The following is a 72,089-nucleotide window of genomic DNA, read 5'->3' on the forward strand; positions in this document are numbered from 1 at the left end:
ATGAAACTGTGCAGAGCTCTGGCTGACAGTCCCAGCTCCTCCCCCCTGCACTGACAGCTCTGGGAAAGTGTGGCCAGCTGAGTCCAAGCTGGGAGGACACAATGAAAACATGGCTCTTCTAGTCTCTCCTTTGCAGCCCTCCTATGGAGCTAAGAAGTAATACAACCCCAGACCCTCCCATTCTACTCACCTCCAAGAGGTGCAGCAGATTACTCAAGGTGGGGGTTTCTGTCAGCAGGCCCCTGAGCATGGTGTCCAGGCTCTGTAAATAGCTCTTGTGCAGAGCCTGCAAGAAGAGGGAGCACCCATCAATCATGGGGCATGAGGCTACACCAGTCAGGGGACAATTAGGAGGGTTCTCCAGGAGCCCTGGCAAGACTCAAAAGGCACATCCTGGCCTCCCCATTCATATCACTCCAGAGACACTTAGCAAGAGTTCATGGCTGGATGCCTGCTGCCTCTTCAATCCTTGCTTTTAGCAGTTGTCTATGCAGGGCCTGGTACCCAGCAGACTATGGAATAGCCAAGCTGCAATGGGTGGGAGGTAGGATACCCAGGAGAGCCCAAGCAGGAAATCAAAGAATGAGGAGAGGGGGAAAGTCTTGGATCAGCCACGGAAGGGTAACACAATCCCCTCTGGAGGGAAGGGGCCCTCCCTGCCAGTTTGTACTGGGCCTGTTTCCAGCTCTGCTCACCCCTCCCCTATCCTCAGCAGCTCTATCAAAGTGAGGGAACAGGGACCAGAGCCTGCTCCTGCTCCTGGGACAGAGAAGTAGGATCAGGACCTCGGAAGTGGGTGGTTTCTTTCCCAGTGCCCATGGTAACGATCCTGTGGAGAACAGCCCGCAGGAGGCAGGATTCTGGCCCCAGGGCAAGAGGAGACTTCAGTTTGCTGGCAGAAGAGAGGAGCCTGTTGTATTGCAGCACCACTGTGGTGCTAGCACTACCATGGACATGACCCCCCTCCCCTGCAGTGATCCCCTCCCTACGGCCACTGTAACATTACTGGAGTGAAATCAACCCCCCAGCCAGGAAAGAGGGGATGTTCCCATCTCTTCTGCTGGGAGATGGGAACAGCCACAGCTGGGGGTAACCACGACAAAGTAGGATCTGTGACTCCTAGCTCTGATACCTGAGATTGCAAACCGCGACCATGGAGCTGGACATGATGGAGCTTGGCTAGGACACCATGGGATGATTTTCAGTCAGCTCCTGGGAAACAATACTGTGTTTAAGACTCAGGCCCTGCACACCTACAGGCACTTCCCAGAGAGGAGGCCAAAGTGCTCTGCAGAAACATCCAGTGTCACCGCCACCCCCAACCAGCTGGGCCCCCCATTCCTCCCATCCATCAAACTTCCTTCCCCCTCTCCCACTCAATTCCTCCCTCTCATCCCCTCTGGACTTACAATTCCCCCACTGTCAGCTCTCGATCAGTGTCACAATTATCCCCTTCCCTGCCCCTCAACCTTCAGCCCCAGGAACCCCTGTACTCTGCTTCCCCATCCAGCCCCACTAGCTCTTCCTCCCATGCCTGGATCCCTCGCCCCAGGATCCGGGCATGGAGTCCCACTCACCGCAATGTTCTGCACAATGGCCGCTTTTAAAAAGTGGTGCTCCAGGGTCTCTCGCCCCTGCTGCTGTGCTGAGAAACACAGACTCGGGACAGCTTGGCGTACGGAGCTGTTTGGCCCTGTCCTCCACCAACTAGGAGAGGGGCGGAGGGAGACAGAGAGAGCCTGTTATACTGGGACCTCCCAGCCCAACCCAACCCAGCTCCAGGGCTCAGGACCTCCATGGGGTTGGACAGAGAAAGCCATCTCCTTCCAGAAACCCCTTCCCCTTGGCCACCCCAAGCACCTGCTTGCTGTGCCAGTGCCTGGAGCCGGCCCAGAGTGCATGGGAATGGGATGGGAGTGATTTTCAATGGCCTGGAGGTGAAAGACTCTGGGGGTCCCTCCTCAGTTGATCCCTTTTTGGTTACCTCATCCCCTATCAGCTGGATGGCTTCCCCCAGGATGGAATATGTGCGCAACAGACCAGCGTGGGTGACACGGAGCTGGGGATCGTATATGGCCCCCCTTCCTCAGTGGGGATGGAACAAGGAGCAGGACAGACTCAGTGGCAGCACAGCTGGAGGATATTTTTACCTCATCTCTGCCCTGAAGGTGCTGCTCGATGACCCTGATGATGTCTTGTTCAGGGGACACATCCTCCTCCCCCTCTTCCTCTTCAACCCACTCCTCCTCAACCCACTCCAGGTGGGCACTGGGTGTCTCTGCATCTGGGAGGGAAGGAGAAAGAATAATCCCTTCTGCTGCTGGAGGGATGCAGTGGACAGAAAAGGCTCCATGTTTTCCCCTTCTCTGTAAGGAACCCCATGGCAGCAAGGGACCTACCCTACCCCTCCCACAGATGCCCTCAGCCCCATCAGCCTCAGGACCACGTGGCAGTCAGCTCCTTCCACTCAACGTCATTGGGGAGGCTGGAGCTCCCCCGACTCCGCCCAGCATCCCCTGCCGCGAAGCGTGGCTGTGCCACCCCCATTGGTGTTAGTGGGACTCACTTGGTCCAGTCCCAGCACCTTGGTGAGCCTATGGGCACAATGTGGTACTAGACCTCCACTGCCCCAGTCCTCCTCCCTTTCCCCTGGGTCTCCCCTCACCTGCAAAGAGAAAGCCTTCAGCCTCAGGGCTGTCAGACCCCATGGAGGAGTTGCTGGGCCCTTGGGAGTAGGCAGAGCTGCTGATGTTTGTCCCAGAGTTGCCCATCTCCTGCCCTGGGCTGGCAGGGGGCTCCTCAGTGGCCAGGGTGGGGCTGGAGGGGAGATCCTCCATGGTAAGGGTGGTAGATGGCTCCAGCTGGGCACTTGGGCACAGCTCTTGGCTCCTGGGCTTCCTGTGAAGGAAGCCCCAGAGCTGCCTTGCCTGGCTCCTGTCCTCTCCTGGGTCCCTTCTTCCTAGCAATCATGGGGCAAAACTTCCACCTTGCGCTCCCTACCCCCACCTCTCCACCCAGAGCATCGGTTATAAACTTTCAAAAATGAATACTGCATAATGTGGCATTGTTCATTAGAATTAATACATGTTCAACTTGAAAATTTATTAATTTCATTATTTAGTCTACATATTTAATGAAAATAAAAGAAAAACCTGACAGGGTGTGAGGCTGGCTGGCTTTGTGCAGGGGTGTGTGGGAGGGGTTGGCTGGAGATAGGGGGTGCGTGGCTGGTTGCAGGCAGGGCAGGGAGTTGACTGGAGATGGGGATTTGGGGCTGGAAGCAGGGCAGGGGTTGCGGGGCTGGCTGCCGGCAGGGCAGGGGGTGCAGCAAGGGCTGGCTGGAGACAGAGGGTGTGGGGTTGACTGGAGACAGGGCAGAAGATGCGTCAGGGGCTGACTGAGGGCAGGGTGGTAGGTACCAGAGCTGTCCCTAGATATTCCGGGGCCATACACCCCCTCCCCACGGGGATGGGGGGGTGTCCCTGGCCTCCACAGGGAGAAGACCTCGTGGGGGAGGGGCTGGCTTTGAGAGCAGGGGAGAACAACCCCCAGCACTCACAGGTGGCACGACTGGGGCCACGTCTCTGCACTTCCTGGCACCAGTGAGTGCAGGCCTGGCAGTGCTGCAGAGCTCAGGGGAGTGGGGACGGGGACGGGCTGAGCAGGGGCGGGGGCCCTGGGGCAGAGCCAGAGCAGCAGGGAGCAGCTCAGCGCCCCCAGAAGCCAGAGGGGGAATGACAACAGTTCCTAGCTGTCCGAAGCTGATCAAAGCCGCAGCACCGGGTGAGCATCCCAGACATTTTGGGCACTGCTTTCTGGCACCCTCAAATCTTGGCGCCCTAGGCGGCTGCCTAGTTTGCCTAATGGTTGCACCGGCCCTGCCTGAGCATAAACGCGAAGCCTGCAACCAGCCTTGAGCATTGCTCCCACTGAAACCTGCAGGTTTGTTTACTGACTTAAGCAAATCACCTGTGGAGGGTTAGCACTGACTGGCTGAATTCACTCTCAAGTCACAATGCCCTTCAGCTTACAGCACCAATGTAAGGGGCACAGTGTAGAAATTAGGCTTTTCTGGTGGTGTTATTTTCCATTTGTCACCAAAATCAACAAGGTTCTTCCCACTGATGCCTAGAAATTCCCTGAAATTTCAGAATCAGTTGGATGTAGCCTTCAAAAATCATGGCCTTACAGACAGACAGAGAAATGCTATTGAACTGAACCTTAGATCTCACTGCACTCAGCCAGGAATGCCTGAGTCTCCTCCCTATTAACTCATCAATAGCCCCACACTTGTCCAATCAGTGTGGAGACTCTCAGGCCTGAAGGATGAGCATCGTCAACAGATGGGCAAAAGCCAGCATTAGTCACCATAGGAGATCAGTATAGTGGAGATCACCATCAGCCCACAAATCCAGCCCCACCTCTTTATGAGGGCCTCCAACAATGATACTTGGAGCAAAGCCCCACCCTCCCCAGGAAGAAGAGCAGCAGAAAGAAATGGGAGAAAAGAGAAAATGAGACAAGAGGGAAGGAGGAAGAGGGAAGCAAAAAGGGACAAATTTCATATGACCCCAGCCAGTCTCAGATTCATAAATTCCAAGCCCAGAAGGAACCACTCTGGTCTCACTTTCTGTTTCACATCAGCGATAGAACATCCCTCAAAATAATTCCCAAGAGAATTAGAGGAGATTTTTTAGAAAAAACAACCAATCTTGATTTTAAAAAAGGCCAGTTGTAGAGGATCCAGCACAACCCTGGGCGAATTACTTCAAACCCTGACTGTTAAAAATGCTCCTCTTCTTATGTCCAGTGTGAATTGGTCTAGATTTTAGCTTTCAGCCACTGTCTGCTCATAACCTTTATCTGCTAAAGTGAAGGGCCCGCTAGTAAATATTTATTCCCTTAGGCTCATCCCTCTTTGATTGAGCTTCTGTACTCTGTCAGCACAAGGAATGTGTAGTTATGTTGTTTGCTTCTTTAGGAAATTTGGGGAAAGAGGAGCACTGGGAAAGCCTGTTCCCCTCCTCCCCTCATAAGCACTGCTCATTTGTTGCCACCTGGTGCTGGCTGAGCAGTAGCATTGTGACATCAGAGATAATCCACCACTCAGCACTCCCTTCCTCCAGTTTATTTGCATAGTTGGAGAGAATAACTATCAACCTGGCTGCCATGGCAACAGCTACCTTTGATAACTGATTGCCCCCTTATTACCAGAACATCATTACAGAAAGGAAGTTCGTAATGAAACAGGGCCAGATCTAGATAACCAGGATAGCCTCTTGCTCTGCTCATTTGGGCTTGTACTGTGGTACGGTACAGGGTTTTTTTTTCAAAGGGCAGTTGTTTGCTGCTTTTCTTAATAAGGACTAGGTGAAAATAAAATGAAAAATTCCAGCTCTTTTTCTTGGATATTGTTTATCTGCTACTTACACATTCAGAGTTATAGCTTAGAACTTTCACTGACATTGAAGCTGCATAAAACGAGTTTTGTTTTAATACAGTTTAATTTAATTGTTTTCAATACTCTGATCCACACAGCACAGAGTGATGAAAAAGGGACCTTCACAAAGATAAGAATGGCAATAAAATATATACTGAAAAGAACAGATAAGTAAGAGCTTAATTGTATAAACAGCACATAGAAAAAAATATATTAAAAAAAACTAAGGAATTTAACAAACAAAAAACTCTTCATTTAACATTACTTAAGTTTACTTCTTTCAATAAAGTAAGCCATAAAATAATTAGGAAATACAAAGTCAAAATTTTAAAAAGAATTAAAAAGTCACAAAACTTTGCATTCTCATTTTAGCAAATGTCCAAATAAGTGTTGCCCTGGCACCCCCTTAATTCAGTCCTTTTGTTCATTTCCATGATGATGCAGATTTTAATTACATGATCCCAGGAAGAAGATCAGCAGAAAGAAATGTAAGAAGAAAAAAAGAGAAGATGAGACAAGAGGAAAGGAGGAAGAAGGAAGCAAAAAGGGACAGATTTCAAACACCCCAGGTAGTCACAGATTCACAAATTCCAAGCCCAGAAGGAACCACTCTGGTCTGACTTTCTGTTTCACATCAGCCACGGAATTTCCCTCAAAATAATTCCTGTAGGAATTAGAGCAGATTTTTTTAGAAAACAATCCACCCTTGATTTTAAAAAAAGGCCAATTGTGGAGGATGCAGCAGAACCCTAGGTGAATTGCTCCAAATCCTGACTGTTGAAAATGTTTTCTCTATTTCTAGTGTGAATTGGTCTAGACTTCAGCTTGCAGTCATTGTCAGCTCATAACCTTTATCTGCTAAAGCTAAGAGCTCATTAGTAAATATTTGTTCCCTTAGGCTGACCGCTTAACCTTTTCTTATCCTTTCATTATTCATGTGGCTCTTCTGTGAACCCTGTCCAATTTATCAGCATCTGTCTCAAATTGTGGACACCAGAAATTGACACAATTTCCCAGGAGTGGTTGCACCAGTGCCCAGTATATAAATATGGAACCTCTCTATTTCTACCTGAGATTCTGCTATGTATGGCTCCAAGTGTCACATTTGCCCCTTTGCCCATAGCGTCTCACTGGAAGCTCATGGTCAGCTCGTTATCCCCCATGACTCCAACTCTTTTTCAGAGTCGCTGCTCCCCAGGATAGAATCGCCCATCTTGTACACAGAGCCTATATTTTTTTCTTACCTTCTACACAGATGATGACGTCTTTCAACAAAATCCACACACAAATGAAAAAAAACTCACATAGAATCTCCTCACCACCAATCCTCTGTTGGTTCTCACAGAGAGACCACGAGATGGAGGCTTGCTGCAGCAAGGCTACAGGGGTCTCCGAGGTTACCCCTACCCCACATCCCTGTCCTGCCTGGCTTTTGTCAAGGGAGCTCTGTGAGGTCACAGCTGCCTCATCATCTTTGCCCAATAGGCTGAGTTCCTGCCAAAGGCTTTTGTGAAGTCACTGTCACACTCACCTTTCCCTTGCAGGCCTGATGTCTGTCCCTGGCCAGCCCAGTTGGATGTTTGAGCTGCACCCCCAGATCTCCCCACTTGGTCGTTATTTATTCTGGGGAGCAATCAGACTACCCAGTAAAACAGCAGAGTCTGTTCCTCACCCCACACTGAGTTTTTCATAGAGGCATTGGTCATGAAATATTCGATCTCCTAATCTGGCCTCTGTTTCATGGGCCATGAAATTTCACACACTTAGCACCATATTAAGCCCAATTGCTTGTAATTCACTAAAAAAGCACCTTCCAGAATGACAATCAGTTGTGATGTGAGGAGACCAGGAAACAGAGAATAAAACAATGGTTACAATACCATGAAATATCAGATGGAAACATCTGAAATGGTGACATTGGTCAATTTTAAGGCCAGAGGGTTTTTAAATTAGTTCAAGTGAACCCTGAATTTGGTAGGGACCTGGTTATTATGGAGGCCTGAGCAGGTTTGCACTCCCAGTTCTCCTGAAAAGCAGTTGAGAATTCAGGCTGCCTGAGAAACTTCCCAGAATAAGCTGCCAGCATTCAGGGGTGTGGGGAGGAGGGAGGGAGATGAAGGAAACCAAACAAAGCCTGATCTAGGATGGAGATCATTGATCCAAGTGGTGTTTGAACCCCTCCATCCCCACCTGCCTGCCTGTGGTGAAATGAACAGAGGGGCACTGATTTCTATTTGTGAACTTACTAAAGACCATGAGCTTCAGCACAAGCTGTACAGCCCATACTCTGAACTCTTGGATAAACAGCAAAACTGGCTTTTCAGAAACCTTTTCCCCCAGTGCTCTGCATCCACTTTGAATTGTGCCCAGCAGAGGCTTTGGAATCCATGACTAAATTATGTTTCCGTTTAGGGACATCTTAAGAGAGAACACGAGTCTGCATAGGACATCAGATTTATTTATGTTGTACCCATTGCTTCTATCTCCTACCCTCCTCTGCCTCTTCTTTGGCACAGAACGCAGTGCAGGGCCGGTGCAGGGATATTTTGCACCCTAGGCAAAACTTCCACCTTGTGGCTCCCTGTAACATTGGTTCATTGAGGGGCAAATCCCAACAAACCTTTATAGACCCCAGGGGCCAGCCTGCCCAGGGGCTGCTCCCTGGGCCAGGTTCCCCGCTCCCTGCCCCATGAACTCCCCTGGAGGGTGCACAGCTCCCCCACAAGCCCTCCCCACACCATCCCGGTGGCCCCTGCCCCTAGTCCACACACTGGCTTTGCCGGGCTTGGGCCGCTACAGCAGCTCGACAGGTAGGAGCCACCTTCTGGGGGCTCCTGGGGGCCTCTACAGCAGATGCATGTGGGTAGAGGCCCCCATCCACTCCCCCCTCACCACACTCGGGCTCTGCAGCTCCCGGGAGTGTGAGCTGCTGCCCCTCCTGGAGCAGGCTCAGGGCCCCGCACCCCAGTGGCGGCTCACGTGCCTAGGAGCTGCAGAGCCTGAGCGTGGGGGGCGCATGGCGGCCTCTACCCACATGCATCTGCTGCAACCTGCAGGACCCCCCAGGGGGGGCACCAGGCCCCAGCCTGAGGAGAAGGGGTGGGGAGGGGGCTGCTCCCCGCTAGTGGTGCCGCTGCTTTTGCAGGGCTCCTGCCCCCCACCCCACACTGGCTCCTTCATGGTTGAGGCTCGCTGCCCCTGCAAGCCAACTCTCTGGCTCTCTGGTGCAACCAGAAGGTGACTCTTTCCTGGTGAGTCAGGGCACCGATTTTTGGCTCCCCCATGGCCATTCTTAGGATTTATGGGGCCCTATGCAGTATTATTAAAGTGGTGCCCCCATGCCCCATGGCAGCCTGAGCTTGCAGTCCAGCGGGGGTGGGGGCTGAGGGAAAAGGCAGAAAGAATAACGAGATGCCCAGCCCGCCTCCAGGTGGGGGAGAGTCACAGTTCCCTGCAGAGACCCCTGTATCCTCTCCCTCAAGCAGAATGGATTTGCAGAAGGTACCTAATTAAAAGCACTAAACTTGAGAATTAAAAATGTCAGTAACAGGTTTTTTGATATGCCCTAAATTTGTCAGACATGTATTTGCAAAAACTTTATAGTAAGGATGAGTCAGCTGGCTTGCTGAATACAGCATTAAATATTATGGAATACATGATGAAGCTCTTTTCTGTTTTACATTTTCTTAATCAGTATTTCTAAACTGATTTTATATTTTAAATGTACTCTTAAGCCTTCATAAAGTAATCATTCCAGATTACTACATATTTAACTCACCGAAACAGACATTATTTTATATTAATCAGTCACAGAGGTTTAGTGTGTTCATAACAATGTTAATTGCTTTTAGAAAAAGGGAACACTAAATTACTATGTGTGATCTCTATAACAATTCACATGTTTATGAAATGTCACCAACTTTAAAAAATGTTTCCAAAGATTTTAGGCATAACAAAGGATTGAATATCTTACTAAGGTACTGGTTTTGCTTATAACTAAGGCCTGGTCTACACTATGCGTTTAAACAGAATTTAGCAGCGTTAAACCGATTTAACCCTGCACCTGTCCACATAACGAGGCCCTTTATATTGATATAAAGGGCTCTTTAAACAGATTTCTGTACTCCTCCTCGATGAGAGGAGTAGCGCTGAAATCAGTATTGCCATATTGGATTAGGGTTAGTGTGGCCGCAATTCAATGGTATTGGCCTCCGGGCGGTATCCCACAGTACACCATTGTGACCGTTCTGGAAAGCAATCTGAACTCGGATGCACTGGCCAGGTAGACAGGAAAAGCTCGGCAACTTTTGAATTGCATTTCCTGTTTGCCCAGCGTGGAGCTCTGATCAGCACGGGTGGCAATGCTATCCTAAATCCAAAAAGAGCTCCAGCATGGACTGTACGGGAGATACTGGATCTGATCACTGTATGGGGAGACATATCTGTTCTATCAGAGCTCCATTACAGAAGATGAAATGACAAAGCATTTGAAAAAATCTCCAGGCTATGATACAGAGGCCACAGCACAGTGCTGTGTGACAAGCTTAACGGAAAGCCAAAGAATCAAATGGATGCTCATGGATGGAGGGAGGGGGTACTGAGGACTCCAGCTATCCCACAGTCCCCTCAGTCTCCGAAAAGTATTTGCATTCTTGGCTGAGCTCTCAATGCCTGAAAGGTCAAAAACATTTTCCTGGGTGTTTCAGGGTATATGTCATCAATTTACACCCTTCTCCCCCACCCCTAAAGAAAAGGGAAAAAAAACGTTTCTCACCTTTTTTCAATGTCACCCTATGTCTATTGCATGCTGCTGGAAGATGCAGTGCTGCAGCTCTGAACATCAGCATCCCCTTCTTGGTGGCAGACAGTACAAGGTCTGAGTTAGTATCTGCTGGAAGGGGGGCTGCTCTTTGAATGGACCAACCACCACAAACGGATGCTAGGGACAGGGCAAAGTGTTACCTGGGAATTTAATTGATAGGCCCAGCCCCGTTACAGGGAGACACTACACAGGCTCCTGAGTGAGGCAGACTAGCATTGTGGATGCCAGGCTGAAGTGTTCGTATAGAGGGATACTGACACTTCATCTGCCCTGAGCTCTGTGAAAGTGCCCCTAGATGTTGGGATATTTCCATGGTTGGAAAGCCAAAGGGCAGCCACATTGAGGCCTCACTAGTCTTTAACCTTATGGGGAAGATTGTGCATTGAGACAATTCAGCATTGCCCTGCATTTCCTGTAGTCATGTACACCAATGTAGAGATCTTGGGGCCTATGGATTCTGGGAATAAAATGCCTACCTGGATGGGGTAGGATACAAACTCTACACACACACACACACATACACACGCACACACACACCATTTTTCTTTCATTTTTCTCCACGCCCCTCCCATGTTTCCTGAGTGCTGCTTTAAACATTTGCTCTTTGCCTTCACTTGCTTTTACAGTCCAACGGATTTTGGCAGGCTTATTTCTGTCTGCAGAGAGAATTCTGAGGTGAGTACACAAACTTGCTGTGTGTGAATGTAATTTATAATCCAGGGAAGTGATTTCTAAAACAAGATTATTAAATTTACTGCAGATTTTGGATTTTTAAAAGTTACTTCTTGCTTCTGGAGTAATTGGAATGACTGGAGTTAAAGTTTAGCTGCATCACAGGGAAGTTTTAGAACTGAAGATGGGGAAAAATTTCAATTTATTCATAAAACAGTGGCATATGATCAGAAGGACTTTTGGGCAAATACAGGGACTGGACTAACATTGATCTATATTAACTGGATCTTGCTGAGTGTGTAGAAGAAAGTAATAGACACTAATTTCCTTGTCACATAATGTAGGGTTCAGTGTTGTAATACTGAGGAGAGGCAAGGGCTTCATTTTCGGTGTATTTTATTTTATTGTTTTGGTGGGGTTCTTTTCAAAAGAGGCAAATTGTAACCAAAAATTCTCACCTTTTCTTATTAGAACTTTAAGGCAAAAATTTGCTCTGACAGAACTGTGGAGATGAGAGAACTAGATGTGTGTCTTTAGAGCTTTCGAATACAAAAAAATATATTTTTAACAATAGTTTGAGTATCAGATCACAGAAAGCATAGAAAAACGAGAACTGGAAAGGATCTTGAGAGATCATCAAGTCCAGTTCCCTGCCCTTACAGCAGGACCAAGTACCATCTAGATCATCCCTGATAGATGTCTGTCCAACCTGCTCTTAAATATCAACCTCCCTAGGCAATTTATTCCACTGTTTCATCATCCTGACAGTTAGGAAGTTTTTCCTAACATCCAGCCTAAACCTCCCTTGCTTCAATTTAAGTCCACTGCTTCTTGTCCTATCATCAGAGGCCAAAGAGAACAATTTTTCTCCCTCCTCCTTGTAACACCCTTTTTAGATACTTGAAAACTGTTATATCCCACCTCAGTCTTCTCTTTTCTAAACTAAACAAGCCCAATTCTTTCAGTCTTCCCTCATAGCCCATGTTTTCTAGGCCTTTTATCATTTTTGTTGCTCTTCTCTGGACCTTCTCCTATTTTTCCACATCTTTCTTGAAATGTGGTGCCTCCAATTGAGGCCTAATCAATGCAGAGTAGAGCGGTAGAATGACCTCTTGTGTCTTGCACACAACACTCCTGTTAATGCATCCCAGAATCAGGTTTGCTTTTTTTGCCACAGTGTCACACTGTTGACTCATATTTAGCTTGTGGTCCACTATGACTCCTAGATCCCTTTCTGCAGTACTCCTTCCTAGACAATCATTTCCCATTTTGTATGTGTGCATCTGATTGTTCCTTCCCAAATGGAGCACTTTGCATTTGTCCTTATTAAACATCATCCTATTTACCTCACACCATCTCTCTAGTTTCTCCAGATCATTTTGAATTATAGCCCTATCATCCAAAGCATTTGCGACCCCTCCAGCTTGGTATCATTGGCAAACTTAATAATCGTACTATCTGTGCCAACGTAGAGACCCCTGAGGATCCCCACTTGCTATGCCCTCCCAGCATATTGTGAACCATTAATAACTACTATCTGAAGACATTTATACAGCCAGTTATGCACCCACCTTATAGTAGCCCCATCTAGGTTGTATTTCCCTAGTTTATTGATAAGAAGATCATGTGAAACTGTATCAAATGCTTTGCTAAAATCTAGGTATATCAAGTCCACCACTTCTCCTTTATCCACAAGGCTTGATATCCTATCAAAAGAAAGCTATCAGATTGGTTGGACATGATTTGTTCTTTACAAATCCATGCTGACTGTTACCTATCACCTTATTTCTTCCAGATGTTTGCAGATGAATTCTTTAATTACTTGCTCCATTACGTTCCCTGGCACAGAAGTTAAACTGACTGCTCTGTACTTTCCTGGGTTGTTCTTATTTCCCTTTTTTATAGATGGACACTATATTTGCCCTTTTCCAGTCTTTTGGTATCTCTCCTGACTTCCATGACTTTTCTAAGATGACAGCTAAAGGCTCAGAGACCTCCTCTGTCAGCTCTTTGAGTATTCTAGGATGCATTTCATCAGGCCCTGGTGACTTGCTGACATCTAACTTTTCTAAGTAATTTTTAACTTGTTCTTTGTCAATACAGAAATCTGAGAATAAAACACACACACACCATTTTTCTTTCATTTTTCTCCACGCCCCTCCCATGTTTCCTGAGTGCTGCTTTAAACATTTGCTCTTTGCCTTCACTTGCTTTTACAGTCTAACGGATTTTGGCAGGCTTATTTGTGTCTGCAAAGAGAATTCTGAGGTGAGTACACCAACTTGATGTGTGTGAATGTAATTTATAATCCAGCGAAGTGAATTCTAAAGTAAGTTTCCTATATTTACTGTAAATTTTTGATTTTTAAAAGTTACTTCTTGCATTTCATCAGGCCCTGGTGACTTGCAGACATTTAACTTTTCTAAGTAATTTTTAATTTGTTCTTTTTTTTATTTTAACTTCTAAACCGACCCCATTTCCACTAGCATTCCCTATGCTAGGTGTCCCGTCACCATCAAACTTCTTGGTGAAGACTGAAACAAAGAAGTCATTAAGCACCTCTGCCATTTCCAAATCTCCCGTCAATGTTTCTCCCTCTTCACTGAGCAATATATCAGAAAGTGTATCTTGATGTAAAATATACTAGGGTACTGTGTGTACATGGGATGGTAGTCAACTGAGGGTCAGTTAGTGAAAAGAAGAGAAAGAGGGGTAAAGGGGGCATGTGCATAATTCGTGTTTAACTGGCATTGCTTCAAGTGAGGAGATGCCAGCAGATTGAGGGATATGATCATTCCCCTCTATTGAACTTTGGTGAAGCCTCATCGGGAGTACTGGGTCCAGTTTTGGGTCCCACACTACAAGAAAGATGTGGAAAAATTGGAAAGAATCCAGCAGAGGGCAACAAAAATGATTAGGGGGCTGGAGCACATGACTTATGAAGAGAGGCTGAGGGAACTGGGATTGTTTAGTCTGAAGAAGAGAAGAATGAGGGGGGGGATTCGATAGCTGCTTTCAACTACTTGAAAGGGGGGTCCAAAGAAGATGGATCTAGACTGTTCTGAGTGGTACCTGATGACATCACATACAGTCCCCAGCTAAAATCCCTCCAACGCATCATTAGGGATCTACAACCCATCCTGGACAATGATTCCAAACTTTCACAGGCCTTGGGTGGCAGACCAGTCCTCACCTACAGACAACCTGACAACCTGAAGCATATTCTCACCAGTAACTGCACACTGCACCATAATAACTCTAATTCAGGAACCAATCCATGCAACAAACCTCAACGCCAACTCTGCCCACATATCTACACCAGTGACACCATCACAGGACCTAACCAGATCAGCCACACCATCACTGGTTCATTCACCTGCACGTCCGTCAATGAAATATACGCCATCATATGCCAGCAATGCCCCTCTGCTATGTACATCAGCCAAACTGGACAGTCTCTATGGAGAAAGATAAATGGACGCAAATCAGATATTAGGAATGGCAATATACAAAAACCTGTAGGAGAACTCTTCAACCCTCCTGGCCACATTATAACAGATCTTAAGGTGGCCATCCTGCAGCAAAAACACTTCAGGACCAGACTTCAAAGAGAAACTGCTGAGCTTCAGTTCATCTGCAAATTTGACACCTTCAGCTCAGGATTAAACAAAGACTGTGAATGGATTGCCAACTACAAAACCAGTTTCTCCTCTCTTGGTTTTCACACCTAAGCTGCTAGAAGAGGGCCTCATCCTCCCTGATTGAACTAACCTCATTATCTCTAGCCTGCTTCTTGCTTGCATATATATACCTGCCCCTGGAAATTTCCACTACATGCATCCGATGAAGTGGGTATTCACCCACGAAAGCTCATGCTCCAAAAAGTCTGTTAGTCTATAAGGTGCCACAAGACTCTTTGCTGCTTTTACAGATTCAGACTAACATGGCTACCCCTCTGATACTGTGAACCAACTGTATAGGTTTTGTAGTCCAGAGTTTTGTTAAATAGTCTGCAGAATTCCAGCATTTTAGATATCTATATGAACTCATTCTTTGACTTCCTTAAAATTCTCACAATTTCTAAGAGTGCTGTCATCTGGGAGGTCACTCCTAGTGTGTTCTTGGGTTGTTCATTTATGCCCTTAGGGAGCATTCAGAGTTCTCCATTGAAAAATAATAATATAAAACAATATTTTCCCATTAAAAATCTCATGTTTATGAACTCCTATATGTGACTGTGGTGCCCGGAGCAGCCACACTGAGAATGCCTACTCACGACAAACTGCAAGGAATACGGGAGACAATCCCCCAAACTGCTGGCTTACTCTATACTTAACTTTCCAATAACAAAAGAGCTTCTGTATTATCACACTGGTTATCAACAAGACAAAATACAGTCTCCTTTAAACATCACAGCTACTGGCTCCCATCCACAAAGCCAAGTCTAGTACAGTGCTAGATTACTACAAATCTTATTCACCATATCTAAAGTTCTACCAATCCCAAAAGCCTGGACATATTGCCCACTAAATCAATGAATATTTCAGATCTCACCAAAATACACGCTTACAGCCAATCCTTATTAATAACATCTAAGATTTATTAATAAAAGAAAAATGAAAGATTTACTGTGGTTAAAAGACATACATATAGTTTTGAGGTAAAGTTCTTAGGTCAGTTTCATAGCAGGGATAGTGAGGCTGCTGATTTGTAAAGGTCTTTCAGAAATCGATTTAAAAGGTTATAGTTCAATAGGCAGCCCATGTGCAGAGTTTGTTCAAATTCTTCCATGAGAATCCCAGGGGAAGTCCAGAGTAAACTGGAGATCTCAGTCTTGTGGGCTTAGACCTTCCCTGGCAAAGTTTAAGCAAACCTGAGATAAAAAGGATTGGGTCCAAAGCTTTCTTTATAGTTGCAGCAAGACATCTTCACAGCAGAGCCTTTCTGGGATGAAGAATAAACAGTGTATACTGTTGCTCTGAAAGTAATTTGTTTCCTATATATACATAGGTAACTAGTTGTATTCATTAGCATAATGCAATTAAATATTTAAACAGTTTGCCAGTAGTTTTACTATGTGGGATTACAAGCATCAAAGAGATATGAGGATAATAATATTATTACACCACAAGTTCCATCTAAATGATATTATCCCCTTTTGATGCCCAAGTCAATAGAATGCCGTAAGGAAGCATTATGAGACAGGAGCAGAATTTAGGCATCTACAAGCTAATTAGTTCACATTTATAAACTTCAAACAAGATATAGGAAAACATCAAAAAATCTAATAATAGAATCATAGAACTGGAAGGAACTTGGGAGGTCATCTAGTCAAGTCCCCTCAGTCAGGGTAGGACTAAGTATTATCTAGACTATACCTGACAGGTGTTTGCCTAACCTGTTCCAGTGCTTAAGCACCCTGGCAGTTAGGAAGTTTTTCCTAATGTCCAACCTAAACCTCGCATGCTGCAATTTAGGTCCATTGCTTCTTGTCCTAAACTCAGAGGTTAAGAAAAACAATTTTTCTTCCTTCTCCTTGCAACGACCTTTCAGATACTTGAAAACAATTATCCTGTCTCCTCTCAGTCTTCTCTTTTCCACACTAAACAAACCCAATTATTTTCGATCTTCCCTCATAGGTCAAGTTTTCTAGACCTTTAGTCATTTTTGTTGCTCTTCTCTGGACTTTCTCTAATTTGTTCACATCTTCCCTGAAATGTGGCTCCCGAACTGGACACAGCATTCCAGTTGAGGCCTAATCTGAATGGAGTCGAGCAGAAGAATTATGTCTCAGCTCTTGCTTACAACATTCCTGCTAATATATCCCAGAAGAATGCTCACTTTAAAAAAAAAAAAAAAACGTTAATGCTCATATTTAGCTTTTGGTCTGCTATGACCCCCAGATCCCTTTCTGCAGTACTCCTTCCTAGACAGCCATTTCCCATATTGTATGTGTGCAACGGATTGTTCCTTCCTAAATGGTGTACTTTGCACATGTCCTTTTTGAATTTCATCCTATATAAAATTTAATATTAATAAATGTAAAGTAATGCACATTGGAAAGGATAATCCCAAATTTATCTACAAAATGCTGAGGTCTAAATTAGCTGTTACTACTCAAGAAAGAGATCTTGGAGTCATTGTGGATAGTTCTCTGAAAATATCCATTCAATGTGCAGTGGCAGTCAGAAAAGTGAACAGAATTCTGGGAATAATTAAGAAAGGGATAAGTAATATGACAGAAAACATCATCTTGACTCTATATAAATCTATGGTACACCCAAATCTTGAATACTGTGTGCAGATGTCATCGCCCCATCTCCAAAAAGATACATTGGATTTGGAAAAGGTTCTGAAAAGGGCAACAAAAATTATTAGGGGTTTGGAATGATTTCTATATGAGGAGCGGTTAATAAGACTGAGGCCACGTCCAGACTAGGGGAGGAAAATCGATCTTAGATACGCAACTTCAGCTACGTGAATAACGTAGCTGAAGTCGAATTTCTAAGATCGAGTTACTCACAAGTCCAGATGGCGCGGGATCGATATCCGCAGCTCTCCGTGTCGATTCCGGAACTCCGTTCAGGTTGATGGAGTTCCGGAATCGATGTAAGCGCGCTCGGGGATTGATACATCGCGTCCAGACTAGACGCGATATATCGATCCCCGAGTAATCGATTTTAACCCGCCGATACAGCGGGTTAGTCTGGACGTGGGCTGAGGCTTTTCAGCATGGAAAAAAAGATGGCTTAGGGGAGATATGATTGAGGTCTATAAAATCATGACTGGTGTAGAGAAAGTAGATAAGGAAGTATTGTTTACCACTTTTCATAACACAAGAACTAGGGGTCACAATGAAATTAATAGGCAACAGGTTTAAAACAAATGAAAGAAAGTATTTTATCACACAACACACAGTCAATCTGTGGAACTCCTTGTCAGAGGATGCTGTGAAGGCCAAGACTATAACAGGGTTCAAAAAAGAACTAGATAAATTCATGGAGTATAGGTCCATCAATGGCTATTAGCCAGGATGGGCAGGGATGGTGTCCCTAGCCTCTGTTTGCCAGAAGATGCGAATGAGAGACAGGAGATGGATCACTTGATGATTCCCTGTTCTGTTCATTCCATCTGGGGCACCTGGCATTGGCCACTGTCGGAAAATGGGATATTGAGCTAGATGGACCTTGGGTCTGACTCAGTATGGCCGTTCTTATGTTCGATTTACTTCAGACCATCTCTCCAGTTTGTCCAGATCATTTTGAATTTTAAGCCTGTCCTCTAAAGGATTTGCAACCCCACCCAGCTTGTTATAAGTGGAAAACTTTCAATGCCTTTATCTAAATTATTGATGAATAATTTGAAGAGAAACAGACCCAAAACTGATCCCTGCAGGACCCCACTTGATATGCCCTTCTGTCATGACTGTGAATCACTGATAACTCTTCTCTGGGAAAGGTTTTCCAACCTGTTTTGCACATATCATATAGTAGCTCCATCTAGGTTGCATTTCCCAAGTTTGTTTATGAGAAGGTCCTGTGAGGTGGTGGATGTTTTCAGAGACCTATCTATGGTGACTCCAACAGCTCTTTCTTGAGTAGTAACAGCTAATTTAGACCCCATCAATTTATACATATAGTTGGGATTATGTTTTCCAAGGTGCATTACTCTTGGGTAAATACCATCTGGTCCTGGGAACTCTGCTTTCAGTTTCAAACACAGAAGTTAACCTCAAAATGGCTGCAATCTCTTTCTCATTCAGCACTTCTGACACCATGGAATCATCTTGGAGTTCATTAAACAATAAACCAGTGTGTATCTGTGGTGAACTGCTATACACAGCTTTATTGTGTTCTCACCCTCTGTTTTCAGGGCACAACTCAGAATTCCTATAGTCCTTTATGAGGGAGCCTCTCTAAATAATAATCCTGCACAAACACTTCTCCACCCCTGCCGTGCCTGCAGTGGGAGGGAATGGATTAGGTGACATCCACCCAGGTGCCCTAGCAGGTGATCCTCGCCCCATTCTTCCTTATCGCAAACTTGTCCCTGTTTTCCATTGAAAAAAGTTTGAAAATTTTCACCCAGCTCTGCAAATCCTGATCAGAGATGTCTTTAAAGCAGTGCATGGGATTTGGGCTGCTATTTATAAAGGAATGTAAGGGCTGTTTACTTGAGTTTTGCAGAGCAATAAATCCACAGCCCTACCTGCTCCCTTCCTGCCCATCCCCCCACCAAGAAAGCTGCTTTCATTTTTCAGGTGAATGAAGAATTAAATTCCTATTCTAGCAGCATTGTACTTTGTACTTTGTACAAGGAAGTAATTGATATTTGAGTTTCTTATGTTTGTGAAGCCCTCTGGGGAGAAAAACACTGCAGTAGCTGTGCAGAAATTGTTACTACACAGCCTGATTCTTCAACTCTCACTCACGGAGACATTTAGTACTTACTTCTCCTATGTTGGTCTCTACTTTACAAGGCGTCTGACTATCATCTGAGTAGAAGTTGAATCAGCATCACTGGAAATACAAATACAGTGAATTTACAAGACAATAAATCGTGAGCTAGAATTTGAATTTTTTCTTTTAAATATTTTTTGTGTTAGTGAAAAGTTCTCATGTGAGATCAGAGGAGGATAAATTTCTTAATAACATCTGCTGCAGAAATAATAATTAAAAGAAAGAAGCACAAATTCCCCAGTCTTCTTCTACAGACCACAATAGTGAATGCCAGGTCATGTCTATGCTACACAAGCCCCATCCAGCAAAGGAGGAAATTAGTACTAATTTGTTTGTTTTGTGTGTGTTTTGTTTCACTTTTTAGTGAGAACATTTTGCTATTAGAAACTTAGCTAGAAAAATCATCACATTTCACATAGCCCAGAATAGAATCACTGAATGTGCTGAGTTTACGTCCCCTACAGCTTGGTCTACATTTTATCCAAACAGCCACTGACAGGTGAAAGTATATATGGTAAACTAAATATCACAGGAATTACCTTGTCTTCCCTCAGCCTACTTCCACAAAGGATCATTTTTTTAAAAATTGTGTTTTGTTTTTCAGGAAATTAGAAATTGCCATGTAAAATGAATGCAGTTTTGTATAGAGCTGGTCAAAATTCAAAATGTCCATTCTGTTGTAAATCTGAAATTTTGAACGTTTTAGTTTTGACACAAAACAGAAAGTGGAAAGTTTGAAATTTCTCACATAATGGAAATTCTGAAAAAGTATGTATTTAAAATAAAATGGTTTTGATTCAGTTTTCCCAAAATGAAATAGAGCAGCTGGCTGCCCCAAGTCCTAGAGACTCCCTGGGCTGTATGAGGAGTCCCCCAAAGTTTGGGGAGTCCTTTGATACAGAAGTCCAGACTCCCCTGGCCAGGCCTGCTGTTTGGTTTTGATGTATAAGCATTTTCAGATGCAGTCACATTGTAGAAGAATTCCTGACCAGCTCTAGTTGTGTGTACACCTCATGCTACAGTTTGTGACGTTTTCTATTTCCATTGGCAGAGAGTTGGATGAATTATATTGCACTCACTTCACAATGCACACAGGATACAAAGTATTCGCCACCATCAGCGTTCCAGTGTTGATTTTTGTCATGAAATGGCTTTGGCGTAAGAACACCATTTTTTATTACCTACTGATTAGATAATAAATATATACATATCCATTGCTGCCTATCTAAAAACTGTGTTAGGAAACCATGATGCAATATAAAGAGGGAAGTCCAAACAAAATTTGATAGATCTAATGGCATTGTGGTGGGAATAACATCACTGTGTTCTGGAGCCTGTCTTTGTCATCAGCTGTTTTTCCATGATCTTAGATGTGTGTAAAATCTCAGTGAACCTGCATCATTAACTGGGAGAGAGGGGAATGAGCATACAAGCTCCTTGTCTGAACACAAGTCATTAGTAACCCTCCTCAAGCTGCTGAAAAGTACAGAGAGCCGTGTTTCAGGATGAAAGAACAGTGATACTCCTGCTTAGATGGGACATTTATCCTACCAGTGGATATTGTTAGGAGAAGTCTAAACTAACAGAATGATTGTTACTATTCCAAAGTAACAGAAAGGTTGGCAATGACCAGGTACAATTGCTTTTCTTGCATTCAGGAATTACTGTTTCCTACCTCCTACTTCTTCCAGAGGCACAAGCCACCCAAAAGGATGAGGCAGAAAGCCTTATTTACTTTACATACAACAATAGCTTAGTTATATATTATAGACTTATATAAAGAGACCAGAAAGCAGGACCATAACTAAGCTTGGAAGGATTCAATTTTTATTGGTATCAGTAAATGTTGATAAATGTCGATTTCACTGTATGCACACAAACAGACGAGAAAATATTTCCATTCCTGCCAATCAAAATACTCAGAGAGGTAAAGTAACAAAAATGGGGCTTGAGAATTTCTTAGAGATTGATTTAAGGCTAACATTTCAACATACGCTGTTGACAGTTTCTGTTTAATGGTTAAGTGCTTTCACTTTTTGAATCCCAGAATCTACAGTCATTAAATAATTGTCTGCTTGTGTCTCCCCTCAAATTTCATGAAACTCTGAAATATTAAATTGAGACAATTTTTTAAAAAAGTCTAAACCCCATAATTCTGCAAAACTCTGAAAATTTCAATAGATAAACATAGAAAAATGCTTAAAAATAAACATTGATTATATATGTGTGTGTGTGTAACTCTAGCTCTGCTGTCCATCCCACCATGCACGATCATTTTCTAGTGAGAATCAGGGCTGCCCGGAGGGCAGGGGCGGGGAAATGGGGCAATTTGCAAATACAGAAAACCAAAGGCTGAGAATAACAAATGAGTAATGATGGAATTGTAGTTTTCTCTTCATGTGGGAATTTAAAATTCATAATAAAGAAATACATGAGATACACTGGCTCTTTGGGGCCCAGGAAGGAGATGGCTCCGTAAGAGGACTAGAACAGGTAGAGGACCCTGTAACCCTAGTGTAATATATTGACGTGCAGCTGGTTACTGTCATTGTCCTGCAAATACAGTCTTGTGGCTATTCCATATATTTTCTTTCTTTTCTTGCCATCATATTAACATAAAGTATTTATCTCTGAGCAGATGGGGCAGTTGCACCCATTAGTTGCTACACAAAATGAGTCCTTCATGTGCCCTTTTGCTGAACTATGCCACCGCTAGCATGGCAGCCATCAATTAACAACAAAGAACAGTGATATTTGTCATTTTTTGGTTGATTTTTTTTCTTTAAAAGGTTGTGAAGAGTGATGAGGTTATTCAGGCTGAGACACACTCTGTAGAGGTGCAGTGACTGGGGCTTTGGCTGGAGCTCAGTCTTTCTCTTTGTGGAGCTGTAATGATGCTGGTTCTGGCAGGACCCAACTGAGAGTGCCAATTCAGGACACATTTCTTAGAGCAGGGCAGTTACAGCCCAAGGCTGGGTTTTTTTACACCTCTAAGGCAAACCAGCCAGACAGAGAGGACTTTGATTTTACCCCACTGACTAACCACAAGTCACACAAGCAATTCCTTTAGACACTCCAGTTTCTCGGTATCCCCACCAGTGTCACTCATTATGGGGGCAAATGGTTATGAAATCCAATACCCCAGTAAAAGAAAAAACGGTTCTCTCGATCCCAAAGGACCAAGCCCCAGACCTAGGTCAATATACAAATCAACTCTTACCCACAAATCACGCTGTTCCCAATCCTTTGGAATCTAAAATATAAAGGTTTATTCATAAAAGGGAAAAGATATAGATGAGTACTAGAATTGGTTAAATGGAATGAATTAATACAGTAATGGCAAAGTTCTTGGTTCAGGCTTGTAGCAGTGATAGATTAAACTTCAGGTTCAAATCAAGTTTCTGGAGTACATCCACAATTGGGATGGGTCATCAGTCCTTTGTGTAGGGCTTCCGTTTGTAGCAAAGTCCCTCCACTGGTAAGAAGAGGAATTGAAGACAAGATGGAGGAGCTGCAGCAGCTTTTTATAATCTCTTGCCATGTGGTCTCTGCTTTCTTTGTCCCAAAAACAAGCTGTCCATCATATTGCATGGAAAAACCTCAAAGTTCTGTCGATAGGCATATCCCTGCATACCTTGCTGAGACACAAGGTGTGTCTGCCTTTTCTCAATGGGTCAGTTGTATAGCTGATGGTCCTGGATGGGCCATCAAGTAGCTAGGCAGAGCTGACACCAACTTGTCTGGGGTGTCACCCAGAAGCATAGCACAAGTTTGAACTACAGACAATATAGAGCCAACACTTTAAATACAAAAAATGTTACATAGATACAGATAGCGTAATCATAACCAGCAAACCATAACCTTATCTTAGACACCTTATTTGACCTCTTTTATAAAAGATTTGGTGTCACTACAGGACCTTGGTTGCAACAGTGATCTATATGGTCTCAGTTCCTGTCAATAACGTCACAGGAGCACATTCAGATCAGTGAAAATATTCTGCCCTCTGTTAAACCTGTTGGTGTCACTCTGGCATAAACCTAGGTAACTCAGGAGGGTGGTAGACCACAAGTGTCAATGAAGCCCTCCTGTTGTAGTCCTCAATGAACCAATGTTCTTCCATGTTAAACACTTTGTGTAACCTAGTGTAACCTAATATGTTAAGAGCTGTAAAATGTAATGTCAGCAGTTAGTTTTCTGATTGTAACAGCCAGTTCCCTGCTGTAACACACTGGAGCTAAATTGAAGCAAGTTTCAAGGCCGCTTTTAGATACAGCATACATGTTTCTGTAGCAAAAAGGGGAAAGACAAAAGATTGAATGAGAAAAAATACTGCAGCTGGATGGGAAAGGAGGGGGAAGTGAGAAATCAGCTAGTCAGCATAGAAAAAGAGATACAAAAAGAGGGGTATAAATATTAATGCCTCACCTATGTGCTACGTGCAGGATTTGAGATTTTCTCCCTTGCACCTTATTTGAACTCAAATAAACTTGGTTGTTTGCTTCTCCACCCTGGTGTGTTTATTGGCACTAAACACTCTGGGCAACGAACCGCTATTGCTTGCCTCTGGCACCTCTGTGTCGGCAACAAACCCATTATCCCCCTATTAGCTTCACTGAAGTTGTACAGGTGTAAATGAGAGTAACAATTGACTCTTCATCCTTGTTCAGGCAGGATGAAGCACATCTGCTTCTGGAAAGAAGAAGAGTATTTCTCATTGTTTCCACTGGCTTTTATCTTAAATCATATTCAGCAAACAATATCCCCCTTCAGGTAGTTGAAGGCTGCTATCAAATCCCACCTCACTCTTCCTTTCTGCAGACCAAATAAGCCCAGTTCCCTCAGATTCTCCTCATAAATCATGTGCCCCAGCCCCCTAGTCATTTTTGTTGCCCTCTGTTGGACTCCCTACAATTTATCCACATCTCTTCTGTAGTGGGGGGACCAAACTGGATGCAGTACTCCAGATGTGGCCTCACTTCAGTGCCAAAAAGACAGGAATTATCACTTCCCTCGATTTGCTGGAAATGCGCCTCCTAATACAACAGTTCTGCAAAGCAATAGCTGGATGACAATAGAGAGTTTGCTTTGATTTCTCCGATGATCAAACACAGTGGGGTTTTATCAGGGAAATGTTTAGCAGCCTGTTCTAGATTTCACCAAGTGAGTTTCTGTAGGACTTAAACCACTCTGTAGGATTTAATACCCTGCCCCAAGGGGGAACTCTTCATAGTGAAGTGCAGGAGCATACCTTTGGATGGGAAACTTCTGATGGAAAGTTCAGGGGGCTTCACTGTATCCTTTCCTGATGAAGAGGGCTCTCCCTTCACACAGTAGAGTGCAGAGCATCTTGGAATCACAGCAAAGATAAAAAGTCTTCTGGAATGACAGAAGAGAGTCCAGGCCTTCCCTGCCGTTGGCACCCGGGTGCTGAGGGTGCTGTCCCCCTCCATACCTGGCATTTCCAGGAGGAGCTGTTAATCTCCTGAGGCACAATTTCACCCAGAGCTCCACAGGGCGGTGCACTTTAGCAACCCACTCACCTCTACTGACACATAGCTAGGCCTATCCCACAAACATTGTCTGTGGTGGGAATAGGTGCAACTTCTGTCTAAGCAAAGCTGTACCGCTTTGACTGGAGCTCACACATCCCCTTCAATAGGAAAGTGTTTGCTAGGCCCCAGGCCAAAGGGCATGGGGGTGATATTAATTAGGACTATAGAGGTTATATTAGCTTTGTAGTTTGCTGTGTTTCTGGAATAGTGTGTGCAGTTCTGGTGTTCCCAATTTAAGGGAGAAGTTGTCAAACTGGAGAGGGTTCAGAGAAGAGCACCAGAATGATTAAAGACTAGATAATGTGTTATAGTGATAGACTCAAAGAGCTCAATCTATTTAGTTTAATGATGAAAAGGAGTGACTTGATTTCTCTCTCTCTCTCTCTCTCTCTCTCTCTCTCTGTGTGTATATATATATATATATATATATATACACACACATAGAGAACAAATATTTGATAATGGGATCTTTAGTTTCGCAGAGAATGGTCTAGCGAATCCAATGGCTGGAAATTAAAATTAGGAAAGTCAGACTAGAAATAAGGCATAAATTTTTGAGAGTGAGAATGATTAAACAGTGTAACAGTTTACCAAGGGTTCTTATGTTTCTTCCAATACTTGAAATGTTTGAAATCAAGGTTGCATGTTCTTTGTAAAGGATCTCCTGTCATGCAAACATGAATTGTTTGAGGGAAGTTTTCTGGCCCATGTTCTAGAGGCCTTAGCCAGTATGGTCTTCATTGTGTCACTTGCTCCCTCTAAGTTATTCTCCATTAAACACAGCTCTTGATATTTTTCACTAGGAAGGTTGTGAAGCATTGGAATGGGTTACCTGGGGAGGTTGTGGAATCTCCATCCTTAGAGGTATTTAAGGCCCAGCTTCAGAGAGCCTTGGCTGGGATAATTTAGTTGGTGCTAGTCCTGTTTTGAGCAGGAGTTTGGACTAGATGACCTCCTGAGGTCTCTTCCAACCCTATTCTTCCATGATTCTATGAACTACCTAGTCCTTTGTTCTTGGTCATATTATAAAAAAACACATTGTAAAAAAAGTTGATATTGTTATCATTAAATATGCTTTTTTTCTCTTTTAGACACAAAAAAAAGAAAAAGTAAGTCTGTGTTTTTTTAATTTTCTATGCTCACTGTGGTGTAGGAATATTGTAGAATGAAAAGAAAAACGACTTGAGTTATTAGACCTCACGCCACTTTCCTCTTTTTGATAGAGCAGATTACTTGGCTAATTTTGTCAATAACAGATATGATCACTTGTTGGATCTCAGCAGTGCTGCTTGTGTATTGTTGACATTTACATAGACTCACCCTCTCCTGATTTGTATTCTCCAAGAACCATAACACTCTTGCAGAGACACAGTATGAAAGGCAATGTACACATTGAAAGGACTCAGCAATGAAATAAGAAAATGGAATTCAGCTCATGATGTAAATGGTGTTACTGCTCCTTTCATAGCCGAACCCATATTAACAGAGGAGTGTAGTGTCTCATATTCACCTTTTACTAATTAGTTGTGGCCATGAAGCTTCATCTTAAATTGATTAAAGCAAGAATATAATCTTCTCTATCTACTATGTAGTGGGATAGGAATGGGGCTAGCCCACAGATTGAATAGCTAGCTCACTACCCATGGCCAATATTTATGCCAATCAACCAAGAAAGGATCTCATTCATCCTCTTCAATTCATAAGTCAATGAACACACACTGAACTGTTTTCTTCTCCTCCCCATTTTTCTTTTGCAGAGAAACCCCAGGAGAAAATGGGTGAGTTTACCTACTTTCCTCAATTCTTACAGTCCACTGACCAAAGTTTGTCTGCACTGTATATGTTCGAAATATTTCATCTGCAGAAGGGATGCTATCATTGAATGTCCCATGCATCTGGGAAGTGGAGAGTCTGTGTAGATTACTCTGTAATTGTGGTATGTCATTGAGCTGAGATCTCACTAGCACTTTGCAAAGAAAGACAGAGAGGTAGAAGTTCAAGTCTGGGGAGAGTGCAACCTGCCTTGCAAGAAAAGTTTTAGAGTTCAGCTGCCTCTACTCGCTGGCAGCTACTCTACTTCTCTCCTTCCCCCTGCTTCCCTGCCAGGGAGGGTTTAAAAAGGTCTCCAGCCATTGGGGCCAGCTGAAACTAATTACCTCCCTGGTAACCCCTGTTCCAGCTGAACCTTATTCCTCCATGGTTAAGCCTTCTGGGACTAATTACTACCCCTCTCTTGGTAGCGAAGTGTCCCGAGTTTGCCACAGTAGTTAGACATGTGAGAAAAAAAAAAAACATCCACACATTACAGGAACGGATCATATCCATTGAATGAAAAAGCTCTGGATGGAGAGAGTGGCAGGACTGAGCTGCTAATCTTCCATGATTCTATGAACTCTTAGTTACCTTTGTTCTTGGCCATATTATTACAAAAAGTGCTATTGTTATCTTTTTGATATATATATATATACTGCAATGTATGCAGGGCCGGCGCTACCATTTAGGCAGCCTCGGCAATCGCCTAGGGTGCCAGAATAATTAGTGGGTGGCATTTTGCCGGAGGGGGCGGCAGGCAGCTCCGGTGGAGGTGCTGCAGTGGTGCCTGCAGACGCTCAGCTCCTCGCGCGGCTCCTGTCAACTGCCCACAGGCATGACTGCGGCAGCTCCACCGGAGCTGTGGGACCAGCACGTGGGGCGGCGAAATTCCCATCCGCCTAGGGTGCTCAAACCCCTAGTGCCGGTCCTGAGTGTAGGAATCTTGTAGAATGAAAAGAAAACTCATTGAGTTTTTAGACCTCCCACCACTTTTCTGTTTTTGATAGAGCAGATTACTTGGCTAATTTTGTCAATAACATCTATGAGCACTTGCTCGTTCCGAACAGTCCTTCTTATACATTATTGAAATTTAAATAGACTCACTCTCTCCTGGTTTGTATTTCCCAAGAACTATGACACTCTTGCAAAGACATAGCATGAAAGGCAATGTACACATGTAAGAACTCTGCATTGAAACTGCAAATGAAATGCAACTCATGATGTAAATGGTTTTAATGCTCCTTTCATAGCCAAACCCATATTAGCAGAGGAGCGTAGTGTGTCATATTCGACTATTGCTAATTAGTTGTGGCCATGAAGCTTCGTCTTAAATTGATTAAAGCAAGAATATAATCTTCTCTATCTACTACATAGCGGGATAGGAATGGAGTTAGCGCACAGATTGAAGAGCTAGCTCACTACCCATGGCCAATATTTATGCCAATCAACAAAGAAAAGATCTCATTCACACTCTTCAATTCATAAGTCAATGGACATACACTGAACTGTTTTCTTCTCCTCCCCATTTTTCTTTTGCAGAGAAACTCCAGGAGAAAATGGGTGAGTTTGCCTACTTTCCTTAATATTTACAGTCCATTGACCAAACTTTGTGTGCCCTGTACTGGTTTCAAAAACTTCACCTGCAGAAGGTACGCTATCATTGCATGTCTCATGCATCTAGGAAGTGGAGAGTCTATGTTGATTACCCTGGAATCGTGGTATGTCATTGAGCTGAGACCTCACCAGCACTTTGCAAAGAAAGTTAGAGAGGTAGGGGTTCAAGGGCACTCGGGCATGAGAGAAAAAACACCCACACCCTTGAAGAACTGAACATATCCACTGAATGAAAAAGCTCTGGATCGGGAAGATGGCAGGACCGAGTTGCTAGTACTGTGGCTGATCTTGTTTTAGCTGAGGCCATGCGGACACTCCACTCCATGCCTTAGGGATGCAGGGAAAAATGTCCTCCCCGGATAGCTTCCCCCAAACTGGGAACCCAAATCCTGTGCAGAACACCAAGTATAGGCTCTTTGACAATCCCCCTGCAAAGAAAGTGCTAATAGTCACACAGGAACGTTTGCTAGAGCAGGAAATAGAACATAGATATTCTGTCTTCCGGTCCCATTTATTCACTATGAGAGCAAGGTGTTGACAGAAACTTTCCATGGGAATGTGTCTATTTCAGGAGGGAAAAAAAATATTTTTGGATGAAATAAAGAACAAGAAAAACACAAAAGGATCTCCGTAGAGTCAAAAGTTACCATTTTCTACGTCTTAAAATGGAACGTTCTGATTTTTCACTTCAAAATGAAGGAGACATTGTTAAGATTCTATTCAGTTACCCAGTCATGTGGGGACAGTGAAGACACAGGTGCTAACTTTTTCATTTCCTCAATAGTGCTTGATCATGACTCTGCCCGAAGCCCCTCCCCGCTATCCCCCTTTCCCTAAGACCCCACCCCTACCCCACCTCTTCCTGCTCCCCCTCTGCCTCTTCCTGCCTTGCTCCACTCCCTGTCCTAAGAACACCCTACCCTCATTCCACCTCTTTGTGTCCATGCTCCTGCCCCTGAGTGACACCTGCCCTCTGCGGAAGAGCTGATCAGTGGTAGGCAGGAGGCACTGGTATGGACGGGAAGGAGCTGATTGGTGGGGCCCGCTGCTGGTGCAATTTCTGCCTCAGTAAGCTGTTACACTATCACCAGAGCTGACACAAGCCCTTCAGTAGATAAGTGTTCGTTGGATCCCAGGCCAGAGGCCTTATAAATTAATTAATTATTAATTAATAAGGCCAGAGGCCTTATTAATTAAATAGGACTATAGAGATTATATTAACTTTGTATTTGGCTCTGCTGCTGGAATAGTGTGTGCAGTTCTAGTGTCCCCAACTTAAGAAAGAAGTTATCATACGGGAGAGGGTTCAGAGAAGAGCAGCCGAATGGTTAAAGAATTAGATAACGTGATATAGTGATAGACTCAAAGAGCTCAATCTATTTAGTTTAACAAAGAGAAGGGGTGACTTGATTGCACTCTAAATGTATGAACATAGAGAACAAATATTTGATAATGGGCTCTTTAGTCTAGCAGAGAATGGTCTAGCAAAATCCAATGGCTAGAAATTGAAAATTCGGAAAGTCAGACTAGAAATAAGGCATACATTTTTAAGAGTGAGGATGATTGAAACACTGTAACAATTTACCATGGGTTCTGGTGGATCCTGCAACACTGGAAATTTTTTTAAATCAAGGTTGTGTGTTCTTTGTAAATGATCTCCTGTCATGCAAACAGGAACTGTTCGGGGGAATTTCTCTGGACTATGTTTTAGAGGCCTTAGTCTGTATGATGTTGATGGTGTCACTTGCTCCCTCACAGCTATGCTCCAATAAACACAGCTCTTGATATTTTTCACTAGGAGGGTGGTGTAGCACTGGAATGGGTTATCTGGGGAGGTTGTGGAATCTTCTTTCTTAGAGGTATTTAAGTCCCAGTTTGAGAGAGCCATGGTTGGTATAATTTAGTTGGTGCTGGTCCTGTTTTGAGCAGGGGTTTGGACTATAATAATTGGAGATATACATATGTCCTAGAACTGGAAGGAACCTTGAAAGGTCATTGAGTCCAGCCCCTTGCCCTCACTAGCAGGGCCAAGTACTGATTTTTGCCTCAGATCCTAACTGGCCCCCTCAAGGATTGAAATCACAATTCTGGGTTTAGCAGACCAATGCTCAAACCACTGAGCTATCCTCCCCACTAGATGACCTCCTGAGGTCTCTTTCAACTCTAATTTTCTATCCTTCTATGTTTCCATGAACTATTAGTTACCTTTGTTCTTGGCCCTATATTACAAAATATGATATATATCTATATCTATATCTATACCTTTTTTAGGAAACTTGGAAAAGAGAATAAGTGTGTGTCCTTTTCCTTTTGTGTGATCTACTGCTGTGTAGGAATTGCGGAGAATGAAAAGAAATATGATTGAGTTATTAGACCTCAACCCACTTTCCTCTTTTTGATAGAGCACATTAGTTGGCTAATTTTGTCAATAACATATATGAGCATTTGCTGGTTCTGAGCAGTGCTGATCATACATTGCTGGAATTTAAAGAGACTCACCCACTCCTGGTTTGTATTCTCCAAGAACCATAACACTCTTGCAGAGACACAGTATGAAATGCAATGTACACATTGAAAGGACTCTGCATTGAAATGGCACATAGAATGCAGCTCATGATGTAGATGGTGTTACTGCTCCTTTCATAGCCAAACCCATACTAGCAGAGGAGCGTAGTGTCTCATATTCACCTTTGATAATTATTTGTGGCCATGAAGCTGCTTCTTAAATTGATTAAAGCAAGAATATAATCTTTTCTATCTACTACGCAGTGGAATAATAATGGGGCTAGCCCATGGATTGAATAGCTAGCTCACTACCCACGGTCAATATTTATGCTAATCAACCAAGAAAGGATCTCATTCACCCTCTTCAATTCCTAAGCCAATGGACACACACTGAACTGCTTTCTTCTTCTCCCCATTTTTCTTTTGCAGAGGAACCCCAGGAGAAAATGGGTGAGTTTGCCTACCTTCTTCAATACTTACAGTCCACCAACCAAACTGCCCTGTATACGACTGCCCTATATTGATTCCAACAACTTCAGTTGCAGAAGAGATGCTATCATTGCATGCCTCATGCATCTAGGAAGTGGAGAGTCTGTGTCGATTACTCTGGAATCGTGTTATGTCATTGAGCGGACACCTCGCCAGCACTTTGCAAAGAACATCAGAGGGATAGGGGTTCAAGGGAAGTCGGGCACGAGAGAAAAAACATCCACACACTTCAAGAACTGAACATATCCATTGCATGAAAAAAGCTCTGTATGAGGAGTGTGGCAGGACCGAGTTACCAGTGCTGTGCCTGACCTTGTCGTAATTGAGGCCATGCAGACACTCCATCCTGTGCCTTCGGGATGGAAGGGGAATTATCTTCCCCAAAGACCTTCCCCCAAACTGGGAACCTACATCATGAGCAGAGCACCCAGTGTAGGCTCTTTGACAGTCCACCTGTAAAGGAAGTGCTGATAGTCACATGGGAATGTTTGCTAGAGCAGGAAATAGAACCTAGATATTCTGTCTTCTGTTCCACTGTATTCACTATGAGAGGAAAGTGTTGGCAGAAACTTTCCAAGGGAATGCATGTATTTCAGGCAGGAAAAAAAAACTTTTTGGGTAAAAAAAAGAACAGGAAAGACACACAAAGATCTCTATATAGTGTAAAGTTTCTATTTCCTACATATTAAAATGGAACATTTTGATTTTTCATTTCAAAATGAAGGAGACATTGTTAAGAATCATTTCAATTACCCAATCATGTGGGGTCAGTGTAGGCACAGGTGACAACTTTTTTATTTCCTCGATGGTGCTTGACCACCTCTCTGCCCCAGGCCCTGTCCCTACTATACCCTTCCCCCCAAGACTTCTTTCCTGTGTCCTCCCATTCCAACTCCACCTCTTCCTGCCTCATTCCACCCCCTTTCCCAAGAATACCCCACCCTCATTCTGCTTCTTCCTGTCCATGCTCTTCTCCCTGAGTACTACCTGCCCTCTGAAGAAGAGCTGGTCAGTGGAGGGCTGGAGGTGCTGGGCTGGAGGGGTTGTAGCTGACTGTTGGGGTCAGCTGTTGGTGCAATTTCTGTCTCAGCAAACTGTTTCCCTTTCACTGGTGATGACACAAGCCCTTCAGTAGGACATCCATCCGACCAAGTGGGTATTTACCCACGAAAGCTCATGCTCCAATACGTCTATTAATCTATAACGTGCCACAGGACTCTTTGCTGCTTTTTCAGTAGGAAAGCGTTCACTAGGTCCCAGGCCATTAATTAGGACTATAGAAGTTCTATTAGCTATGCATTGGATCTGTTGCTGGAATAGTTCATGCAGTTCTGGTGTCCCCCACTGAAGAAGGAAGTTTTCAAACTGGACAAGGTTCAGAGAAGAGCACCAGAATGATTAAAGGATTAGATAACATGTTATAATGATAGACTCAAAGAGCTCGATCTATTTAGTTTAACAAAGAGAAGGGGTGACTTAATTGCACTCTAAATGTGTGAACATAGAGAACAAATATTTGATAATGGGCTCTTTAGTCTAACAGAGAATGGTCTAGTAAAATCCAATGGCTGGAAATTGAAATTAGGAAACTCAGACTAGAAATGAGGCATAATTTTTTAAAAGTGAGGATGATTAAACACTGTAACAATTTACCATGGGTTCTGGTGGATCCTCCATCACTGGAAATGTTTGAAATCAAGGTTGCATGTTCTTTGTAAAGGATCTCCTGTCATGCAAACATGAATTGTTCGGGGGAAGTTCTCTGGCCCATGTTCTAGGGGCCTTAGACAGTATAATATTCATTGTGTCATTTGCTCCCTCACAGCTATTCTCCAATGAACACAGCTCTTGATATTTTTCACTAGGAGGGTGATGAAGCACTGGAATGGGTTACCTGGGGAGGTTGTGGAATCTCCTTCCTTAGAGGTAAATAAGTCCCAGTTTGAGAAAGCCCTGGCTGGTATAATTTAATTGGTGCTGGTCCTGTTTTCAGCTGAGGTTTGGACTAGGTGACCCTCTGAGGTGTCTTCCAACCAAAATCTCCTATAATGCTATGAACTATTAGTTACCTTTGTTCTTTACCATATTATTGCAAAAGATGCTATTGTTATCTTTAAAAATATTTTTTTTCTTTTTTAGGAGACTTGGAAAAGAGAATAAGTAAGTCTGTGTCCTTTTTTCTTTTGTGTGCTCTACTGCTGTGTAGGAGTCTTGTAGAATGAAAAGAAAAATTATTCAGTTATTAGACTGCAAGCTACTTTCCTGTTTTTGATAGAGCGGATTACATGGCTAATTTTGTCAATAACGTATATGAGCACTTACTGGTTCTGAGCAGTGCTGCTCATACATTGTTAAAATTTAAATAGATTCACCCATCACTTGTTTTTGCTCTCCAAGAAACATAACACTCTTGCAAAGACACAGTATGAAAGGCAATGTACACATTGAAAGGACTCTGCATAAAACAGCAAACGGAATGCAGCTCATGGTGTAATTGATCTACTGGTCCTTTCATAGCAGAACCCATATTAACAGAGGAGCTAATATGTTATATTCACCTTTTGCTAATTAATTATGGCCATGAAGCTTTTTCTTACATTGATTGAAGCAAGAATACAATCTTCTTTATCTACTACATAATGGGATAGGAATGGGGCCAGGCTACGGATTGAATAGCTAGCTCACAACATATAGCCAATATTTATGCTAAGTCAGTGGACATACCCTGAACTGTTTTCTTCTCCTTCTCATTTTTATTTTTCAGATGATCTCCAGGAGCAAGTGGGTGAGTTTGCCTACTTTTCTCAATTCTTACAGTCCACTAACCAAAGTTTGTCTGCCTTGTATAGTTTCCAACCCCTCAACTGCAGAAGGGACGCTATAATTGCGTGTCCCATGTATCTGTGAAGTGGAGAGTCTGTGCAGATTAATCTATAATTGTGGTATGTCATCGAGCTGAGACCTCACCATGGGAGACGGGGGAGATTCCAGAAGACTGGAAGGGGGCAAATATAGTGCCCATCTATAAAAAGGGAAATAAAAACAACCCAGGAAACTACAGACCAGTTAGTTTAACTTCTGTGCCAGGGAAGATAATGGAGCAGGTAATCAAAGAAATCATCTGCAAACACTTGGAAGGTGGTAAGGTGATAGGGAATAGCCAGCATGGATTTGTAAAGAACAAATCATGTCAAACTAATCCGATAGCGTTCTTTGATAGGATAACGAGCCTTGTGGATAAGGGAGAAGCGGTGGATGTGATATACCTAGACTTTAGTAAGGCATTTGATACAGTTTCGCATGATATTCTTATAGATAAGCTAGGAAAGTACAATTTAGATGGGGCTACTATAAGGTGGGTGCATAACTGGCTGGATAACCGTACTCAGAGAGTAGTTGTTAATGGCTCCCAATCCTGCTGGAAAGGTATAACAAGTGGGGTTCCGCAGGGGTCTGTTTTGGGACCAGTTCTGTTCAATATCTTCATCAACGATTTAGATGTTGGCATAGAAAGTACGCTTATTAAGTTTGCGGACGATACCAAACTGGGAGGGATTGCAACTGCTCTGGAGGACAGGGTCAAAATTCAAAATGATCTGGACAAATTGGAGAAATGGTCTGAGGTAAACAGGATGAAGTTCAATAAAGATAAATGCAAAGTGCTCCACTTAGGAAGGAACAATCAGTTTCACACATACAGAATGGGAAGAGACTGTCTAGGAAGGAGTATGGCAGAAAGAGATCTAGGGGTCATAGTGGACCACAAGCTTAATATGAGTGAACAGTGTGATACTGTTGCAAAAAAAGCAAACATGATTCTGGGATGCATTAACAGGTGTGTTGTAAACAAGACACGAGAAGTCATTCTTCCGCTTTACTCTGCGCTGGTTAGGCCTCAACTGGAGTATTGTGTCCAGTTCTGGGCACCGCATTTCAAGAAAGATGTGGAGAAATTGGAGAGGGTCCAGAGAAGTGCAACAAGAATGATTAAAGGTCTTGAGAACATGACCTATGAAGGAAGGCTGAAGGAATTGGGTTTGTTTAGTTTGGAAAAGAGAAGACTGAGAGGGGACCTGATAGCAGTTTTCAGGTATCTAAAAGGGTGTCATCAGGAGGAGGGAGAAAACTTGTTCACCTTAGCCTCCAATGATAGAACAAGAAGCAATGGGCTTAAACTGCAGCAAGGGAGATTTAGGTTGGACATTAGGAAAAAGTTCCTAACTGTCAGGGTAGTTAAACACTGGAATAGATTGCCTAGGGAAGTTGTGGAATCTCCATCGCTGGAGATATTTAAGAGTAGGTTAGATAAATGTCTATCAGGGATGGTCTAGACAGTATTTGGTCCTGCCATGAGGGCAGGGGACTGGACTCGATGACCTCTCGAGGTCCCTTCCAGTCCTAGAGTCTATGAGTCTATGAGTCTATAACACTTTGTAAAGAAAGTCAGAGGGGCAGGTGTTCAAAGGCAGTTGGACATTTGAGAAAAAACATCGCACGCTAGAGGGACCGAACATATCCACTGAATGAAAAGCTCTGGATGGGGAGTGCTGCAGGACCGAGTTGCTAGTGCTGTGCCTGACCTTGTAATAACTGAAGCTATGAGGAAACTCCACCCTATGCCTTAGCGATGGAGGGAGAATTGTCTCCCCAAAGAGCTTCCCCAAGACTTAGAACCCACATCCTGTGCAGAACACCCAGTGTAGGCTCTTTGACAATCCCCCTCCAAAGGGAGTGCTGATCATCACATTGAATGTTTGCTAGAGCAGGAAATAGAACCTAGATATTCTGTCTTTCGGTCCTGTGTGTTCACTACGAGAGCAACATGTTGGCAGAAACTTTCTATGGGAATGTGTCTATTTTGGGTGGGAGGGGCAGGGGAACAAATTTGGCATGGAAAAAAGAGCAAGAAAAACACAAAAGAGTTTCCATAGAATGTAAAGTTTCTATTTCTTACTTACTAAAATTGAACGTTTTGATTTTTCACTTCAAAATGAAGAAGATATTGTTAAGGTTCGTTTCAATTCCACAATCATGTGAGGGCAGTGTAAGCACAGGTGTCAACTTTTTCACTTCCTAAATGGTGCTTGACCACTTCTCTGCCCTAGGCCCCGTGCCTACTATACCACTCCCCCCAAGTCTCCCTCCCCGTGTCCGCCCTCTCCGACTCCACCTCTTCCTGCCCCGTTCCACCCCCTCTCCCAAGAAGACCCCACCCAACCTCGTTCTGCTTCTTCCTGACCATGCTCTTCCCCCTGAATACTACCTGCCCACTGAAGAAGAGCTGGTCAGTGGAGAGCTGTAGGTGCTGGTCTGGAGGGGTTGGAGCTGATTGGTAGTGCCAGCCGCTGGTTCAATTTCTGTCTCAGGAAGCTGTTTCCCTTTCACTGGAGATGACACCAGCCCTTCAGTAAGAAAGTGTTCTCTGGGTCCCAGGTCAGAGGGCACGGTTTTGATCTTAATTAGGGACTATAGGGGTTAGATTAGGTCTGTATTTGGCTGTGTTGCTGGAATAGCGTGTGCAGTTCTGGTTTCCCCCCCGAAGAAAGAAGTTGTCATACAGGAGAGGGTTCAGAGAAGGGCACCCGAATGGTTAAAGGATTAGATAACATGTGTTATAGTGATAGACTCAAAGAGCTCAATCTATTTAGTTTAACAAAGAGAAGAGGTGACTTGATTGCACTCTAAATGTATGAACATAGAGAACAAATATTTGATAATGGGCTCTTTAGTCTAGCAGAGAACAGTCTAGTAAAATCCAATGGCTGGAAATTGGAATTAGAAACTAAGACTAGAAATTAGGCATATATTTTTAAGAGTGAGGATGATAAAACACTGTAACAATTTACCATGGGTTCTGGTGGATCCTCCGTCACTGAAAATGTTAGAAATCAAGGTTGCATGTTCTTTGTAAAGGATCTCTGTCATGCAAACACGAATTGTTCGGGGGAAGTTCTCTGGCCCATGTTCTAGGGGCCTTAGACAGTATAATATTCATTGTGTCATTTGCTCCCTCACAGCTATTCTCCAGTGAACTCAGCTCTTGATATTTTTCACTGGGAGGGTGGTGAAGGACTGGAATGGGTTACCTGGGGAGGTTGTGGAATCTCCATCCCTAGAGGTATTTAAGGCCAGCTTGAGAAAGCCCTGGCTAGGATAATTAGGTTTGTGCTGGTCCTGTTTTGAGCAGGGGGCTGGACTAGATGACTTCCTGAGGTCTCTTCCAGCTCAAACCTTCTATAATTTTATGAACTATTAATTACCTTTGTTCTTGGCCATATTCTTACAAAAGGTGCTATTGTTATCTTTAAGTATTTTGTTTTTCTTTTTTAGGAGAATTGGCAAATAAAATAGGTAAGTCTGTGTCCTTTTTCTTCTGTGGGCTCTACTGCTCCTTTTGATAGAGCAGATTACTTGGCTAATGTTGTCAATAACATATATGAGCCCCTTGTTGGATCTCAGCAGTGCTGCTCATATATTATTGAAATGAAATTAGACTCATCCACTCCTGATTTGTATTCTCCAAGAACCATAACACTCTTGCAGAGACACAGTATGAAAGGCAATGTGCACATTGAAAGGACTTTGCATTGAAACAGCAAATGGAATGCAGTTTGTGATGTAAATGGTCTTACTGCTCCTTTAATAGCCGAACCCATATTAGCAGAGGAGCGTAGTGTCTCATTCACCTTTTGCTAATTAGTTGTGGCCAGGAAGCTTCTTCTGAAATTGATTAAAGCACAAATATACTCTCTTCTATCTACTACATAGTTAGATAGGAATGGGGCTAGCCCACGGATTGAAGAGCTAGTTCACTATCCATGGCCACTATTTATGCTAATCAACAAAGAAAGGATCTCATTCACCCTCTTCAATTCATAAGTCAATGGACATGCACTGAACTGTTTTCTTCTCCTTCCCATTTTTCTTTTGCAGAGGAACTCCAGAAGCAAATGGGTGAGTTTGCCTACTTGCTTCAATTCTTACAGTCCACTGACCAAAGGTTGTTTGCTCTGTATAGATTCCAACAACTTCACCTGCAGAAAGGACACTCTCATTGCATGTCCCATGCATCCGGGAAGTGGAGGGTATTTGTAGATTACTCTGGATTCGTGATATGTCATTGAGCTGAGACCTCACTAGCATTTTGCAAAGAATGTCGGATGAGTAGAGTTTCAAAGACAGTTAGGCATGTGAGAAAAAACATCCCCACACTACAGGAACTGATCATATCCATTGAATGAAAAAACTCTGGATGGGGAGAGTGGCGGGACTGAGTTGCCAATCTTCCATGATTCTATGAACTCTTAGTTACTTTTGTACTTGATCATATTATTACAAAAGGTGCTATTGTTATCTTTGAAAAAAAAAATATATATATATATATAATTTTCCTTTTTAGGAGACAAGAGTATAAGTAAGTCTGTGTCCTTTTTCTTTTGTGTGCTCTAATGCTGTGTAGAAATCTTGTAGAATGAAAAGAAAAATGATTGAGTTATTAGACCTCACCCCGCTTTTCCGTTTTTGATAGAGCGCATTACTTGGCTAATTTTGTCAATAACATCTATGAGCACTTGCTGATTCTCAGCAGTCCTCCTCATACATTGTTGAAATTTAAATAGATTTACCCTCTCCTGGTTTGTATTTTCCAAGAACCATAACACTCTTGCAGAGACAGTATGAAAGGCAATGTACACATTGAAAGGACTCTGCATAAAATAGCAAATGGAATGCAGTTCATGATGTAAATCGTGTTACATGGTACATTCATAGCCGAACCAATGTTAGCAGAGTAGCGTAGTGTCTCGTATTCACCTTTTGCTAATTAGATGTGGCCATGAAGCTTTTTTTTTAATTGATTAAAGCAAGAATAGAGAAGATTATATCTACTACGTAGTGGGATAGGAATGAGGCTAGCCCACGGATTGAAGAGCTAGTTCACTACCCATGGCCAGTATTTATGCTAACCAACAAAGAGAGGATCTCATTCACCCTCTTCAATTCATAAGTCAGTGGACATACACTGAACTGCTTTCTTCTCCTCTCCGTTGTTCTTTTGCAGAGAAACCCCAGGAGAAAATGGGTGAGTTTGCCTACTTTCCTCACTATTGACAGTCCACTGACCATACTTCGTGTGCTCTGTATTGATTCCAACAATTTCAACTGCAGAAGGGATGTTATCATTGCAGACCAATGCACCTGGGAAGCGGAGGATCTGTGTAGATTTCTTTGGAATCGTTGTATGTCATCGAGCTGAGACCTCACTAGCACTTTGCAAAGAAAGTCAGAGGGGTAGAGGTTCAAGGGCAGTCAGGCATGTGAGAAAAAACATCCATGTGCTACAGGAACTGATCATATCCATTGAATGAAAAAGCTCTGGCTGGGCAATGTGGCAGGACTGAGTTGCTAGTGCTGTGCCTGACCTTGTAGTAGCTGAGGCCATGCAGACACTCCACCCTGTGCCTCAGGGGTGGAGGGAGAAATGTCTTCCCCAAAGAGCTTCCCCGAAACTTGGAACCCACATCCTGTGTGGAACACCCAGTGTAGGTTCTTTGACAATCCCCTTCCAAAGGAAGCGCTGATCATCACATTGAATGTTTGCTAGAGCAGGAAATAGAACCTAGATATTCTGTCTTCTGGTCCCGTGTATTCACTATGAGAGCAACATGTTGGCAGAAACTTTCTATGGGAATGTGTCTATTTTGGGGGGCAGGGGGAACAACTTTTTGGGTGAAAAAAAGAGCAAGAAAGCCACAAGGGTTTCCACAGAATGTAAAGTTTCTATTTCCTACTTACTAAAATTGAACGTTTTGATTTTTCACTTCAAAATGAGGAGACATTGTTAAGGTTCGTTGCAGTTCCCCAGTCATGTGGAGGCAGTGTAGGCACAGGTGATAACTTTTTCATTTTCTCTATTGTGCTTGACCACCTCTCTGCCCCAGGCCCTGTGCCTACTATACTCCTCTCCCCAAGACTCCCTTCCTGTGTCCTCCCGCTCCAACTCTACCTGTTCCTGCCCCGTTTCACCCCCTTTCCAAAGAATACCACACTCTCGTTCTGCTTCTTCCTGTCCATGCTCCTCCCCCTGAGTACCAGCTGCCCTCTGAAGAAGAGCTGGTCAGTGGAGGGCTGGAGGTGCTAGGCTGGAGGGGTTGGAGCTGATTGGTGGTGCCAGCCGCTGGTGCAATTTCTGTCTTAGCAAGCTGTTTCCCTTTCACTGGAAATTACACAAGCCCTTCAGTAGGAAAGTGTTTACTGGATCCCGGGCCATGGCACGGTTTTGATTTTAATTAGGACTGTAGAGGTTAGATTATCTCTGTATTTGTCTCTGTTGCTGGAATAATTTGTGCAGTTCTGGTGTCCCACACTGAAGAAAGAAGTTGTCAAACTGGAGAGAGTTACTGGTCCTTTCATAGCAGAACCCATACTAGCAGAGGAGCTAATATGTTATATTCATCTTTTGCTAATTAGTTGTGGCCATGAAGCTTTTTCTTAAATTTATTAAAGTAAGAATATAATCTTCTTATGGACTACATAATGAGATAGGAATGGGGCTTGCCCACGGATTGAATAGCTAGCTCACTACACATAGCCAATATTTATGCAAAGTCAATGGACATACCCTGAACTGTTTTCTTCTCCTCCTCATTTTTCTTTTGCAGAGGAACTCCAGAAGCAAATGGGTGAGTTTGCCTACTTTCCTCAATTCTTACAGTCCACTGAGCAAAGTTTGTCTGCCCTGTATAGGTTCCAACAACTTCAGCTGCGGAAGGGATGCTCTCATTGCATATCCCATGCATCTGGGAAGTGGAGGGTCTGTGTAGATTACTCTGTAATTGTGGTATGTCATCGAGCTGAGACCTCACCAGCACTTTGCAAAGAAAGTTAGAAGAGTAGGGGTTCAAGGGCAGTTGAACATTTGAGAAAAAACATCGTCACAGTAGAGGAGCTGAACATATCCACTGAATGAAAAGCTCTGTATGGGGAGTGTGGCAGGACTGAGTTGCTAGTACTGTGCCTGACCTTGTAATAACTGAGGCCATGTGGACACTCCACCCTGTGCCTTAGTGATGGAGAGAGACTTGTCTCCCCAAAGAGCTTTCCCCAAACTTGGAACCCACATCCTGTTCAGGGCACCCAGTGTAGGCTCTTTGAGACTCCCCCTGCAAAGGAAGTGCTGATAGTCACACAGAAATGTTTTATAGAGCAGGAAATAGAACCTAGATATTCTGTCTTCTTGTCCCATATATATGAGAGCAAGGTGTTGGTAGGAACTTTCCATGGGAATGTGTCTATTTCAGGGGAGGGAATAACTTTTTGGATGAAAAAAAGAACAGGAAAGACACAAAAGGGTTTCTCTAGAGCCCAAAGTTACTATTTCTTACATGTTAAAATGGAGAGTTCTGATTTTTCACTTCAAAATGAGGGAGACATTGTTAAGGTTCGATGCAGTTACCCAGTCACGTGGGGGCAGTGTAGGCACAGGTGTCAATTTTTTCATTTCCTTGATGATGCTTGACCACTGCTCTGCCCCTGTCCTGTCCCCACCATTCTCTTTTCCCCAAGAGCCCGCCCTATCCCACCTCTTCCTGTTCCCACTCCGCCTCTTCCTGCCCTGGTCCATTCATTGTTCCAAAAACCCAGAGGTGCTAATATGTCATATTCACCTTTTGCTAATTAATTGTCACTTAAAGAACAAGAAGGACACAAAAGGATCTCCATAGAGTCTAAAGTTTCTATTTTCTCTGCATTAAAAAGGAACATTCTGATTTTTCACTTCAAAATGAAGGAGACATTTTCCAGTTTGATTCAGTTACCCAATCATGTAGAGGCGGTGTAGGCACAGGCGCCAACTTTTTCATTTCCTCCTTGGTGCTTGACCACCTCTCTGCCCCACGCCCCATTTCTACTATACTCCTTCCCAAAAAACCCCTCTCGTTCTCCACATCTTCTCGCTCCAGTCCATTTCTTCCTGCCCCGTTCTACCCCCTATCCCAAGAACACCTTGCCCTCTTTCCGCCTCTTCCTGTCCATGTTCCTCCCCATGTGCGCCTCCTGCCTTCTACAGAAGAGATTATCAGTTGCGGGAAGGAGGTGCTGAGCTGGAGGGGGAAGAGCTGATTGGCAGGGTCTGCCAGCGCATGCTGAGTACCTATTCTTTTTTTCTGTGGGTGCTCCACTCCTGGAGCTCTGTTGAAGTCGGCACCATGGAGATTGTTGAGAGGAAAGAAATGTTCCTTAACGAAATTTTCAGGAAAAAGTCTGATAGGAGATATGTGAGTCTGTATCTCATTTTGCAAACATTGGCAGGGCAGCAAAAATGATTTTGCTTTGCTTTCTGAGGTGATCTTACAGAGTGTGATTTTATCAGGGAAATATTTATCAGCTAGCTGTAGATTGCACCCAGACAATCATGGTAAGTCTGAAACATCTCTGCGGTGTTTCATACAGTACCCCGAGGGGGGAACTCTTGATATTGAAATCCCAGAGCAACCCTTTGGATGGGAAACTTCTGTTGCAAACTTCAAGGGCCTTTAATTGCATCCCACACCAGTGAGGGGGGTTCTCCCCTCACACAGCAGAGTGCAGAGCATACTGGAATAACCACAAAGCCCAGGAGTCTGCCAGATGCCAGGTCTCATGCTCAGAGGTCTTATTTATTTCTGCCAGAAGAGTTTCCTGGATGCCCTTATCCCTGGCAGTAGGGTGCTGAAGTTGCTGTCCCCCTGCATGCCTGATATCTCCAGGAAGAGCTATTATCCCCTTTATCTACAATCCCACCTACTGTTCCCCAGGGGGATATCATTCAAGAACCCACTCAACATTCCTGTCCCAGGACAGTTTCTGTGATCTGAACAGGTGCAATTTCTTTCTCAGCATGGCTGTACCCTTTTCCTTGAAGCTCACAAAACCCTTCAGTAAGAATGGTTTTGGTAGGCAGTGAGCCAGAGGGCATGGGGATGATCTTAAGTAGGACTCCAAAGGTTATATTAGCTCTGACTTTTGCTTTGCCATTGGAATACTGTGTCGATCTCTGGTGTTCCCAATTGAAAAAGGAAATTGATAAATAAGAAAGGATTCAGAGAAGAACAAGAGAAATGATTAAAGGATTAGAAAACATATTTTATAGTGATAGACTCCAGGAGCTCAATCTGGTTTACTAAACAAAGAAAATGGGTGACTTGATTATACTCTATAATTAAATACATGAGCAATAGATATTTTATATCAATCTAAATTTTTACCCACTATACCTTCCTCTTTTCAACTGAACCAACATGAATCATTTTCCCTCATTACACCTTTAAATCTCATGGGAGCAAACAGGACTAATTACTATATACTCTGCACATCAGACATGCAGTAGCGTTCTACCTTGAGAGGACCAAGACTGATAAAGATGAGTTAATCATTGGACTAGTTAAACAGAAATTAAAAGATACAGTCCCAAAAGTGTTACGTCTGCAAGCTGTAGAAACTTTTTTAAAATGCCATAATACAGGCTCAAGTAAAATGTATACCCCAAATTTAAAAACAAAATCATATTAAGATGACCAAGAAAGTGCCACCAAGGCTAAATAACAAAGTAAAAGAAGCAGTTAGAGGCAAAAATGCATCTATTAAAAATTAGAAGTAAAATCCTATTGAGGCACTGTCAGGGTTCCCTCCCCACTCTGAACTCCGGGGTATAGATGTAGGGTCCCACATGAAAGACCCCCTAAGCTTGTATTTCACCAGCTTAGGTAAAAAACTTCCTCAAGGCACAAATTCCTTTCCTTATCCTTGGACGGTATTGCTGCCACCACCAAGTAATTTAAACAAACATTCAGGGAGCGGCCACTTGCAGCCCTATCCTCCCCCACAAAAAAAGGATCCCCCCAAGCCCCTTCACCCCTTTTCCTGTGGAGGCTTGAGAATAATATACCAAACAATAGGTTAACAAGACAAGTCTCGGTTTTTAGGATACTGAAAATCAATCAGATACTTAAAAGAAGAATTTTATTAAAAAAAGTAAAAGAATCACACCTGCAAAATACGGATGGAAGATAACTTTACAGGGTAAATAAAAAGATTTAAAACACAGAGGATCCCCTCTGACTCTGCTTCCCACTTACAAAACAGGAATAAAATGACCTATTAGCATAGGGAAAATTTACTAGCTAAAACAAAAGGTTATCTAACACATTTCCTTTCCTTTACTTACAATTTTTGTAACTTTAAATGTACCATTTCAGATACCTTTTCAGAAGCTGGTTTACCTGCTTGGTCTCTCTCTCTGTCCCGAGAGGGAACCAACAAAGAGAGCACAAACAAAACCTCTCCCTCGCCCAGTTTCAAAAGGATCTTCTTTCACCATTGGTCCTTCTGGTCAGGAGGGATTTATGTTACTGCATATGTAAAGGTTGTTACCTTTCCCTTCATATTTATGACAGGAACATAGACAGGAGCATAAACTCTGACAAATTAAGTGTTAAAGTACAATTAGGCAGGGCAAAAAATATTTTCAAGAGCAAGTAGCCGAAGGTTTAAAAACTAAACAAAGAAAACATAAGTATATCAAAAGCATGAGGCAAGTTTGGGAGGAGAATAGTCTTTCCAAAACAGCTTCCCCACAGCTGGAAACCCATGCTCTTTGCAGAGCACCCAAAGGAGATTCTTGAAAATTCTCCTGCAAGAGAACTGCTGATCGTCACACAGGAATGTTTGCTAGAAGAGGAAATACAACCCAGATATTCTGGCTTCCAGTCCAGTGTATTCATACTAGACCAAGAGCTGTTAAAAATTTTCCATTGGAATGTTCTTTTTTTGAAACACACAAATTGTTTGGAGGAAAATAAAAACGAAGCATTTCAGTGAAGTCAAAACTTTCCTTTTTGACTGCATTGAAATGGAATTTTTTGATGTCTTTCATTTTAAAAAGAGAACAAAATGTTTCAATTTGATCAAAACAGAATGTTTTAGTTGACCTGAACATTTTGGAGGAAATTTCAAAATTATTTTTGTTCTTTTTAGAAGAAAAAGCTAATTTTACAATAATGGAATTTCTCATGAAACGGAAATTCTGGTTTCTGCCCAGCTTTAACTAAACCATGTTCTCAGCCTCTTTCTTATAGGGCCATTTTTATATCTGTGCCTCAGGGTGTGATGTCTGTTTCCATAACTCTAACTTTCTATTGAAATCAATATGAATTTTAAGTGAACTGTCATTATGAGGTGTTATGAATGAAATCTGGTCCAACACTTGTTCATTTCTATTAGATGAAAGTAGGTCAGAACATTTTTCTACTTCCTCTCATTTCTCTGTTATTTATTCTGTGCTCATCTCCATGGGTTCTGAACACATTGTAATTTCTAATAGAAAACATATCAAAGTTGCTTTGTCTTTCTCCCTAGCTATGACATCTTGTTTTATTTGGTTATTAGTTTGGGTTGGCTGGCTTGGTTTTCCCTTTTATAACTGAGGAAATGGACAGGTCAGAGCAATGGCTCATATATGATGAAGATGATGATCAGTTCCAGAGTGGTGTTTTCAATAAACAGTCTGGACTTAATCTTGCTCCCATTGAAGTCAAAAGGTGCTTGTCATGAATCATAGAAGATCAGGATTAGAAAAGATCTCAAGAAGTCATCTAGTAGAAACCCTACTGAAAGCTTCAATGCTTGTGGGATTAGGATCTTTCTGCTTTTGCAATGAGATGAAGATGGTTAAGAGGAGGAGGGGTAGCTCAGTGGTTTGAACATTGGCCTGCTGAATACAGGATTGCAAGTTCAATCTTTGAGGGGTCCAATTTAGGGAATTGGAGTAAAATCTGTCTGGGGATTGGTCCTGCTTTAAGAAAGGAGTTGGACTAGATGACCTTCTGAGGTCCCTTCCAACCCTGTGATTCTAAGTTTTACAGTTGAGATTCAGGGCTGTAGAGTATTTTCCACTTGCAGGTGGTCTCTCAAATGCTATAGCATGGAAACTGGTGCAATTTCTTTTGTGCAACATTTTCAGACCCTCTCCCACCTAAGAGTGTCTTACAGGGTCTGCTGTGCCAGAAACCAAAGTGTATGTGTGTATTGGGGGGGAGATGTGACCCCATCCTCCTACATGGAAGGAAGGCTTAACACACTCTGCTCTTCTGTTGCCCCTTTTTTTTGGTGTTCAAAGCTCCTTTTTCAGATCCATGGAATTTTATGTAGAGAAAGAGTGAGCTGGGGACTGGGCTGGTTATGTGTGAGGATAATGCACCTTTTCTCCTTCACCAAAAGAGAGAATCCCCATAAAACACAATCCTGTTCACAGAATCTTTAATTTTGTAACTGTTAGTTCTGTTTGGGGTGGTTGCAGATGTGTATTCCACACAGGTGTGTTTGTGCTCAGTGTACTGGGGCTAGAGATTTTTCCTTTAGCAGTACCTGTCAGGGCAGCACATGAGCTCAACACCTCCTTTTAGTCCCTCCAAAGGCTATATAAAGATGTCACTGCCCCAACCCCGCTCAGTTCCTTCTTGATGCCAGGGACCTTAGCTGGAGTTCCCCATGCACATTTTCTCTTTGTTTTTTTGCTCTGCATTAGTCTGTTTTGCTGAGCTTTTCACTTTCAAAATAGTTTTTAATAGTTGCCCATGGTAGAATCGACAGTCTAATTTAGATTTAGTGCAGTTTTCATAGTTAGTCATTTTTAATGTTTTGTGTTGCCCACCAACAAGGGTTATGCATTGTTCTCCGGGCTTTAGCATTGCCCAACATGTGGAGTCTCTACCCACATCAGTTGACTCACATACTTGCTGTTTGCCCCACCCAGGATTGGGTCACATTTCAGAGAGTTGTTGTTCTTTTAAAAAGAGAACACAGATGTCAGGTAAACTTTATCTGAAGCAGCAGTTGGTGGAGCAAGCCATAAGGCCTGTGGATCTAACCACCCTCAGCTGCCTTCCACCCATGAAGTGACAAAGGACAAACCCTGGGATTCTGATTCTCCCTCAAAGAGGGAAGTTGCTCTATGTCTCCGGAACCACCTTGAAATAGGACTCATGAGACAGATTGGGGAAAGGAAGGATTCATCATCTTCTTCCTCAAAGACAGCCTTGAGATGTCTACATGGTAACCAGGGTTGTACTGGAACAGGAGTTTTCCTGTACCATACTGTTGACTCTGGATCCAGTACCTACAGACACAGGTATGGCAGCAGTGGACTTGTTTTGTTTGTCATGCAAACCTCAGCACTACCTCAGGAGTCAGTGGGACTATTGATGCCATCTGCTATTCCAGGCCCTTCAACTTCTTCAGTATTGGGGCCAACATGCATAGCATCAACATCCTTGGTACTGGTGATGAAACAGACAATATCTTCAACACAGGGATAGGGAGAGGACAGTGTCCCTCCCTCTCATGCACCCCCCAAAATAGGGCACACTTATATTCTGCAGATCATACAAGATTCCTCTCCTTCTATGTGGAAGAATGGGTCAGCCAGCTCTGCAGAGCTGCAGTTCCTTATCTGGATCTCAAAGCCCCTTGAACTCCACACTTTTCCCCATTCCACAGAAATATCTGTAAGATTAATCATCCAAACTGTAAACCATCATCACAGTAAATTCTTCCAGCTGTCTGGCTATAAATTTCTCTAGCTCTTTTTAAATTTAAGTCACCATGGATTTTGAACAATTTAATTCATTTACTGGGAATCTTTGATGCATGGTACCAAGGGAAACACTGAACAAGAGTTTAAAAGGCAGTAATAATTGTTTGTTTTTTTCCCTAGATGAAACGAAGAAGGAATTAGGTGAGTGAAGACCTATGTACACACTTCCTGGTGTCCCCACTCCCATTGCTTGGATATTTGGAGAAAGGTGCAATTTCTCCTGTCTCTCCTCCATCTCCCTGGCTGCTTCTGATGGAGAAGAGGATCCTGACAGTCCATGTTCTTTCTCATCTGTAGCAGGGAATGTAATAGCTCCAGGGAGACACATTGCAACTCCCCACACTGCTCACACATACCAGGCACATGGAAGATGTGGCCTGATCCCTGTTGTCTGTCTCAGCCTGAGGGGTGGGACAGACGCACTATCTCCTTGACAGCCACATATGGGGTCCAAAATACCTCAGTAGCCACAGCTGCAGTGTCACTGATTTATAGTTCATCTACACAGAAGCTGGGGTGTGTAATTCCCAGTGCAAGCAGACAGACACATGTCAGCTCTGCTCTAGCTAGCATGCTAAAATAGCAGTGTAAGTGTAGTGAGACAAGTAGCAGCTCAGACTAGATGCCTGAACACGTACCCAGAGGTCAGTTGGAATTGTATTCATGTAGTTAACCCTAGCCAGCATGGTCACTCTCTTTTAGTGCACTAGCTCAAACAGAGCTGGCGCACATATGTCTACCCATGCTGGGTATTACACCTCCCAGCTGCAATGTAGACACACATTGGAGGGAATTGTCCTTCTGTGTCCTGCCTAGTAGAAGCTGGGTTGCTGTGAATACAGCCTCTGGTGGTTGGAAACACTGTGTGTGTAGATGGGAAGGTTCATTTTTTGTTCAAGTGAGAGGGAAATCTGTAAGAGGGAGTTAGATCAGGGAGATCAATGAGAGCAGGGACGTGACTTATTGACTGGAAGTGCAAGACAGACAGAGCAGGTCTCAGACAGAGCAGGATTCCTGTCCTGGTTTCTAATCTTAGCTCAGAACAGCCCACGTGTGTGTGTGTGTGAGAGAGAGAGAGAGAGAGAGACAGTGTGACCATTCAAGTGCCATTTTTTTCTATATTAACTCTAGCAAAAGGAATCACCCCCTAATGCTTCTAGCATCCTCCCTTGCCCTGAATCTGGAACATCCCTGCTGCTGGAGGGAGGAAATTTGCTGTCAATGCCTCTCTTAATTCAATGTCTGTTGTTTTCTTACTTTCATTTCAGAATGGAGAAGGGTTCAGAACAATTCAGGTAAGAGAATATACAGCACATGGATAGAGGTGCTGATACTATGGTGATAGATGCAGCATAAGAACCTCAATGCATTAAAATCTATTCCATTGCTAAAGAAATCAGAAGGTTTAATACTATAATCAAACTAGAAACACTACCTGTTCTTGTCAGAGACACAGCTCCTAAGGTCCTTTCCAGCTCCTAAACTAATTTATGGGCCAGATTCTGACTTTATTTACATCAATTTCACACCATTGTAACTGCACTGACTTGCATGGAGTTACTCCTGAATTACAACAGTCAGTTCAGAATCAGCCCCCAGTGCGAGATTTCCCTGAGTGATGACTGATGGTGTGATATTCCAAAACATTTAAGTGATTTCAGAGCACAAATCTCATTGCAATTCAATGAGGCCTTGTATATGAGGCCTATATCTGTTAGCACCCCACTGTGGCAGGATGGAGAAATTCACCATCTGACTCCATCCCCCTTATGCCTCCACCCTCAATTCTGTGTTTGTCAAGTTCATTGTCTAGCCCTTTGGCTGAGTCCTTAATAGTCTCAGTCCCCTTCAAGATCATGGTGAATTGGAAGTTCCTCGACACTAGTGGTGTAGAGAGGCCTAGAACTCCATGTTTGGGAGTTTTCTTCTCCAAATTCCTTGGCTGGAGTGGGTAGGGGAACCTGGGCCCATCCACTCCACTGGGTTCCATCTCAGGGTCCTTGTTTGGAACACCAGAACCAGTTCAGTCTCTGTTGCTTGTGGCTCCCTGTGTTGCCTCCTACCACTCTTGCTCTGGAGGCTTCCCCAGCCTCTTGCTCTGTTTCTCTCTCTTTGCCATGTTGGTTTCTCAAGCAGCTTTTCTACCGTGTGCTAGTGGGATCCTCTCTCTGCAATCCCTCTGCCTCTCTGACTTTAGCCCTTCTCCCCAGGAGCTCCCCCCTCACTGAGGCCCTTAACCTTTTATCAATACCCAGTGCTTTCCTGTGTAATTCCCTTCCCCCAGTTACTCACTGAGGTAACTACTCTGAGGTGAACTTGAGCTTCCTCATGCCCCCTTGTGGAGCCTGTCAGGGGAAGGCTGGGCCCCTGACCCCTTCAGAGGGCTAGCTACTCTCTGACAGACCTGCGCTCCCAAGTCATTTCAGCCCAGCTCCTCCACGGTAATGATCCCATAGGGAGTTAGGCACCTAAATACATTTGAGGAGATGGGCCTCAGTGTTTACTTGGAGCAGGGTTTTCAAAAGTGCCTAAAGAGGAACTTTGGGATTTCGGCCACCGTGAAGGCACAGATGATGTGGTGGAAGGAATAGCGACTGCGATGAGAATCATAATGTAGTGCTGGTGGGACCACGAAGGGAACTGCAGTGGTGACAGGCATGGTCAGGAGTGAGTCGCTGAGGTTTATGAGAGCACCATGATGAAGACAGTCGTGGGGTCATTGGCTCTGGTGATAATGGAGACTGACTTTTATGTTGCTGATTAAAATAATTTTAGAGGGAGATGATTAAAATGATGCTGAGGCGAGGAAAGACACAGTGATGGTGATCTGACAGTGAATATAGTGCAGATAATAATTTGCTTGTTACAGCAGTTTTCTGCTGACCATCTCAAAGCTCTTTACAAGCAATTATAAAACACTTGATTAGGTTGGCACCGTACTGAGCTTACTGAGGAGTAAACCAACTATCAGAGAGCTTATGCAACCTGCCCAATGTCACACAGCAGCAGAGCTGGGAAAGGAACCTAGGGGTCTTGATTCCAAGTCTAATTATTAGGTAAAACTTTATTTTAATGAATAATGTTTCATTATGTATATGCATCATATTTATTTACAGTGATGGTGATAGGGGTATGTTGACATGACCAGTGTTTGAGATCTTCATAATCCAAGTCTGTGTTTCATGATGAACTTCTCATCCTAGTTAGCTGTCACAGGAAACATATTTTTTCCATTTGTCCCACACAAAACATCCCATAATGCTAGACACATAGTAGCCTGATTCAACTCTCAGTTACAATGGTGATGGTGCACTTTACTGACCATTAGTTTAAGTGAAGTTATTCTGGATTCATACCTGTATAATTGAGTTCAGAATCTGGCCCAGTTTGAGTACTCATGTGATAAACAATTCTGGATCACTTTCATTTTTGTGCAAATATCACGCAAGTCTCATTTCCGACAGAGTTCAATGCAACATTGAATTGGCAAGTATGCAGCGCTGCTCAAGTGCTGCAGTCCTTACTCAGGCAAAACTCCCACTGAAATCATTGGGAGCTTTGCATGAGGATAGGCAGCAGGAAAAGGCTCATAATGTATATTTCACTCCTAGTCCAGTTTATACTGGCATTATAGGAGTGGTTCTCAAAAAGAAAACTCTCTTCCTGTAGATGACATCACTCTTAATGGAATCACGGCCCACCCCAACCTCTCCATTTCTGGAGATAAGAAGAGTTTTACGCATGAAGCCCAACCTCAAAAAGTTCTATCAAATCCAGAGAGGTTTGATTCGACCGTCTGTGTGTTGGGCTCTGAAGGATTCTCCTCTGGAAAGCACTACTGGGAGGTGGAGGTTGTGAGCAGCACTGACTGGGACCTGGGGGTGGCCAGAAAGTCAACACAGAGAAAAGGAAAACTGTCCTTGTCCCCTAGAGAGGGATTCTGGGCTCTGGGTCTGAGTGGGAGAGATTATTGGGCAAAAACAGACCCATGGACCCAGGTCATAGTGCAGAAAAAGCCCAAGAAAATTGGAATTTACCTTAGTTACCAAGAGGAGCAGGTGACTTTTTTCAATGTAACTGACATGTCTGTGTTGTTCACATTTAACAATTGCTCATTCTCAGGAGAGGTTTATCCATTCTTTAAAAATTCCCACAAAGAAACAACAATGAGAATTTGTTCAACTAAAGAGGAATAAATATAACATGACTCTGATGCTGATTTTATACTGGTATAACTGAAATCAAGATTTTCATGAATGTATTTTGATGAAAAAAGCTATTTTTTTAAAATGTACATTGTCATGCTGTTTTCATTACATGTTTTCTTGTGACTTTTGTCCAATACACTATTTGACTAGTACAGTCTTTCTAGGGAATTTGGTGCAGACCTTAAAAACAAGAAAACACCATCCATCCTCTCTAACACTTTCCTTATTGACAGCTTCACATCATAGGCAAAATAACAAGAATTTCATTGCTAATTTCAGCATTTTCCTCTATAATAAAAGACAGATAACATGAATATCTCACTAATAATCATATTTAGGGATAATATTATGCTGTATTATGAAGTTGCAGTGGCTGGAACAAAATCTAGATTGACAACAGATATTCACGATAGACACAATTTTTACACACCCGCCTCCCCAGTAAAGTTATCCAATGTTCTTGAGACTTCCCACCAAGATAGAATTCTTCTGAGAATTCATTCAAAGTGAATTAAGCTAAACTGATTTACCTCTGAGGTCTGGTCTACACGACAGACCTATGTCTGTCCAACTATGTCACAGGGGTGTGAAAATTCCATACCCTGGAGCTAGGTAATTATAATGACCTTAACATCCCTTTTTATATAATGCTATGTTGATGAGAAAACTTCTCCCACTGACATAGCTTCCATCTGTCAGTGTTTTAAATTTAGATGTACCCTTAACAAGAGTGTCCACACAGGACACAATTTAGCTAATCCCTTTTTAATTCACATCTTTAGGGCATGTCTATATTTTGAAACAGTGCAGCTGTAGGGCTGGAGCAGTGCTGTTGTAGTGCTACAGTGTAGACTCTACCTTGCTGACAGGAGGGGTTCTCCCATTGGCATAGTAGATAATGTACCTCCCCAAGAGGCAGTCGCTAGGTTGATGAAAGAATTCTTCCATTGACGTAGCGCTGTCTACACTGAGGGTGGTTAGGTCAGTATAGCTACGTCTCCCGGGGTGTGGATTTTGAGAGAGACAGCTCTGCCAATGTAAATTCCCAGTGTAGACCAGCCCTTAGTGTCTCTTGTACAAACCCATTAGGTTTAATGGGGTTGCGCTCTTGAAAGAAGTTGGTCTAAGGTAGTGGGTTTCTTTTCACAAGCAAGGTACAAAGAAACTAACTTCTTAAAAGAGCCCGAACACAGTTCAGCAATGTGAAGGTGTCATAAACAGATAGTTCAGGGTTAATGTCTCTTTTACCTGTAAAGGGTTAACAAACAGTGAACCAAAAACACCTGACCAGAGGACCAATCAGGAAACAAGATACTTTCAAATCTCGGTGGAGGGAAGCCTTTTTTTGTGTTTTTTTGGGTTTTGCTTTGTTCTCTCTGGGTTCTGAGAGGGTATCCAGAGTACCTACAGTCTCTCTCGTTTTCTATTCAAATAGTAAGTAACAGTAGAAGGCGGTTTAGTCTTTTTGATTGTTTTCTTTATTTGCAAATGTGTATTTTGCTGGAATGATTTTAATGTGTGTTTATGCTGGGGGGAAGACTCCTCTCTAGTGTCTATAAGCTGAAAGACCCTGTAACATTTACCATCTAAATTACAGAGACAACTTTTACTTTTTTTCTTTCTTTTTATTAAAAGTTTTTCTCTTTAAGACCTGTTTGATTTTTTTCCCTTGTTGAGGCTCAAGGGAATTGAGTCTGTACTCACCAGGGAATTGGTGGGAGACAGGGAGAGAGAAGGGAGGGGGGAAAGGTGGAATCCCTTTGTTTTAGATTCACGGAGCTTGAATCTGTCTATCTCTCCAGGATAGGCCAGGGAGGGAAAGCCTGGGAGGGGGAGAGAAGGGAGAGAAAAAACCTGATTTCTCTGTGTTGTGATTCAAGGAGTTTGAATCACGGTGATCTCCTAGGGTACCCAGGGCGGGAAAGATCTGGGAGGAAAAAAGGAGGGGGAGGGGAAATGGTTTATTCTCCTTTGTTGTGAGACTCAAGGAATTTGGGTCTTGGGGTCCCCAGGGAAGGTTTTTGGGGGGACCAGAGTACCCCAAAACACTATATTTTTGGGTGGTGGCAGCCTATCAGATTTAAGCTGGTAATTAAGCTTAGAGGAATTCATGCTGGTACCCCATCTTTTGGACTCTAAGGTTTAGATTGGGGAATTATATCATGACAGAAGGGCTCCCATAAAACACCTCTCAAAACTGCAGTACCACAGGCCAGACTCACCAGTGCTGTTTGATTGCTTTTCACCATTCTGTGATGACGAACAGCTGTGCAATCAGTTTAACTGGTGCAGTCTGAAGCAGCCTGAGTGTACTAGGAACAGTGGCCCAATTTAAAGAAGGACAAGGGATGGCTTCACTTTTCCCCATTATTTGATCATTGACTCCTGAGTTTTCTATGCATTTGCTCTCATTTGCTCCCAGATTAACCTCTTTTTTCTAGCCTTAATCCCATCTACATGGGGCTGGCTCCCAGATTCAACGGTGGATTTTTTCCTCCGAAAGGCAGAGTTAGCAGCTGCAGCCTTGGAGCTAATTATGATCTTCCTCATCCCTAAACTCTTCATCACTTTCACAAAAGATGTCACAGAATCGCAGCACCTGTCTCTGCTGGGTGGGATGCTCCATCCCAGCACCGCTCTGCCTGTGCTTCTTCGTGTCTAACCTTTGTTCAAACAGTGGGAGGATGTTATCCTAAAGATATTTGGTGATTTCTACAAACAAATCAAGGTCAGTGTTGCGTTAACTCCTCTCGGTCTCTGTTAGTGCTAAAATGGATGTTTTTATTATTCATTTTCAGAGAGTTAGGGCCGTCTTTAGCCAGAGGCAGAACAGGCAGCTGCCTAGGGCACCACTATGTCTGCGGTCACTGCTCTGCTGGGAGCCCAGACAAAGGGGAAGCAGTGGAGTATGTAAGAACAGGGCTGCTGGGTCCTAGAGAGAGCCGAATGCAGCACAGTCTAAGGGAGGGTATTGGCTACGGGGGTCTCTCGGAAAGGGTAGGAGAAGGAACTGACCTGTGAGTGTGACTTTCCTTGGCGTGAGGTGAGGCAGGCTCGGTGGCTCTGGCAGTATCCTTTGTTGTCTCCCATAACATCCATTCTTCTCCCCCTTGCCCCATGGAGCATCCCCCCCGTTTCTCTCTCCTCCCACACAGAGCACCCCCTCTTCCCCATCCCTTCTGTAAGGGCTGGGTTGGGTGAGGTGCTACGGGGGAGGGGAGGCTGGGTGGCTGCCTGCAGAGGAATGAAAGTGAAAGTAACTCACTTCCTCCACAGGCAGCCAAGATTGGAATGGTCACACACGGCTGGGCTGGGGCTAGCCAGATAGCATGTGTGAAAAATCAGGACAGGGGGTTTGGATAGGGTAAGCAGATGTCCTACTTTTATAGGGACAGTCCCAATTTTGGGGTCTTTTTCTTATATAGTCTACCCCCCCTGACCCTCCCATCCCAATTTTTCATACTTACTGTCTGGTCACCCTAGGTAGGGGTAATTGGTACCTATACAAGACAAAGACCCAAATATCAGGACTGGCCCTACATAATCAGGACATCTGGATCTGGTCACCCTAGCTGGGGAGCGCATCTCTCCCCCGGGCTGGCAGTGATCCATTTCATCCGGGGGGAGCTGCACAGGGCAGGATGAGCTGCAGTGGCTCCATGGATGCCCCGTCCCTGAGAACAGATGCTGTGCTAACTTCACCATGGTCCGTTGGGCTGGCGGTGGTGCCTATTGGCCTGTGATCGGACCTGAGAGTTTGCTGCTGCTGTTGCCACTCTGCACCCCAAGAGGTGGATTTTGGGGTCCTGCAGTTTTCCACCTATCTCCTCCTCTACTGCAGCTGTTGGACTAGCAGGCTAGGGGATAAGCCAAGCATGAAAGCAGTACTGTGTTGCCATTTAGATTATCATTTAACAAATTTGTTTGTCAAAAATGCTTGCTAACAATTCTGAATTCAATTTCAATATTTTTTTTTTAAAAAATCAATATCTTAGCCAAAAACAGAAAATCAAGTTGTTGACAATTATTTGTGACAAGTTTGGTATGGGGAAGGAAGTGGACCAGTTTTCATCAGAGAAACAAAAAATGTTGACTGACTTTCCTATATCCCTGTTACTGCTAAATAGAGCCCTCCAACAACTGTAATATGTTCATCCTCTTACTAGTGTATAGAGCAGGGATCGGCAACCTATGGAACATGTGCCAAAGGTGGACCGCAAGCTGATTTTTGATGGCACGCAGCAGCGGGCTGAGAGGCTCAGCCCGCCACTGCTCTGGGATTCCGGCTGCTGCCCCATTGCCACCCGGGGTCCCGGCTGCCAGCCTCACTCAGCACCCGCTGCTGGCCTGGGGACTCCCAAGGAACCCCAGGCTGGCAGCGGGATGAGCAGGCCGGTGGCTGAAACCCCGGCTGAGCCACTCAACCCGCTGTTGGCCTGGGGTTCCATTCACTCAGCTGGCAGTGGGCTGAGCGGGACTAAATTCAACGAAATAGGAAAACGAGCAACTAATGACAAAGTGCAAGAACTTAGAGCAGTGGTCCCCAAACTTTTTCGTCTGGCAGACGCCAGATGAAGGACCATGGCGGTGGATGAGCATCTGTTGAAATGCTGCCAAAATTCAGCAGCATTTCAGCTGCGACGCCTCTGAATGATGCTGCTTGTCGGCGGCAAGTGGTATCATCCAGAGGCGTCGTCGCAGAAATGCTGCCGAAATTCAGCGGCATTTTGGCAGATGCTCGTCCTCCAGCCAGTATGCAGGTGCACTGAGAGGCACCTGTGGTCACTGTGTTGGGGAGCCCCTGACCTAGAGAGCCTCCTGAAGCAAGATGATCGTTTTAATTTAAATGGACTTGAACTGTAAGAAGAATTGAGTTGTTGCCACAAGCAAAATTGATGATGGACATTGTACAGTTTACTCATACCAGCAAATTTGTTGACACATATCCTAATGTGTACATTGCCACTTGCATTCTACTGACAATTCCTGTAATGGGAGCATCAGGAGAACGGAAGCTCATGAAAAACTATCTCCGCTCTACAATGAGTCAGGAACACTTGACTGGTCTTGCTATTCTTGCAATCGAACAAGACATCACTTTGTCTTTGTCATGTGATGACATTATTACTAATTTTGCAGCCAAAAAAGCCAGAAAGATTGCTTATAACTGTAAGCAGTCAGGATATGCCCTACCCTGACATCTGGTGGTGAAGTATGGGAAGTGCGGAAAGAATGTCATGAAGTGTGAAGTCTCAGATATTTGCATGGGCACACCCAGCAAGGCAGCCTGGGATGGTTATTTTGACAGCTCTGGGATCCCCAATTTTTTTGTTCTTGGGGCAGGATAAATAAAGTGTTACCACCTGATTATGTGAATGAGGAATAGGAGACTGCTTTATGACAGAGATGTCTCGATATAGGTTAAATGACACTTGCCAGACTCATAGACTCATAGACTCATAGGTCAGAAGGGACCAATCTGATCATCTAGTCTGACCTCCTGCACAAGGCAGGCCACAGAACCCCACCCATCCAATTTTATAACAACCCCTATCCCAGGATCGAGTTATTGAAATCTTCAAAACTGGTTTGAAGACCTCAAGCTGCAGAGAAACCACCAGCAAGCGACCCGTGCCCCACGCTGCAGGGGAAGGCGAAAAACCTTGGGTTCCAAACCCCAGTGAATTGAGAGAGGGTGTGAATTGGTGTGTGTATATCTGGTGGCATGGGCCCCATGGATGCTTTTTGAGAGCTTGGAGTGCTAATTGCACATTCTCTTTTCCCCATTGTTAAAGAGTAGAGCTATTTTTGATTCTATTAGGAGTCTGTCTAAATGCTGCTGAGCTGAATTCATGTTGGGCTAATGGTGCACAAGCACTAGGGCTCCCCTACTAAGAGCTGAAATCACTGAAAGAGCTGAATTGAGATCATAGAGTGCTGTGTTAACTAGTGGGGGAGCCTGAAGACCTGTTGTTAAGCAGCTGGCAGAGGAGAGCAGTTTGCAGCATGTTGGAGCAGCCCATGGGACAGTGAGTGGAGTGAAGTAGTTTGCAGGGACAGCTGGAGAATTGGCACAGCTGGTGTGGTGGAGCTGGTGGTAGTGAAGACTGCTGCAGAACCCCACGGAGAGGCGGAACAGTTGGCCCTGGCTCATGTAAGGTACCCCTTAACACCCTGTGTGGACTACCCAACCCATTTCCACCCAGGCTGAGGGGGTAAAAATCTGCAGATAAACTCGTGACTTCTGGGGTGGCACTGACCAGAGACTTTTGGGTTGTTGGACTTTGGGGTGATTGGTCTTAAGACCCTAAGGGGGAAAGAATATTGCCAAACGTACTTGGAGGTGGGTTTTTGTTTATGGTTTGTATTATAATCCTGTTTGTGGTGTTTCTCCAATGGGATGCTGCATTGTTTCCTTCCTTTATTAAAAGGATTTTGCTACACACAGACTCTGTGCTTGCTAGAGGGGAAGTATTGCCTCCTAGAGATGCCCAGGGGGGTGTGGTATGTAATTGTCCCAGGACACTGGGTGGGGGCTCGAGCTGATTATGCATTGTGTTACTGAAATGGAACTCCTGGATACTGAACCCGGCCCTTGTTGCTGCCAACTCAGAGGGGCAGACAGGTTACATAACTAAAAACTAATCCTTGTTTCAATAGCTCTTCATATCAATTTCCAATAAAATGTTGACAAATTTAAAAAATTACATTATTTGCATCATTCTGTCAAATCAGAACTTTTCCAATAATGCTAGGTCTTTAGTGCTGGAACATCAGCATTACAGTGTGCTTAATTAAGTTAAACTGGTTTTAATAACATGCATGTGGCAAGTTTTCCAGTAGTGTAAGCTTATGTTTGTGTTGCTAAGAGTAAGACAGGCACAGGGACACCAGTTTACTAATCCCGCCTAGGGCACCATAAATCCTAAAGACGGCCCTGCAGAGAGTTGTTATCAGTGTTCCCGCTAAGCTGCTGGCCTGCAAGACCACACAAGAGTCAATCAAGTCCCGTGCACTTTGATTAGCAAAGCTGCACACGTCTGGCAATTTGCGTTTAGGTGCCTCTCACCCTGTTGCTCTGCTGCCGCACTGCTCCTGCCCTCTGCCTTGGAGCCACTGGCCAGCTGCTCCCAGGACTGTGCAGAGCGGGAGAAGGGGGCACTTCTGACAGGGCTGACAGGGCTCTGGAGTTAGATGGAGTTGCTGGCAGCTGCTGTGGTCTGAACGCCTTCAGATTGGTGAGTGCCACTGTGCTCATGCAGTTCCCCAGCAGCCAACACACACACACTCTGTCTTTGCATCTCTCACACATTGCCTCTCTCTCTCTCTCTCTCACACACACACTCACACACAGTCTCTCTCACACACACACTGTGAGTATGTCTACAATATAAAATTAAGTCAAATGTATAGGAGTCAATTTTTTAGAAATCAATTTTATACAGTCGATTGTGTATCATCCCTCCTCCACTCCCCGGTGAAAGCAAGAACAATACATTGTTTCTCGCCTTTTTTCCTGGGTTACCTGTGCAGATGACATACCACGGCAAGCATGGAGCCGCTCAGCTCACTGTCACCGTACGATGTGCATTATGACTGGTAGCCATCATCGTCGTCTCCTGGTTACTCTTTTAGCTGACCTCAGTGAGGTTCGCCAGGGGCACCTGGACATAAATGAGAGACTCATAGACTTTAGGGTCAGAAGGGACCAACATGATCATCTAGTCTGACCCCCTGCACAAAGCAGGCCACAGAACTCTACCCATCCACTTCTGTAACAAACCCCTAACCTATGTACGAGTTATTGAAGTCTTCAAATTGTGGTTTGAAGACCTCAAGCTGCAGAGAATCCACCAGCAAGTGACCCATGCCCCACGCTGCAGAGGAAGGCGAAAAACCTCCAGGGCTTTTGCCAATCTGCCCCAGAGGAAAATTCCTTCCCGACCCCAAATATGGCTATCAGCTAAACCCTGAGCATGTGGGCAAGACTCACCAGCCAGCACTCAGGAAGGAATTCTCTGTAGTAACTCAGATCCCATCCCATGCAACATCCCATCACAGACCACTGGGCATATTTATTTGCTGATAATGAAAGATCAATTGCCAAAATTAAGTTATCCCATCATACCATCCCTTCCATAAACTTATCAAGCTTAGTCTTAAAGCCAGATATGTCTTTTGCCCCCACTACTCCCCTTGGAAGGCTGTTCCAGAACTTCACTCCTCTAATGGTTAGAAACCTTCATCTAATTTAAAGTCTAAACTTCCTAGTGTCCAGTTTATACCCATTTGTTCTTGTGTCTGCATTGGTACTAAGCTTAAATAATTCCTCTCCCTCCCTAATATTAATCCCTCTGATATATTTATAAAGAGCAAGAATATCCCCCCTCAGCCTTCTTTTGGCTAGACTAAACAAGCCAAGCTCTTTGAGTCTCCTTTCATAAGGCAGGTTTTCCATTCCTTGGATCATCCTAGTAGCCCGTCTCTGAACCTGTTCCAGTTTGAATTCATCCTTCTTAAACATGGGAGACCAGAACTGCACACAGTATTCCAGATGAGGTCTCACCAGTGCCTTATATAACGGTACTAACACCTCCTTATCTTTGCTGGAAATACCTCGCCTGATGCATCCTAAAACCGCATTAGCTTTTTTAACAGCCATATCACATTGGCGGCTCATAGTCATCCTGTGATCAACCAATACTCCAAGGTCCTTCTCCTCCTCTGTTGCTTCCAACTGATGTGTCCCCAATGTATATCTAAAATTCTTATTATTAATCCCTAAATGCATGACCTTGCACTTTTCACTATTAAATTTCATCCTATTACTATTACTCCTGTTTACAAGGTCATCCAGATATTCCTGTATGATATCCCAGTCCTTCTCCATGTTAGCAATATCCCCCAGCTTTGTGTCATCCGCAAACTTTATTAGCACATTCCCGCTTTTTGTGCCAAGGTCAGTAATAAAAAGATTAAATAAGATTGGTCCCAAAACTGATCCTTGAGGAACTCCACCAGTAACCTCCTTCCAGCCTGACAGTTCACCCTTCAGTATGACCCGTTGGAGTCTCTCCTTTAACCAGTTCCTTATCCACCTTTCAATTTTCATATTGATCCCCATCTTTTCCAATTTAACTAATAGTTCCCCATATGGAACTGTGTCAAATGCCTTACTGAAATCGAGGTAAATTAGATCTACTGCATTTCCTTTGTCTAAATAATCTGTCACCATCTCAAAGAAGGAGATCAGGTTGGTTTGGCACGATCTACCTTTAGTAAAACCATGTTGTAACTTGTCCCAATTACCATTGACCTCAATGTCCTTAACTACTTTCTCCTTCAAAATTTTTTCCAAGACCTTACATACTACAGATGTCAAACTAACAGGCCTAAATAGTTACTCGGATCACTTTTTTTCCCTTTCTTAAAGATAGGAACTATGTTAGCAATTCTCCAGTCGTACCGTACAACCCGAGTTTACCGATTCATTAAAAATTCTCGCTAATGGGCTTGCAATTTCATGTGCCAGTTCCTTTAATATTCTTGGATGAAGATTATCTGGGCCCTCCGATTTTGTCCCATTAAGCTGTTCAAGTTTGGCTTCTACCTCAGATGTGGTAATATCCACCTCTATATCCTCTTTCCCGTTTGTCATCCTTCCATTATCCCTAAGCTCCTCATTAGCCTTATTAAAGACTAAGGCAAAGTACTTATTTAGATATTGGGCCATGCCTAGGTTATCCTTAACCTCCTTTCCATCTTCAGTGTTTAGCGGTCCCACTTCTTCTTTCTTTGTTTTCTTCTTATTTATATGGCTATAGAACCTTTTACTATTGGTTTTAATTCCCTTTGCAAGGTCCAACTCTACATGGCTTTTAGCCTTTCTCACTTTATCTCTACATGTTCTGACCTCACTAAGGTAGCTTTCCTTGCTAATACCACCCTTCTTCCACACCTTATAGGCTTTCTGCTTTTTCTTAATCACTTCTCTGAGATGCTTGCTCATCCAGCTTGGTCTACAACTCCTGCCTATGTTTTTTTTCCCCTTTCTTGGGATGCAGGCTTATGATAGTTTCTGCAGCTGCGACTTAAAGTAATTCCAGACCTCCTCTGCATTTAGATCCACAAGTTCTTCAGTCCAATCCACTTCCCTAACTAATTTCCTTAATTCTTTAAAGTTAGCCCTTGAGAAGTCAAAAACTCTAGTCCCAGATCTATTTTTGTTTATCCTTCCATCTAGTTTGAACTGAATTAGCTCATGATCACTCAAACCAAGGTTGTCCCCTACAACCATTTCTTCTATGAGGTCCTCACTACTCACCAAAACCAAATCTAAAATGGCATCCGCTCTTGTTGTACTGGTCACTTTGGCTGCTGTGGGATCCTGAGTTTCTCTGTTATTGGGGCAGGAAGAATAAAGTGTTGTTACCCTGATTATGTGAATCAAGGACGATTAAACTGTTTAATGACAGAGGGATTCACTATCAACTAAGTAGCAATCGCTAGACAAGGGACATGGGTTCCAAAACCCAGGGCCTCCTGGGGGTGAGGGCAAGTGGGGCAATTTGCCCCAGGCCCTGGGCTCTGCAGGGGCCCCCACGAGAAGGGCTGAGCCTCCCTCCCCGGCCCCAGCATGACCCAACCCCATCTCGGCCCCTCTCCCAGAACCTCAGCTCATCCAGAAACTCCCTTGGACAGCTGCAGCCGTGTGCCTCCGGTGAGGCTCCTGAGCTCTGCTGAGCTCAGAGCCACACGGTAAGGGGGCGGGGCTGGGAGCTCCAGGCTGAGTTCAGCTCCCTTCTCTCAGCATGAAGCTCACATCCCTGCCCCCTTACCATGCGGCTTTGAGTGGGGAGGGGCTCAGGGACCCCCCCGGAGGCACGCTGCAGCTGTCCGGAAGCTCCTGGATGCAATGAGGATCCAGGAGAGGTGGGAGCCAGGGGTATGGAGCCAGGGCTGGGGTGTTTGCTAAGGGGCAGGAAGTCTCAGGGACAGTCAGGGGACAGGGAGAGGGCAGAGATTGGGGGGGGGATGATCAGGGGACAGGGAACGGTGTGGGGGGGTTGGAACGTGGGCGTTCCGAGGGTCTGTCAGAACTCAGCAGGGGGTGGATAGGGGTTGAGGTAGTCAGGGGACAGGGAGCAGGGGTGGGGTCCCACGTTGGTGGTTGGGGGTATCTGGGGGACAGTGAGGGGACAAGGTTGGGGATTCTGAGGGAGGGGTGGGCAGTCAGGGGGCAGGAAGTGGGTGGAGGTCGGATAGGGGTCAGGGCCAGGCTGTCTAGGAGGCATAGCCTTCCCTACCCTAAAGCTCATTCAGCAGTCTGAGGCTTACAGAAGAGCCAAGTTGTTAGCTTTTCCGTTAGGGCTACCATCTCTTTCACTTCTCAAATGCCAAATTATAGTCCATATTTAATTTCAGTGCCATAGGGAGATTCATGTTTAGAGAGGGTAGCTTCATTTAAAATTAGCCACTGGGGAATGGATCACATTATATCCTTCTCAACCCTACCAAGGGAGACTCCCCCCGCCTCCCCTGCATTCCCGGAGACTTGAGAGAGGTTAATTCAGTGATTCTCAAACTTTTGTCCTGGTGACCCCTTTCACGTAGCAAACCTCTGAGTGCGACCCTCCCCCCTTTATAAATTAAAAACACTTTTTTATATATTTAACACTATTATAAATGCTGGAGGCAAAGCAGGGTTTGAGGTGCAGGCTGACAGCTCGCAACCCCCAGTAATAACCTCGTGACTCCCAGAGGGGTCCTGACCCCCAGTTTGAGAACCCCTGGGTTAATTTAATTTTAGCACCCTGTGTCCATTCACAGGCATGTGCTATTTTGAGCATTTCAGTTTTCACAACATAGGCTCATCCTAGATTCTGGAACAAGCTCAAATGCTCAGTTCGTGGAGTATGCACACAAGCTATACTAAAGACAAACCCACAGTAACCATCTCCAGTTTGTGAGAGACTTCATGGAGCCAGGCTCTAGGAAGCAGATAAAAGCACAGAGGTTAAGTCCATTAATGGCTATTAGCCAAGATGGGTAAGGAATGGTGTCCCTAGCCTCTGTTTGTCAGAGGGTGGAGATGGATGGCAGGAGAGAGATCATTTGATTATAACCTGTTAGGTTTACTCTCTCTGGGACACTTGGCATTGGCCATTGTCGGTAGACAAGATACTGGGCTGTATAGCTCTTTGGTTTGACCCCGTATGGCTGTTCTTATGTTCTAATCTAAATGAACCCAAAGTTATGGAGACCGATATGAGTCAAGGAAGCCAGCAGAGTATCAGAAACCTGGAAAAATCTCTGACTGGATGGACTCAGGCATTTGGTCACAAGCTGAGGTGGTTCAAAAGATTTGGATTTTTTTTTTAAGCAGAATTTTTTTATTGTTTCTTTAAACAATCAAACACAGCAAGCAACAAATATTTGGCCACACATTTCTGAAACTCCAAACCATATTCAGGTTTTGGCAGACTAATTTCAGCTTTTCAATTAAACCACAACAAATTTTGAAGGAAAGCAGACATTTATTTTCCGCTTTTTAAAAACCCCTAGTTTTTGATCCAGAAAAAGTTTTGACTAAAATATATGTCCAACCCTTTTAATGAGCTTTAGTGCCTTTTAGCACTAGCTGATGCTGAGAACCAGTGATACCTTGTAAAGAAGTTTTCTCAAAACTGGGTTTGTGCCGAGATGCAAAAGGCTTATTTTTCCCAGGCCCCCCCCATGGAGAGGGAGCAAGTGAGGCAATAGGGGCCCCCATGAGAATATAGTATTGTATAGTAATGCAATTTTTTTATAGGAAGGGGGCTCCAAAATTGCTTTGCCCCAAGCCCCCTGAATCCTCTGGGCGGCCCTGCCAAAACTCAGTGAATTGAGAGAGGTAAGGGCCCCTTTTGAAGGCCTGAAATACCAACTGTTCCTCCTTCTCTCTCTATTGTAGAATATCAGAGCTAATTTTGATTCCATTAGGAGTCTAGTTACAGGCTGCTGAGCTGAATTCACTTTGGGCTGATGGTGCACCAGCACTGAGGCTCACCTACTGCAAGCTGAAATCACTAAAGAGCTAAAATAACTAAGAGCTGAAATCACTGAGTGCTGTGGGGGGCCTGAAGATTTATTGCGGAGCAGCTAGCAGAGCAGTTTGCGGGATGACTGGTGCGGCTTGTGGGAAAGCTGGTGGAGGTGATTTTGGGGTTGCCTAACTCAAGGGACTTTTGGGACTTTGGGTGACTTTTTCGGTTGCTGGACGTAAGACCCTGAGGGGAAAAGGACACTGCCAAATTTACTTAGGGGGGCGACTGTCTTTTGCTCATGGTTTGTGTTATGAATCCGGTTTGTGGTGTTTCCCCAACATAATGCCACACAGTTTCCCTTCATTATTAAAAGGATTTTGCTACACTCAGACTCCGTGTTGCATCCAGTAGACATACGGTGATGTTGAAAAAAGTCGAGAAATAATTTTTTTCCTTTTCTTTCATGGGGTGGGGTGCGGATGGGGTGGTCCATTTGATTCTTTGGCTTTCCATTACCCTTGTCTCAGCTCCTTAAGTTTCACGCAGCACTGTGTTGAGTCCCTATTGTGGCCTCTATCTATCATAGCCTTGGGGATTTTTTCAAATGCTTTGGCATTTTGTCTTTTGGAACGGAGTTCTGATAGAACAAATTCATCTCCCCATACAGAGATCAGCTTCACTATCTCCCATATGGTCCATGCTGGAGCTCTTTTTTGATTCTGGGACTGCATGGTCACCTGTGCTGATCGGCGCTCCACGCTGGGAAAACAGGTTTCAGAGTAGCTGCTGTGTTCGTCTGTATCTGCAAAAAGAACAGGAGTACTTGTGGCACCTTAGAGACTAACAAATTTATTTCAGCATGAGCTTTAGTGAGCTACAGCTCACTTGTTCGGATGCACAGAATGGAACACACAGACAGCTCATCTCAATTGATTAGATTCTTCCTATTGGTATACATACTTCCACCTTCTCATGTTCTCTGTATGTATAAATATCTCCTGTCTATGTGCTGGGAATACAGTAAATGAAATTCAAAAGTTTGCAGGGCTTTTTCTGTCTACCTGGCCAGTGCATCCGAGTTCAGATTGCTGTCCAAAGAGGTCACAATGGTGTACTGTGGGATAGCGCCCAGAGGCCAATACTGTCAAATTGCGGCCACACTAACCCTAATCCAAAATGTCAATACTGATTTCAGCGCTACTTCCCTCATTGGGGAGGAATACAGATATCAACATTAAGAGCCCTTTATATCGAAGTAAATGGCTTTGTTGTGTGGACGGTTGCAGGGTTAATGTGATTTAATGCTGCTAAATTCGATATAAATTCGTAGTGTAGACCAGGCCTAAGTGTTGCTATGGACAAATCATTATGAAATGTATGAGAGGTCCGATCCTGAAAAGTGACGAACTCTCTGGCCCTGCAAAGCACTGAAGAACATGAATAGACTCATAGACTCATAGACTCTAGGACTGGAAGGGACCTCGAGAGGTCATCGAGTCCAGTCCCCTGCCCTCATGGCAGAACCAAATACTGTCTAGACCATCCCTGATAGACATTTATCTAACCTACTCTTAAATATCTTAAATATCTCCAGCGATGGAGATTCCACAACTTCCCTAGGCAATCTATTCCAGTGTTTAACTACCCTGACAGTTAGGAACTTTTTCCTAATGTCCAACCTAAATCTCCCTTGCTGCAGTTTAAGCCCATTGCTTCTTGTTCTATCATTGGAGGCTAAGGTGAACAAGTTTTCTCCCTCCTCCTGATGACATCCTTTTAGATACCTGAAAACTGCTATCATGTCCCCTCTCAGTCTTCTCTTTTCCAAACTAAACAAACCCAATTCCTTCAGCCTTCCTTCATAGGTCATGTTCTTAAGACCTTTCATCATTCTTGTTGCTCTTCTCTGGACCCTCTCCAATTTCTCCACATCTTTCTTGAAATGCGGTGCCCAGAACTGGACACAATACTCCAGTTGAGGCCTAACCAGCGCAGAGTAAAGCGGAAGAATGACTTCTCGTGTCTTGTTTACAACACACCTGCTAATGCATCCCAGAATCATGTTTGCTTTTTTTGCAACAGTATCACACTGTTGACTCATACTAAGCTTGTGGTCCACTATGACCCCTAGATCTCTTTCTGCCATACTCCTTCCTAGACAGTCTCTCCCCATTCTGTATGTGTGAAACTGATTGTTCCTTCCTAAGTGGAGCACTTTGCATTTATCTTTATTGAACTTCATCCTGTTTACCTCAGACCATTTCTCCAACTTGTCCAGATCATTTTGAATTTTGACCCTGTCCTCCAAAGCAGTTGCAATCCCTCCCAGTTTGGTATCGTCCGCAAACTTAATAAGCGTACTTTCTATGGCAACATCTAAATCGTTGATGAAGATATTGAACAGAACCGGTCCCAAAACAGACCCCTGCGGAACCCCATTTGTTATACCTTTCCAGCAGGATTGGGAGCCATTAACAACTACTCTGAGTACGGTTATCCAGCCAGTTATGCACCCACCTTATAGTAGCCCCATCTAAATTGTACTTTCCTAGCTTATCTATAAGAATATCATGCGAGACCGTATCAAATGCCTTACTAAAGTCTAGGTATATCACATCCACCGCTTCTCCCTTATCCACAAGGCTCGTTATCCTATCAAAGAACGCTATCAGATTAGTTTGACACGATTTGTTCTTTACAAATCCATGCTGGCTATTCCCTATCACCTTACCACCTTCCAAGTGTTTGCAGATGATTTCTTTGATTACCTGCTCCATTATCTTCCCTGGCACAGAAGTTAAACTAACTGGTCTGTAGTTTCCTGGGTTGTTTTTATTTCCCTTTTTATAGATGGGCACTATATTTGCCCCCTTCCAGTCTTCTGGAATCTCCCCCGTCTCCCATGATTTCCCAAAGATAATAGCTAGAGGCTCAGATACCTCTTCCATTAACTCCTTGAGTATTCTAGGATGCATTTCATCAGGCCCTGGTGACTTGCAGGCATCTAACTTTTCTAAGTGATTTTTTACTTGCTCTTTCCTTATTTTCTCTTCTAAACCTACCCTCTTCCCGTAAGCATTCACTATACTAGACATTCCTTCAGACTTCTCAGTGAAGACCGAAACAAAGAAGTCATTAAGCATCTCTGCCATTTCCAAGTCTCCCGTTACTGTTACCCCCTCCTCATTGAGCAGTGGGCCTACCCTGTCCTTAGTCTTCCTCTTGCTTCTAATGTATTGATAAAAAGTCTTCTTGTTTCCCTTTATTCCCATAGCTAGTTTGAGTTCATTTTGTGCCTTTGCTTGTCTAATCTTGCCTCTGCATACCTGTGTTATTTGCCTATATTCATCCTTTGTGATCTGACCTAGTTTCCATTTTTTATATGACGCCTTTTTATTTTGTAGGTCACGCAAGATCTCAAGGGTTAGCCATGGTGGTCTTTTGCCACATTTTCTATCTTTCCTAACCATCGGAATAACTTGCTTTTGGGCCCTTAATAGCGTCCCTTTGAAAAACTGCCAACTTTCCTCAGCTGTTTTTCCCCTCAGTCTTAATTCCCATGGGACCTTGCCTATCAGCTCTCTGAGCTTACCAAAATCCACCTTCCTGAAATCCATTGTCTCTGTTCTGCTGTACTCCCTTCTACCTTTCCTTAGAATTGCAAATTCTATGATTTCATGATCACTTTCACCCAAGCTTCCTTCTACTTTCAAATTCTCAACAAGTTCCTCCCTATTGGTTAAAATCAAGTCTAGAACAGCTTCCCCCCTAGTAGCTTTTTCAACTTTCTGAAATAAAAAGTTGTCTGCAATGCAGTCCAGGAACTTATTGGATAGTCTATGCCCCGCGGTGTTATTTTCCCAACATATATCTGAGTAGTTGAAGTCCCCCATCACCACCAAATCTTGGGCTTTGGATGATTTTGTTAGTTGTTTGAAAAAAGCCTCATCCACCTCTTCCGCCTGATTAGGTGGCCTGTAGTAGACTCCCAGCACGACATCACCTGTGTTTTTTACCCCTTTTAGCCTAACCCAGAGACTCTCCACCCTTCCGTCTCCTATGTCCATCTCCACCTCAGTCCAAGTGTGTACATTTTTAATATATAAGGCAACACCTCCTCCCTTTTTCCCCCTGTCTATCCTTCCTGAGCAAACTATACCCATCCACACCAACATTCCAAGTTGTGTGTATTATCCCACCAAGTTTCAGTAATGCCAATAATGTCATAGTTGTATTTATTTATTAGCACTTTCAGTTCTTCCTGCTTATTACCCATACTTCTTGCATTTGTATAAAGGCATCTAAGATACTGGTTTGATCTTGCCTCCCAGCTTTGCCCTGACCCTCCTTCCTCTCTGCCATTATAGCCCTTGCTCCCTCCTGTTTCCAACCCATCTCCCAGGTCTTGTTCCCCACTTACTTGTGGGCTTTGCTCACCTGTCCCCGTCGAACCTAGTTTAAAGCCCTCCTTACTAGGTTAGCCAGTCTGTGCGCAAATAAGGCCTTTCCCCGCTTCGAAAGGTGAACGCCATCTGTTCCTAGCAGTCCTTCCTCAAATAGCATCCCGTGGTCGAGGAAGCCAAAGCCCTCCTGGCGACACCATCTTCGCAGCCAGGCATTCACCTCCACGATGCATCTGTCTCTGCCCGGACCCCTACCTTCAACAGGAAGAATCGAAGAGAATACCACCTGCGCTCCAAACTCCTTAACCCGTACTCCCAGAGCCCTGTAGTCACTCTTGATCTGCTCAGCGTCACACCTCACAGTATCATTTGTGCCCACATGGATGAGTAGCATGGGATAGTAGTCAGAAGGCCGGATAATCCTCGACAAAGCCTCTGTAACATCTCGGATATGGGCCCCTGGCAGGCAGCATACCTCCCGGGATGAACGGTCAGGGCGACAGATGGGTGTCTCCGTCCCCCTCATCAGAGAGTCTCCAACCACCACTACCCTACGTTTCTTATCAGTGGTGGCAGCAGACCTCCCAGCCTTAGGGGTATGAGGCTTCACCCCCTTAACTGCTGGGGGTGATTTCTTCTCTCCTGTATCAAGAAGAGCATAATGTTTATCTTTTACCACAACAGGAGGGTTCGCAGCAGCAGTGGAGCACTGCCTGCTGCTAGAAGTAACCAGCTGGCTGTGTCCGCCCTGAGCCTCCTCCTCCACTGGAGTGTGAGGCATCTCCTCCTCCACTGGAGTGTCAGTAGTCCTGTCAACTGGGACAGCACCGTCAGCTGTCTCCACATGGATACTGTCCAGGAATTGCTCATGGACATGGATGTTCCTCAGCCTGGCCACCTCCTCCTGTAGCTCTCCCACCTGCTGCCTGAGAGATTCCACCAGCAGGCACCTTTCACATTGGATGCCACCCCCAGCCTGGATATCAGTAAGTGGAAATTGCAAATTACAGTCTTTGCAAGCCCACACCAGAATCTGGGTAAAAGCATCCATGCTTTGGTGCTCTGTCTGGCTACAGGCGCAGGTGGAGGAGACAGAAGCAGTGCTGGCACAGGTATTGCGGGTCCTCCTCATCATTGTAAGCCTCCCTCTGTCAAACTCTCTCAAATTCCTGTCTATAGCTCCCTATCCGCTCCTCTCTGCTGTAAATAGAAAGGTTTTCGATGTGGCTCAGGTTATGGGTTCAGGGGACCAATGGGTCACAGATGAGACCGACAAGGAACCCCCCTCCCTTCCGAACTCCCTTGCAAAACTCCCTGTTAGCAGCTCCTGTTCGCTAAGCTCCCTGGTCGCTTGTGCGCAGCTTTATAAAGCCCTGGCCTGAGTGAATGCCCCGTCCACTAGTTAAGGTTCAGCCAATTACCAGAGGCTTCTAGCTTTCAAACCTTCCTAGTAGCTCCACCTCCAGCTACAGCACACGGTCCTTCAAACAAAAAATAGCTCAATTGACTACAGCTGCTTTATTGGATCTGGTCAGAGTGCTCAGCATCTTGCAAAACCAAACCCTGTGTGCTGTATAATGTGCACACACACACACACATAAATACCTAAAGGAAAAAAAATCACACAACTTACCAGAAGGATGTGGATTTCCAATGTAATGGTACACATCATAACTGCTTTAAAAACTGTGCTCAATGGGTGAATAAATCCTGGAGTGAAGCTCTATTCTGGAATTGCTTTTTGTGTTTTTAAATAAGAAGCTTATGTCAGGCTTAATCTTCCAGAGGCACAGTGCATCCCAGAGTTCCCATCATGAATGGGAGCTGCCATCATGGGAGCACCCAGCGGCCCCACATTCTGCTCCTTTCTCCTCTGTGGTTCCCAGGAAAGCTCTCTGGTTAGTGCACATACTATCATTATATACCTGAATCTGTGTATGTATAAAATATCAGAGGAGTTGCCGTGTTAGTCTGGATCTGTAAAAGCAGCAAAGAGTCCTGTGGCACCTTATAGACAAACAGACGTTCTGGAGCACGAGCTTTCATGAGTGAATACTTACTTCGTTGGATGCATGTATAAAGATCTCATTACACTTAGAATTTAGGCTGTAATCCTAAGGAAAACAGAGACAGAATATTTTAATGATTTAGCAAGTGTGTGTGTATCACCAGTGCCTTCTGTTGAATGGAATCAGAACTATTCAACTGCATTTCACAAGCCCTATACATCTTATAGCTATTGAAGACATTTGTTTAGCTGAAGCAGCAGGTGCCTATGTTATAGAGTGGGAGAGATCTGGGTTCCATCTCTGTTGTTGTCATGGAGGTCCCAGTTGCCATGACGTGTAGAATAGTAACATCTGTAGTCCTACTTGGATTGCAATCCTCTTGAGGCAAGGGCTGTCTTTTTGTTCTGTTTGTACAGCACCCAGCACAATGAGGTCCTGTTCCATAACTA

The 72,089-nt window shown here is 44.0% G+C and overlaps 1 protein-coding gene across 6 annotated transcripts; it reads left to right on the top strand.

Moving 5' to 3' along the window:
• The first annotated feature begins 13,122 nt into the window (after positions 1 to 13,122).
• Positions 13,123 to 53,481, top strand: LOC115641761 (butyrophilin subfamily 1 member A1-like). Of its 6 annotated transcripts, none has more exons than XM_030545128.1 (14): positions 13,123 to 13,202; positions 20,445 to 20,551; positions 26,040 to 26,057; positions 28,300 to 28,320; positions 33,508 to 33,528; positions 34,133 to 34,153; positions 37,699 to 37,719; positions 38,302 to 38,322; positions 38,768 to 38,782; positions 39,428 to 39,448; positions 41,028 to 41,048; positions 48,116 to 48,136; positions 49,264 to 49,290; positions 51,665 to 53,481. In XM_030545128.1, the coding sequence occupies exons 2-14, from the start codon at positions 20,479 to 20,481 to the stop codon at positions 52,189 to 52,191; spliced, it is 828 nt and encodes a 275-aa protein (XP_030400988.1). In that variant the 5' UTR covers positions 13,123 to 13,202; positions 20,445 to 20,478; the 3' UTR covers positions 52,192 to 53,481. The 6 variants fall into 6 exon arrangements, with proteins under 6 accessions (XP_030400988.1, XP_030400990.1, XP_030400987.1 ...); XM_030545127.1 differs by lacking the exon at positions 13,123 to 13,202 and adding an exon at positions 19,245 to 19,493; XM_030545130.1 differs by lacking the exons at positions 13,123 to 13,202; positions 26,040 to 26,057 and adding an exon at positions 19,244 to 19,493.
• Positions 53,482 to 72,089: the final 18,608 nt, after the last annotated feature.

Source organism: Gopherus evgoodei, unplaced genomic scaffold, assembly GCF_007399415.2.
Source record: "Gopherus evgoodei ecotype Sinaloan lineage unplaced genomic scaffold, rGopEvg1_v1.p scaffold_35_arrow_ctg1, whole genome shotgun sequence".
NCBI classification, from domain to species: domain Eukaryota; kingdom Metazoa; phylum Chordata; order Testudines; family Testudinidae; genus Gopherus; species Gopherus evgoodei.

Coding starts and splice junctions, on each gene's coding strand:
- LOC115641761 (XM_030545128.1), top strand. CDS start 20,479: ATGCACACAGGATACAAAGTATTCGCCACCATCAGCGTTCCAGTGTTG. Junction 34,154..37,698: donor TGATCTCCAGGAGCAAGTGG/GTGAGTTTGCCT, acceptor TTTCTTTTTTAG/GAGAATTGGCAAATAAAATA. Junction 48,137..49,263: donor TGAAACGAAGAAGGAATTAG/GTGAGTGAAGAC, acceptor CTTTCATTTCAG/AATGGAGAAGGGTTCAGAAC.